This window comes from Malus domestica, chromosome 09 (assembly GCF_042453785.1).
Source record: "Malus domestica chromosome 09, GDT2T_hap1".
Classification (NCBI taxonomy): Eukaryota; Viridiplantae; Streptophyta; class Magnoliopsida; order Rosales; family Rosaceae; genus Malus; species Malus domestica.
The window spans coordinates 33,228,251-33,293,045 of NC_091669.1; the positions used below are offsets into that span (position 1 = coordinate 33,228,251).

The window sequence follows — 64,795 nt, forward strand, 5'->3', positions numbered from 1 at the left end:
GGAATCTAAAGGTCTTCGCCTAAGCCGATCAAAGACATAATATATGAAGTGCAAGTTCAGTGCAAATGGACGTCAAAATGAGTTAGGGGTGAGGATCGGAGATCAGGAAATACCAAAGAGCGACTACTTTCGCTACCTAGGATCTATCTTTCAAAAGAACGGAAAATTAGATGGAGATCTCAACCATAGAATACAAGTTGGATGGATGAAGTGGAAGAGTGTATCCGGCGTGTTGTATGACCGTCGTATGCCACTAAAGCTCAAGGGAAAATTTTATAGGACGGCAATAAGGCCGGCGATGCTGTATGGCACAGAATGTTGGGCGGTGAAGCATCAACACATACACAAAATGGGTGTAGCAGAGATGAGGATGCTTCGTTGGATGTGTGGGCACACGAGAAAGGATAAGATTAGGAATGAGGATATCCGAGGTAAAGTAGGAGTAACCGAAATTTTAGGAAAGCTGAGAGAAAATCGGTTATGGTGGTTTGGACATGTGCAAAGAAGGCCTACTGACGCTCCGGTTAGAAGATGTGACTACGGGATAGAGGTTCAGGGCCGAAGGGATAGAGAAAGACCTAGGAAAACTTTGGAAGAGACTCTAAGAAAAGACTTAGAGTACTTGGATCTAACGGAGGACATGACACAGTACCGAGCACAATGGCGTTCTAAGATTCATATAGCCGACCCTACTCAGTGACTTGGATTTTTCAAGTCTCCAACTGAAAAATTTTCCTCACTCGAGAAATTAAGGGAACACTACCTCAACTTACATGCTTCACTCACAAAGCTTCAACATACAAGCTTCAACAAAAGAAAAATTCAAAAAATTTAGTGAATAAGGCTTTGGTGTATTTAACACAATACGTTGAAATGAAGCAAAGCTTATTTATTGATATCTCCAATAAGTTACAAATATGTACATATACATGAGTCAAAATAAACAAACAAGAGGGGGCATTCACAAAGGTTGCTTAGGAGAAGTCTCAGCAGTTGGTAAAGCCCCAGAAAGAGAAGGCACCGGAGGGTGATCACTCGGAGCCTCAGTACTGGACAGAACCCTAGAAGGAAGAGGCATCAGAGGCTGATCATTTGGAGCTTCATTACGCGGTACAGCCCCAAAAGACGAAGGCAATAAATGCCTTTGGAATAAACCCACAAACCATTTATGATCAAGTAAAATCTGACCATCAGATTCCTTCACCTGGTCAAGCTTCCTCTTCATGTTTGTAGCATAGTCATGTGCGAGCCTGTGCAACTGTTTATTCTCATGCTTGAGCCCTCTAATCTCCGGCTTGAGACTCATCACTTCAACCGCCAATGATTCAACTTGGCGGGTTCGAGTAAATAGGCGTTGGGCCATATTCGACACAGAACCTGCACATTGAACACTGAGAGCCAGAGAATCCTTAACAGCCAACTCATCAGACCGTTTAGAAAGAAGTCTGTTATCTTTGGGAGTGAGAATATTCATGGCCACCACCGCAGCAGTCATATCATTCTTCATCACAGAATCCCCAACGGTAAAAGGACCAGTAGGGGATAAGAATGATGGGCGCCATATGTTGTCTGGAGAAGGCGCGGCTGCCTTTTCACAAAGGTTCAAGTCAAAACGACGGTCGGAAGGGCCAGACATTTTCAAAGGTGTTGAAGAGAGAAGAGGTCGGACAAATCAAGATCTTAAAAGTGCAAGAATAGAGCTTCTATTGGTGCAGATTCAAGTGTGCTTTGGAACTTAATGCCAGCCTCTATAAAAATCTGCACTCGACAGAGGTTAAGAAATCGAAGAGGCGCTTGTTGAGAAATCGAAGAGGTGTTTGCTTTCTCAAAAGCTGGGCTGCTCAAAGACCACGAGGGCCGATCTCAGAGATCGAATAGGCGTTTGCTTTCTCAAAAGCTGGGCTGCTCAAAGACCACGAGGGCCGATCTGAAAAATCGAAGAGGCGCTTGCTTTCTCAAAAGATGGGCTGCTCAGATACCACGAGGGCCGATCTCAGAAATCGAAGATGCACCTGCTTTCTTAGCCTTGTCAGCACCTGTCACATGCACACTCAGCTTTGCAGAAATTACGGGCAATCTGTCGAAGATTTCTGGTGGAGTAGAAAGCACGTGAATCTTATTGTTCAATCATCCATTTTCCACACGCAACATCAGCTCATGGGTACCACAGATAACTTTGCTAAAGATCTCTGACAAAATTTAGACACGTGAAGCTTGCAGCTCCCACTACATCGCTATGACCAAGAAGGGTAAAAGAATAGCAAAGAAACAGCACTAACAAAGTTTAGACGCATAAATTTTGAAAGTTTAGCTACCATATTATTACCCACAAGGGTAAAGAAACAACACCACTGCTGGATAATTGGAAAGTCCCTGTGTGTCAACCTCTGTGCTCTATGGCAAGGTAGACTAGCAAAAATGCCCAACCTTTACTCACATTCGAGAAAACACTCCCAACAAGATTGCTTGCTCCAAATTTGAAGAGGCACCGCCCTCCGAATCTCAAGAGCCAGACTCCTAACAGGATTACTTTCTCAAAAATCGAAGAGACACCGATCTCCAAATTTCAAGAGCCAGACTCCCAGCAGGATTGCTTTCTCAAAAATCGAAAAAGCACCGTTCTCTGAATCTCGAGAGCCAGATCCCCAACAAGATCGCTTGTTCGAAAACCGAAGAGGCATCACTTTCTCAACTTTGAGAGCCAGATCTCCTTGGATAAAGCTTGTCTGTAATCTTCACACGCAACATCAGCTTTCCAGATACCACAGACCACTTTTTCAAAGTGCTCTGACAGAGTTAAAACACGTGAAGCGGGCAGCTCCCACTACAATGCTATGACCAAGAAGGGTAAAGGAATAACATTACTACTTGTTGTTAGGGAGACTCCTATATATGTCGACCTCCATCCTCAATTGACAGGCAGACCTGCAAAAATGCTCAACCCTTCCTTATATATGAGAGGGCACTCCCAACGAAGCCTCTTGAAATACTCAGCTTTCTTTCCCCCCGATAATACCTCTGCAAACAAGCTACACCAGAGCAAGAATATCTCATATCATCAGGGTTAAAAGCAAGAGTATCTCATATCATGCTTTTTCCCTGTCTTTTCCTTTGGCCTTATTCTTACTAGCAAGACAATGAGAAAGAGAGCAATCAGTCAGCACTTGGAATCAAGCTTCTAGTCAGAAACTGACTGATTGGAACCCCTTACCTGATTACTTACCTGGCATTGCTCTCGAGTACTCATCTTCAACATCTTATGCTTCCAGAAAAGATACCACATCTGTCTGAGGAACAGATAGGGCAAGTGAGAAGGATACAAGGAAGCATGTGGAGACAAGCGTAACAGAACACGTGCCGATACATCCACTACTTTGTCAACAGCAAAAGTATCCCATATCAGCAGGGTCGAATGTACTCTAGATTTAATGGACTTGTTTTGACCATCAAATTCTTTAGTCGGCCTTATACTCTGGAGAAAACCAGAAAACCCTCCAGCCCATTTCAAGAATAAGCCTGTGGAAAGTTACTTCTTCAAAAGCAAAAGTATCTCATATCATCTCTTGTCCTTTTCTTCTCTTTATCCTTCATGCTGCCTGCAAGATAAGGAGAATGAGAACAATCAGCCGGAACTCGAAATCCAACTTCGGATCTGGGACTGATTGCTTGGAGCTCCGATTGCTTACCTTGTCTGTCACCTCTTTCAGCAGATCTCCTAGCTCGGCGACTTGGGGGACTCCTACTACATGGTTTGTATCGCGCTTGACCACGCCTGAAACTACAAGTAAGTTTCAAGTGAAATTGATACATTACCTTGTGCATCTCCACCAGTTAAAGATACCACCCCTGGACGGAGGAAGAGTACTTCCAGAGAAGATGCCACATCTACCTATGAGACAGATAAGGCAAGTGAAGACGATACCACACTTCGGTACTTAGAAGTTTCGTGATTACTCAGCAGCTTGGATCTTGCAAGTCCCCAACCGAGGAGCTTCCCATCAAACCAGGAGGCCAATCACAGAGCGACACGTGTTGACATCAGAAGCCAATCATAGCGCAACACGTGTCAACATCGAAAGCCAATCACAACACGACACGTGTCAATGTCAGAACAAGGCTAGAAACTCTCTTCTATAAAAGGAGATCATTCTCCCAAAATATTTCCTAATGTCATTTATACTAAATCATTCACTTATACCCACTAAAGGAGAGCTTGAACCTATGTTCTTGTGTAAACCCTTCACAATTAATGAGAACTCCTCTACTTCGTGGACGTAGCCAATCTGGGTGAATCACGTACATCTTGTGTTTTCTCTCCTGTCTCTATCCTTTTACATACTTATCCACACTAATGACCGGAGCAATCTAGCGAAGGTCACAAACTTAATACTTTCTGTTGTACCAAAGTCCTCACTGATTTTATGCATCAACAATCCTTAAGTCCTTACCTTTTTGCATTGGTAATGGATGAGTTAACAGGACATATTCAAGATGTTATTCCTCGGTGTATGCTTTACGCAGACGATATAGGGTTGATAGATGAAACTCAGGAAGGGGCAAATGCGAAGCTTAACCTTTGGAGAGAAGTGTTTGAATCTAAAGGTCTTCGCCTAAGCCGATCAAAGACAGAATATATGGAATACAAGCGGGATGGATGAAGTGAAAGAGTGCATCCGGCGTGTTGTGTGACCGTCGTATGCCACTGAAGCTGAAGGGAAAATTTTATAGGATGGCAATAAGGTCCGCGATGCTGTATGGCACAGAATGTTGGGCGGTGAAGCATCAACACGTACACAAAATGGGTATAGCGGAGATGAGGATGCTTCGTTGGAGGTGTGGGCTCACGAGAAATGATAAGATTAGGAATGAGTGGGTTGGACATGTGCAAAGAAGGCCTACTAACGCTCCAGTTTGAATATGTGACTACGGGACAGAGGTTCAGGGCCGAAGGGGTAGAGGAAAACTTCGGAAAACTTTGGAAGAGACCCTAAGAAAAGACTTAGAGTACTTGGATCTAACGGAGGACATGACACAAAACCGAGCGCAATAGTGTTCTAGGATTCACATAGTCGACCCCACTTAGTGAGAAAATGCTTTGTTGTTGTTTGTTGTGATAGTTATGGTGGGTGGCAATGCCGCTGACCCTCAATACATGGAGTAAAAAGCTGCATTGACATTGCCACCATCATAATTAAGGTCCAAATTCAAGGGCATTATGGCCCCTAACAGGTGGAAAAATTACCCTATGACAGATTAATGTCAAGATGGAAATGATAGCCGAGCTTTTGTTTTTTTTTCTACATTTTTCTTTATTTCTAGTCATTGAATTTAAAAGGTCGTACCCAGTGCACAAGGCTCCCGCTTTACGCAGGGTCTGGGAGAGGTGAATGTCGGCTAGCCTTACCCCCATTTTATGGAGAGGCTGCTCCCAATTTCTAGTCATTGAATTGATTAAATTAAATTGGTAAACGAACAAGATTAAACAGGAAGATGTATGAAAAAAGGGACAAAGATTAAGCAAGGTGTATCCAAGGTTATCAATTGCTAATAATGCACTCAATTAACAAGAATTACAAGTGAAATGGCATTTAAACCAACCAGCCCTTTGAAAAATATTATTCATATAAGAAACTTATTCAACACAACGGGCAGAATGATGAGGCAATGAAGCAACAGCATAGTAGAGTTTAAAGGACAAAGCTAACTTAGTTTGAAGCTAAGGACGCACAAGGATCCATCCAAAAGGATCTGGTAAATCACATTTCCAACCTCAATGAAAGACGATTACGTTGTCACAAGACTTATAAATGCACGCGTGTAGGTGTGGCTGCGTGTGCTTATGCCTTCAACAGAAGGGTGGTTTCTGCAATCATAGATGTGACAACGTATGGATCCATGTTCGATGCAGGCCTCCTGTCCTCGAAATAGCCCTTGCCAGCTTGTTCTGTGTCTCTACCAACACGGATAGAAGCACCGCGGTTGGCAACACCCCATTTGAATGTATTGATATCAGCAGTTTCATGCCTTCCTGTCAAACGGCGCTCATTGCCTTCTCCATAGGCAGCAATGTGCTCCTTGTGCCTGAGTCCCAACTTGTCAATTGCCTTCTTGATAACTTCATAGCCTCCATCTTCTCTCATGGACTTGGTGCTGAAACAGCATAACATTACAAACGTCATCATATGAGAAAGCAATGCTAACCGTAACATAGTTTGATCAACAGATGCAAATCCTTCAACAACGAATAAGTGGCATTATACCTGTAGTTTGTGTGAGCACCAGCCCCGTTCCAATCACCCTGGATTGGCTTGGGATCAAATGACAGAACCACCCCAGCAATCTCGGTGATCCTCTGTTCGCATAGAAACAAAACTTCATTGACCAACACCGTAAAGTAATACCAGCATTTTATTATACAATCAAGCATGCTAAGTTACCTCCAAAATATAACGAGCAGCCCACAGTTCATCTCCAGCAGATATGCCGACAGAAGGGCCAACTTGAAATTCCCACTGCATTATTTGATTAACGGATTGTATTCAGAAATACTTTTAACATTTGGGCAGAAGATAGGACATTAAAGAAAGATAAAAAATATATATATCTGATTCTTTTACCTGGCCAGGCATCACTTCACCGTTGATTCCACTAATGTTGATGCCAGCATAAAGGCAGGCTTTGTAGTGTGCGTCAACAATGTCGCGCCCGAAGGCCTTGTCAGCGCCAGCCGCACAATAGTACGGTCCCTGTTCAGCAATAAACAACATAACCAAGTTATGTTTTTTGTAAAAAAGTAGAATTACCATCACATAAGAATATATGTCCGGAGAATCCTTAGAAGTTAGCAATTCCAAAGTCGGAATTAGGTAAACTATTATGAGCATAAAATATGACGGAAATCCTCAGAAAACAGAGCGTTCCATTACCTGAGGGCCTGGGAAACCACCAACGGGCCAGCCGAGTGGCCACTTCACATCTTTCTGCAGCAAGGTGTACTCCTGTTCAATTCCATACCAGGTTACTTCAGCAACAACATCAGGATGGCTGAAAATCTTTGCAGCTGCAGCCCTCTTGTTAGTTGGAATTGGTTCCCCAGCGGGTGTGTAGGCATCGCATATCACCTAAGTTGATCATCATTGAGAAACACAGATAAGTTCAATAGCTCACAGCATACCAATCTCAACTGAATTAAAGGGGGAAAATAACAAGATAGAAGATTATAAAAGGTAGGAGATCGTCGATAACTCACCAAAATGTTGTTGCCTCTCCTGAATGGATCCTTGAAAATGGCTTGAGGGCTGATTCGTTTCAATAAAAAGACGACATATTAAAACCAATAACCGCGATTAAACAATATAAACATACAACTATTAAGAGGAAAAATGGCAAGAAAATTACAAGAAAAAAAGAAAAAGAAAGAAAGCTTACTATAAAATAACCTCACTATCTTCTCCAGGAGCTTGATTTGTGCTGGAACCATCATAATTCCACTTGGGAAGCTTTGAAGGATCACTCACTGACCCTGGCAGAGTCTACATACAGACAAAAACAAATATTACTATTTCAACAAATTAATTAAGAACAAATCAAGATAACAATTAACCAATCAAGATAACAAGATCAAAGAGAAGGAGAAGATTAATTACCCTTGCTTTGCTTCTGATATCCATTCCAGATCCACCAATCCTGTTCCAGTAATTCATAAGTATTGAGCAAAGTAATCAAAGAAGGTAAATCCCAAGTAAATAACATGATTAAGTTGGGAAGGATTAACAAAACCAAACTAAAAAAGATAGTGACACTCAATAGGAAGCATACATATACACATCTATGAATAAATAATTGGTCAATTTTAGAAAAAAAAGTAGAAAACCTTGGAACTTCAACAACCGAATTAAACAAGATGAAAGCAAACAAAGAATAAAAAGTTTACTCCAACAAAGTAGAAAAACAAGAAATTAAAACAGAAAGCAAAGTAAACCAAAAAAGAAACAGGAGTTATTTCTCTGCAGAAAAGCAGAAGACAGAGGCTTTTACCATCTGACAATCAACCCTCCAAGCGGTCGATTACAAGAACGAAACACAAAACCAAAGCCAACCCATTAACGTATCCATCAAAACAAGCAAACCCATTTGCATACGTATAAAATGCGTATAAATACACAGAAATACGTATACCATTTCCATGTATGGAAAAACAGAAGATTAAAAGAGTAAGAGGATAAAGGGGCTGACCATATGTACTCTGCGATGATCTTCTTAGTGCTGTCTGAGAGGTCGAGGTTGATGAGATCTGAGACGAGCGACATAGTTGCAGAGAAACACAAAGACTTGAAGCGAAGACTCTCTCTCTCTTTCTCTCTATCTCCGCTCTTTCAGTGAGTGATTGTATTCAAAGAGAAGTAAACAGGGAGATGGGTGTGTGCTCCTTTTTATAGTACGGTCTCTCGGTGCTGTGAACGTAGAAGGAATCTTAAATTATTAAAATTTTCCCCTTTTTTTTTATAAAAAAAGGGAAAATAATTGGTAATTTTTGTAATTGAATAAGTACTGGAAGAGATTTAACAAATAATTATATTTTTACTAATTTTGCCGTTTCAGAGAAAATTATGATTCTGATAAAGTTTTGGGTAGCGAGGAGAATCAAATCAGAGGGGTCCACGTTGTTCGAGATATATGGACAAATGTTCACCTGATAGCTGCTTCTTTGGGTCTTAATATTATATATATATAGAGAGAGAGAGAGAGAGAGAAATGTTAAGTACTTGTTATTATTATTCTAAAAATTTTACTTTCATTTTAAATTTTTTATAATTAACAAAAAATACACTTGTAATTAGAATGAGATTTCTTTTATTAGAAATTCCAAAAATAAAAATAAAATGTTCACATAAAAAATAGGTTTCTGGATGGTTAGTAAATTCATTGTTTTTAAGTGGACTTTAATAAGAAATAAATTATAAAATAAAAAGAGTCTTTTACCACACGTATACTCGTCTAACAAAAGAGCAGCACAGATAAAAAGGATTTGGCTGATACTTTTGGAAACCCTAATTTGTTTGTATTTGTAATGCCTTTCTTAGCAATTCTTTTTTTAATATTATGATATTATAAAGGAGAAAAAAATATTTTTAAAAAATAAAATGTGTAAAATAACCTTATTTTGGCTAAGCCACATAACACTTGGATATGGCATCCATCTTCGGTTTTTCGCTCGAGGAGAAAAATGGATATGGCATCCATCTTCGGTTTTTCGCTCGAGGGTCGTAGCATAGGTTTGGGTGGGTATCAATTATAGGGATGGAAGGTAGATGAAGGGGATGGGTGAAAATGAAGGTTTGGGTTTGTAAAAGGACGACAAGTAGATTGAAAGGGTGGGAAACTAGTAATATTAATCAGTAAGATTGCCGAAAAACACCAAAAATGGATGCCATCGACTCTTAAAACGTCAAATGAAGAAATGATTGAAAGCAGAGCACGAGAAAGGGATAGCTTTTTAGAAAGAATGAGGAAGAAATGTCGGGATAAAAGTGGGAAGAAGGAATCAGGAAAAATGGGAAAATTCAGAACAAAGAGTATGAGGGGGTAAGTGCGGGATGAGAATTAGCAAGAGAGAGGATGATGGAGGAGGATTAGTAAGAAGGGCAGTGGGATGCCTCCGATGCTAGCAGAATGAATGAGAGGCGATTTGGGGTTATTAGATCTAGGGTTTTACAAAGAGAAACAACGAGCGCTAGATATAGACTCATTATAAAGGTGCGTTTATTGAACTAGACTATCTCACATTAGACTGATTTCAGGGACTAAGTTGAACTGACTTAGAATAAACCATGCTGGATTGATTTAGTGAAGTGTTTGGTGCAGTGTCGGACTAATAATTATGATAATAAAAAGCAATTATCTTTTGTTTTCTTGTTCCTTTTCTAGAACTCTCTATCTCTATTTCAAAAGCTTTCCCTATTTTTCTCCATGTCTCTTCCCTCTCCCTTTTTTCTTGTCCAACGCCCACTTTATCTATCTCTTGATTCTCTCATCGGTCTTCTTTGTCTTGTTCGATGCCACCATTTTCAATTCCAATCTCTAGCTCTCTCTCCTTCCTCCCTTTTTCTCTAGTCGCTCGGATCTTGTAGCTCAAGATCTACAAGGACCCAAAACTCGATCCATCCAAGAAGTGTTTCGAGCAAGAAGATGTGGTTACAGAGGATTTCAAGAAGTTCTGGTTGCACAGAAGGTGTGAAGCAGATGCAAAAAAGTTTGGCGAAGTTCTCTTAACAACCCTCTATTTTTCGAGATGTCTCGCTAAGACCACCTAGTGAAGTATTTAATCAACACTAGTCTGACTAAGTTTCATTAATATTTGTCCTTAGTACACCAAACACAGACTAGTAGTTCTAGCTAGGGATGGGCACGGGCCGAATCGGGCCCAAATTTAAAGGAACCGGACATTTCCTGTTGTAAATAGTAATGGGGCAGATTGAGCCGAGTAATAGGATTTCAGCATTTGAGAACTGGATCTAACCCGACTCGTTTGAAACAGGCCGAAACTGGCCGGGTCCACAGGACCAATATCATTTTTTTTGTCAACCATGGAAGGGACGACCTTGTTGAGGTTGTCTTCCTCATCACAAAATAGAATCGGTCGTGTGAGAAGAAGTTTTCCCCACTTGAAGTTATTGTCTTCCTTAGTCTTCTTTCTTAGGACGTGCGACCTCGATGGACTTGTTATCGTCCATTGGAGTCTAATCCTGAATCGTGATGATAAGATCGTCGATCAAGTTAAAAACGTAGCGAAATCATCCGATTCGAACTATATTGGGTGGTCAGCAACCGAGTTGTTCCCTTCCGTCTTCTTCGACCTAGAGCCTCACAATCTTTGTCTTCTCCGATGGTGAGGTGATACGTGACTCCTGTGGTTAAGACGACAGTGATTGTTTGGGTGAATACTAGATATGTGGTGTTGTCGTTGTCGAGAGGGAGAAGAGTGTGGGTGGAGTGAGTCCCAAGTCGAGGAATCAAGTGGGAGTCTGGTTTGAAGTCCAAGAAGAAAAGGACTATGGATAATGGATTAGGGTTAGAGAATTACTAATGGTTGTTATAGTTAGAAACGAGTCGTTCGGGGTCCCGTTATTCCAAATACTAGAACTCGGCCCGCCCCTTAATTACCCACTCCTACTCTCGGTTCCTATACCTGTTTACCCACCCCTAGTTCTAGCTAAAGTCAATCTGGACTAAAAATATTTAACAAACACAACCTAAAAGTGTATTTAGTGCATCCAATTCCTTCTCCTCATTCCAAAAATGTAATTATACAAATTGTTGTGTACGACATAGGACAAGACGAGAGCACCAATGTCACCAACATGTGTCCTTGGAAATGTAATTGGTTGATAATTCAATTAGGTTCACAATCAGGAGAAAATTTTCCATGATACTGGAACACACACCTCAGCATGACAGGTGATGTTCCTTACCAATAACTTATGGACACCTGTATCCTTATAGCATAATAATTTAGTACATCTAAATTTTATTAAAAAAATCAAAATAAACAACATGTGCACAATTCCCAAAATTTCTAGTCCCAGTCTGCTACAACGTTCCATCTCATCCTAACTATTTTCCCTCCATTGTTACCGGCAAAATCTTAAACAAAGGGTTCTGAGATAAAAACCATTTCACCTGCTTGCTGGGTTTGGCGCTCTTTCTCTTAAAAAAGTAAAGAGAGAGAAAGGAACAAACTTAGAGATGGATATGGGCATAAGCTCAACCTTTTCTCTCTCCCTTGTTCTTTTTGTGTAATGACCAATGTTTTTCTTCTCTTCTTCTCTGAAGAAGATGGTTTTGCAAGAAGAACCCCAAGAGCTCCAAAACCCTCCAATGGCATTTGATCCTTTATTATTCTGCAAAGAAGGATTTGAGGAAGATTTGGGAGACAATGGTAGTGAAGAGGAGGGCGAGAACTGTGATGGGTTTTCAAAAAAGCAATCATCTTTCCCTTTGATTTTCCTGGAAAGTGATATGTTATGAGAAAATGATGAACTTTCCTCTCTAATCTCCAAAGAGGAACAAACCCATGTGTATTTTGGTGGAGAAATCTCAAATGGGTCTTTGATGGCGGCTCGGAATGAGGTGGTTGAGTGGATTTTGAGTGTAAAAGGTACACTATAGCTTTTCCTCTTTGACCGCCATTTTGGCTAAGTGTAAAGGCACACTATTTCTCTTCCATCAATCCCCTTCCCAACAGAAGTTAATCTTCAAGCGATGTCAATCGGTTCAATCTTGTTCCCCTGCACAAGAAATGGAATATTGCAAACTCTTTCCTTCTCTGTCCACACTGCGCGCCCGATTCGACAATCTTGATCTCATCAAGATCCGGGGAATTTATTCAAAGACGGGGTTGGGGAGAGAGAGGGGTTGGGAACCGTGCATGTCTTGTTTATTTTGATTTTTCTATTAAAATTTAAATGTATTAAATTGTTATACTATAAGGATACATGTGTTCATAGGTTATTGGTAAGAAACACTACCTGTCATGCTGAGGTGTGTGTTCCAGTCACATGAAAAAAATTTCTCCACAGTCAGAGCAAGGGCCCCACATCAGCTCTAGATCTCCCAATCGAATCCTTTTGCTTGGGACTTGGTGTAAAAAGATAAGATTTTCTTAATCAATTAACGCCCCCTGCTTGGCTTCTTAGGAAAGAACTTTCTTTTCTTTCTTTTTTTTAAACTAAGAAAGATGGGGTGGATCTCATAATGATCTAGTAATAATATGGTTTAAATTCTCTTTTCACAAAAATTGAAAGTGAAGAGAAATACTATAGTACTAAACGGCAATTCAAAATTGATTAAAAAAGAGCAAAAAATACAAGGTTCTTTTTTTTTTAAATTTTTTTTTTTCGACATTATGATAAAAAAAAAAGTTGGGTGAAAGAAATGGCAAAGAGGTTATATGACTTGTTTAGAAATGCATTTAAAATTGAAAGTATTTTTGGTGATAATATTTTAAAAACTTATTCTTAATAAAAATGTAAGCATTTTTGCATTTTTAGAACCAAAAATATTTTTTTGGAAAAAACGTTCAATCATTTTAAAAACATTTTTAAACGAAAACATAGTTACTTGCTCGAACCCAAAAGATAAAAGTTAGGGGCCTTTTTATTTTTTATTTTTTACAAATGGTACAATAATTGAAGGGGTTCAACTAAGATTCGAAGTTAAGCAACCAACAAGGGTAAACCACAGTATGTAAGTTTTATTTCTATAGTATAACACATATGTAAATTCCTTATTCCAATAGAATTACAATTCTAATATAATAATATTAGTTTAAGATATATGGTAGAATCTCATAAGAATATGCCATATATGATAGAATTTACACACTCACATTCCTAAATTAATAGTGACACACTCAAATCCTAGAATCAAGGCGTGTTGGCCGTCACGTGAGCGTGACGTAACCAAAAGTGCGATGCGGAAGCAAAAGATAAAAGAATTACAAAGGAATAAAATCCATCTACTAACAATAATAACCAACTAGCATACTAGAGTGAGTTTAAGTGTGAAACACATATGTTCAGAGCATCAGTACTAGGTGCAGTCAAGTAGGACTATAACTAAATTACAACGTCCGAAGGTGAGTCCTACATTTATGTAGTCTGTCAGTACGCCGTGGGAATCCTCGTGGGCCATCAACGCTGCTAACTAGAACCTGGAGGGGCGCAAAACAAGATTGAGTGGGTCAGTAAAACAAAACTTTTCGAAAACATTTCATTTAATAACATTTCTAACCCCTCGCTGTAAAATATGTATACTTTCCCAGAAAATAACATAATAAGCATATAATTCTTTAAATATCTCAAATCACCAATCTTTATCGAAAACCAGAAAGTATGCCATGCTATAAACGTCAACAACAGAATAAGAATGCATCAATATAACAGGTGAAATAATGAATCAACCGGAGACCCTGCAGCTGTCATGTACGGTTAATTTTATAACTCAATATCCAATCCAACCGGAGTCACCACTGTGACCTGTACGGCATTACTCTGCACATAAATCGGAACTACCTGAAGTAGTCTGTACGACAAAAATGGTGTAAGAATACGCTCTAGTGCTTCTCTCATCAACAGCTGTATAATAATCTAAAGTCACCTACAAGTCGGAACCACCTCTAATGGTTTGTACGACATGTCTAAACCCTCTAATGGTCTGTACGATATGCACCTACTTGGATCCAAGGTGAGCGTGTGGTGCGGGGTGAATAATATAAGCACTAACACCAGGGGTGCAGGTTATGAGCTCTCAACACAATTCACATCATCAATAAATCATACGAACAATATAACTCACCTGATACTCACATGTGCGTCTACAGCACCATTTAACATATATATGCAACAATTACTAATTCATATATTTCATATATATGTATGCATGGCGTTTTAAAACATACTTTCATTTAAATTCAATTTCTGGGAAAAATCAATAGTATATAGGTAAATACAGAAAATACTGCCCACTCACTGGTAAGTCGAAGGGTCGTAACCCCCGTGACGCCATTGAACGCGCTCGTCCTCGGGATAGGTCTCACCTATATGCAAAACGACTAAAAAAACGTTATTTAAAGCACACAACCAATAATACGTAATAACTTCTCATACGATGCTCAAATTGGGTATATGAATATACTACAGTGACATACTCGACGTCACGGACGTCGAGGTATTTTTAGAAAAAATTTCCAACACGGCACATGCCCCCACTCGTCGAGAAGGGCACGGACCCACGCGCGTCATCTTCTTCCTCCAGTCGCCGGACTGGTTTCGCCGGCGCCGGAAAACTGGAGATTTTTCAATCTCCATGTTCTCCGTCAATTCTCAACCATTTTTTTCAAACTTTACATCAAAATGAAGCCCTAAGCATGTAGAATCACGTTATACTAATTTAAGGCTAAAAAACATACGAAATCTCACCGAAGAAAATCCAAGAAAACCGGCCAGCTTCGAACCCTACGATCCTGACGTCCAAAACCTTCAAACTAAGTACTCGGAGCTTCCTTGTGACATCACTAAGCTCCCTGTAAGCTTAGAATTCCCTGAAAATCAACATTTCACGTGTGCATGAACAGTGACATCAAACTGGGGTTCGGATTTCACATGATTTCGAGGGTTTCCAATTCTAAAACTAGTACCAATCGACTCAGGAGGTTGCAAGGATGAAGGAACTCACCTTTTTGACGTCGATCCGTGAAGATTTGAGGGTTTTGGTCCTCGTCCGTACAAGTTCGAGAGGGAGAGAGGAAGAGAACTGCAAGGGAGGAGAGAGAGAGGGCACGGGTATGAGAGAGGGCTTGTCCCGTGTGTGTGTGGTCCACCCAAAACAATCACAATCCAATTCCTTTAGGTCCCTAACCACACAATTTGCATACCATTTAATCTACTTAATTAAATTTTTCCAAGAACTTAGGAGAGTATACATTTATTCGAATAACATGTCAGACGTACCTTAATAGCCTTTAAGGGCAATTTAGTCATTTCACATCCACGATAAATAAATTTCGGGACGGGTTGTGACAAATAGAACTGCAACAAATTAAACTTTTTTTTCAGTGATATTGTATTATTGAAAACTAGAATAAATTGTACGCCTAAATTTATAATAAATAGGTAAATAAACTTTTCATGATATGGGTGGTGGAAGTAGAATTGCCAAAACCTTTAGAACGTCCAACATGTAAAAGTCTAGGTCTTTGTGGCTTGTTTGTTCCAAGATTTTATTGACATTTTGGCTTCAGAAATAGAGGCTCAGGACCTTGAAAATTTGCTATCCCATTACTTTCATTTGGTCAGTGGTCACTATGCACACTCTCAGTTAAAGTTAGAAGGCTTATATTCTGCAATGGCTTACGAAACTTAAACTTAATTTCATATTTTTCTTTCAAAAATAAAAATCGCAATTTTATACTTTATCGATTTTTGTTCCACTTTGACGGTTTTTTATCTATCATGTTAACTTTGTTGATGTGGCATCCATATGGTAAACATGAGGTGGATATTTCAATCAAATTAACCACTAACTATTTAATAATTAAAAAAAAAATGCTCATTTTTCTTAATTGATGGTGATGCTTAACATCTTACTTATAACATACTTCGATTCGGAATGTCCACCTGGACTCTCGAATTGCGATGTGATGGCTGTCATCTAGACAAGTGACGAAGCTAGCACATCGCAATTTGGATATCTATGTGGACATTACAGTTTGGGATGTGTCAACTTATTATCGTGCGATGATTTAAATTTAGAGATTTATGTATAGACATAAATCTCAAATTTTAAACTCAATCAATAAGAGTAAATAAGGTGATACGCATTAACACTAATTGAGAATTATGGACGAAAATGCACCCTAATTAAAACTTATTGCTTCCCCATCTCCCCCTCCCCCATCACCCACCTACATTTCTGCAGGAAAGGCGACTGGCATAGGGAGTAAAATGGCAGATTTGTCGTAGTAGATTTTCCCCATTCATCAGACTGAATTCGTCATCTACGTTTGTCTAGTTGTTGGTCACGCGTCCCTATCTAACGTGTAGGTGATAATGTGGATAAAGTTGATTGTTTTGTTTCTGCTTCAAGTTCCACAAGTAAATAATACCTTCATTTTTTGTTTATTATTTGCCAATTAATATTAATACAATTTATCAGCGTTTATAAGTAAGAGATTTTAAATCTAAACTTACCGATAGAAAGTTTGATAACAACTTAAAACATCTTTAATGGTTTTGTTAAATTTTTGTTAGTTTAGCAAGTAAGCAGGATCAAAAAAATTACTTTAGTTAGTGTCTAACTTTTCATCTTCAACAACACTCTCAATTTTAACAAACATTGAATATTTTATGAGTAGTGTTATTCACACACCTAATTTTACTTATAACACACGCTTGTTAATTTTTATCTCTTGATATTTTTCAATTCATTCGATCGGATGATCAGGAAATGAGAGGGGTGTGCGAGGAAGGACAAAGCTATTAAGGGCCTAGGGGAGGCATCCGCCCCCACTCAATTTTTTATTTTTTAAAAAAAATTGTGTACTTTTGCATTCCACTTCTCAAGCCCTAATTAAACTACAAATTGCATTTCAATTCTAATGTCAGCCATAATTAAATTAAAATAAAAAAAAATAGGTAAACAATTAAAATAGTCCACCGTTTTGCATCTTAGTGCCCTACTCAACATGAAAACGCGTCGAGATAATATAATATGTTGTATAAAAAACTTTATGAATTAATATGTAATTGTTTTGTTCAATAAATTTTTACCTTTTTAATTGTAACTTTGTTGTTTGAGGATGCCTCCATTCGTACAAATTTCTGGTTTCGTCCCTGTGTTTGATAGGTAAAAATGGGTGTGTGAATAACACCACCCCATTTTATTATCAATCATTTAAAAGAAAAAAAAAACTCAATCAACTCATTTTCTAAAACCGCATTTTCTCTCTTCCTTTTTTTCTTGATTACCAGTTCACCATTAAGTGTTAGAGTAAAAAAAACGAGTGTAAATAGCACTATTCGTATATTATTCGAAGGTGACATGAATTAAAATTCAAGGATTGTCAACACAATCTGGGGTCAGTGTCACACACCGTTTACCTAAATATTGCGCAAGCCACAATCGATGAATCTTGTATGTTGCTTAATTAATTAGCATATAATATATATTCATGCCCGTGGTTATGAAGTAAGCAAATATTGACACCCTTTCATATAATATTAATTCTCAGTATAAAGAACTTGCAATAACTTTTGATTACGTCTTTCATTGCGTGATGCTATTTTGCGGTAGTTTTCATGCCTATATTATTTCCTTCTGAAATTGCCTCGTAACATATATTATGTTGTGTTTATGCAGTGATATCCTCCTGAAATTGCATTTTAGTCTGATTTTACTTTTTTAAATTGAATTTGTCTCACTTTTTTTCTTGAAGCTGTCAAAATTGAGTCATTTTACCTTCGTCAATTTTGTTAGGGATGTTAAATGAAAGAGCGATTTGGACATTCCATACTGGCAGACATGAGTCATTGTGCTTGACAAGGTATAAAATTTTCACTACCCTGAACCTCTAAAGTTGTCAAATCACTGCCAGCGTGAACATAAAAAGAGTGAAATGACTCGATTTTGACAATTTCAAGAAGTAGAGTGAGATTAAAAACTGTTTTAGGAGGCAAATCAATGAATAAATGAATATTTAAGCATCTCTAGTTTTTTCATTAATTTGTAGTTTTCTCATAACTATATTGTTTCTGTACGTTTATTTTGTGCATACCTAGTGCGGGAGCTTTTGTCCACCCTTAATACCAAATTCAAGAATAAACGACTATGCATTATTTAATCACATGGTGACAAGAACATTTATATATGTATATTCATAATATATCAACTTGGTTTTCATGAATAATAAATGAGAAAATTTGTGCGCGCAATGTCTAGTTGTAGCATACCATTCTCTGTATTTAGTTAGTCAACATTTGATACGCATAAACAATAATTAAGCATATATAAGTTTATCTCACATCATTTAGGGTAGTTTATTGCTAATTTAAAGGTCGTTCGTTGACAATCTCTATAAAATACAAAAATATTAGTAACGGAGAAGCTGTTACAAGTTAATTTGTTAGTATTTGATGAGACATTTCTCATGTTCTAAACTATTAATTAGGTGATAATTATGATAATTTTTTGTTTAAAAACTAGTGACAAGATTATTCTTTAATCTAATACACGTCTTAATCATATTGTAATGGAGATCAACAAAAGATCGAAGAGGTGTTCTTAAGTTTTCATGAAAGGGCACATAATTACAATTTATTACTCATTTTTTGTCAGAAATCTACACATTTGATGACGCGCATGCGGAGCATTAGACTTTGATTCCCTTTTTGTTTATCACATTGAAGAAAATTAAACTAATCCTAATCACGCTCTTTTCTTTCCTCTCCACTTGAACAAACCCTAATTGAGTAAGACTTCCGTTATTGTTAATCTACTTATATTTCAAATTTATCTTGCTAACTCTTTTTTTTTTTTTATAAACCGAAATTGATATACGTGGTACTAGTGGATCATGAAAATAAATTAAGACATGCCGTCAAGAGTTAATTACATAAATATGGCCGCACTTGGTGAGCTAGATGAGAAAGGTTGTGACCAATTAAAATAGACTTGAGTCCAGTCCGCTATTTGTTGTGTCAAAATGTGAGATGGACATAACTATATATGATGAGTTATGAATCCACAATAGAGTGAGTTATCTAACATATTTTTATACATGAGTTATAAATATTGTCTTACAAATTCCTGCCAATCTAATCATATCTTTAAGTTCCAATCCTATCAGCAAATTTAACGAGCCAGTGTTTTATGGTTGCAAAACATATGTAGCAGACCCCTCTCTTCGCCACTCGTTTTATTAGAGGCTAACCTTACCCAGTCACCATTAAAATGTAAGGCAACCATAAGGTCAACTAATCAAATTTTGGCTAAGATTAGAAGTACGACCCGCTCAATGCCTCAAATATATGTGAGGAAAAATCGGTCCGTATTTTTTGACATTAGGAGTTGTCTCAATCATTTTCTTGTTGTTTACTATTAATACAAAGTAGATATTAACAATTAGACAAGTGATTTTGGCAGTTCAATTTCCTAGATACACACACATATACATCTTTTCAACGTTCCACTCAAATTGCTGTTGCAGGTACAATAACGACGATATATTTACAGCCATATCGTCGACATCGATCACATTTTAACAATTGCAACTTTGTAATAGCAATGGTATCAACAAAAAAAATTAGATAAATCTAAAATTATGGATCACATTTTGACAATTGCAACTTTGTAATAGCAATGGTATCAACAAAAAAAATTAGATAAATATAAAATTATTAAGACAATCATTGTAGCGAAGACAATGAACGAATACGGTTCTACAAAAAAACCTCAAACTCTTAATCTGACGGCCATATGATTTTAGATTTGAGTGATTTATGGTAGACGTGATCTTTGAAGGAAAACCTAAAAGATAGACGATTTAGATCGTTGAAATACAATACGAAGTGACTGCCACACAAAAATGTTTGTAAAACATTGTATGAAAAATTTATGTCACGAATCCGCCTGTGTGTGTGTATATATAGACATTCACACGCATATGTATATGGTCCATTTCGCTTTCATGCAAATCTTTTTATATTTGCTCAAAGCATAAAGGAATCACATTGTGCCCTAAGCTAAAGTATTTTATCGTGCATTTCGGCGTAGTTGATGGATGACAAAGCTGACCTAGACAGGCCTAGGTCTAGGCCTTGTTGTTGCACTAGCAGTGGCAATGGCAAGTAGCCACACAGTTTTTGGCGGATGGCCAAATTGCTGAGGGACAGTGTCACTTGCGGACTGCACCTGCTGGCCTCCTAGTTGTTGTGTTCCTATTTATTGGCCTATGGGAATTGGCATCTGGTGCCAAATTTGGCAGGCTTTGAATTTGTATACATATCTTGTAAAATATACTTGCCGACATTGGTGGGTTGTTGATGGTTACAAGAAGGCGCATTGGGTGGTTACCATTTCCTATACAAGTTGTCTATCCATCAATCTGCAATAATATTCTATGCATGCATGGAACATATTCTTACTCAAATAATGTCATGTATTTGCTACTATATCCATTCAATCTATGTACCATAATTTTCCTTTTGAAGCCAAACATCTTATTTTCAACTTAATAGGATGCTCCTAATCTTCAAGATATGTATGTTTGGGTAATTGGGTTCCTAACAAAGTGGGGCAATACCTTAGTGATGATAGCTCGTTTTTCTCTATATTCTTTGATCACATGATGAGTATATTACTTATGAAAGAGTGTTATTTACAGTTGCTAGCTCCATCACTTGTTCGGTCACTTGTTCGTTTGAATTACGGTGTTATGTATTTTAGCTTACAATCAAGCGAAACTCAATTTTTGTATAATAATTAAAATAGGTTTATGGTTTACAATCCAAAACCTTACAACTGTTTAAATGTCAAACCACATAAGAAAAACCTCAAACAACAAAAAAGAGCTACACATACAAAAATAAATCACTCAAATAATGTCATGTATTTTCCACTATATCCATTCAATCTATATACCAAGATTTCCCTTTTGAAGCAAAACATCTTAGAAACAACGGTACAAACTTACTAGGATTCTCCTAATCTTCAAGATATGTAGGTTTGGGTAAATTGGGTTCCGAACAAAGTGGGGCAAGACCTTGGTGATGATAGCTCCTTTTTCTCTATATTCTTTGATCACATGATGAGTATATTACTAATGAAAGAGTGTTATTTACAATTACTAGCTTCATCGCTTGTTCGGTCACTTGTTCATTTGAATGCCGATGTTATGCATTTAACTTATAATCAAGCGAGACTCAATTTTTGAATAATAATTAGAATGGGTTTATGGTTTACAGCCCAAAACCTTACAACTGTTTAAACGTAAACATTATTAAAAACAGAGTATATAAAAGAGAATGTGGGCTCTAGAAAAAACAACAAAAAAGAGTTACACTTACCAAAATAAATCACTCAACATTCAACAACTACATAATCGTTAGAAATACACTCCATAAGCCATGATTAGTTCATACAAAAGAAGAGACCTCGGACTCGCAATCTATGACGTGCAATCTGATGCTTAACTTGGTGAATTTAGTTCACAACCTGATTCTGCACCAACTAACCATGGTGCCTCAGGTCCAAAAACTAATTGCAATATTGTGTCTATAACTTTCCCCGTAATAAAAACTTCTATATGAGAACTCTGGTTTGATTGCGTTCAGTATCAAATGTTTATTAGCTACCTACCCAATGTGGGTAGGGTGTGCTCTATAGGTCTAGTACCAAACTCAACGGCCTCATACAATCAATCAATTTAATACCTGACTTAGTTACAAGTTCAAGCTACCAAGCTTTGCGTTTGATCGCATTTAGTGAATTTACTCTCTATTGAGCACACTTACATACTTGATGCCTTTGCAGTAATGACTTGAGACCATCACTTTCTCAAATTGGAAGACATAATATATCTTGATCTTTATGAATCATCAATGCTCAATTGACTATCCTATGATTAGGAATATTTAAGATATGAGTACGAGTAATGTTCTAAAATTCGTTAGGTGTTACTCAGGAGGAGGAGATGGATCTAGAGCCGAGACAATTTTTTTATTATAATGTTCTCTAAGCCCATATATAAAATAGGGCTCTTTCTATTGGGATTTGAGTTGAATCTGAAGGCATTGGGCCATTGGGTTTCAACAACTAATAACTTGGGCTTGGGCTTGGGCTTGGTATTGTCGACTTTTCCTTTCTCTTTTAAATAAACAGAGGCTCCCGCTCGAATTCAAAAAGAGCAATCATTCCCTTGAGTGACGTGCCAAATAATCGTCAGATCCATTCCATTTCCTCAGAGGCTGAGACCGACCGACTCGCAGTCACAGAGAGCCATGGCGGAACCGACGGCGGAAGACGAGAAGCCCTTGATGCTCAAAATCGCTCAAATCTTCGACGACGCTCGGACTTCCAACGCCAGCCACAACCGCAAGCTCAAGGAGCTCTCCGCCCTCCGCTCAAAAACGTCGTCCTCCTCCCTCTTCTTCTCTGCATTCTGCAAAACTCTACTTCCCCTCTTCTCCTTCCAGAGGCGTACTGCCTCCGCCGAACGCATTGTCCGGTTCATCTCCGCCTTTGCAACTGCCCGAGACTCCGGCAATGTCTCCCAATCCGACGCTTTCTTGGAGGACTTCCTCAGGTTCCTTTTACCGGCGTCCTCCGCCGCTAAAAAGACTTCGAGGTCCCGAGCCTGCCAGATTGTTTCTGAGGTAGGGTTTTTAATTTGGTTACTGAATTTGGGAAACTGAGAGGCAATTGGGATTTAAGGTTTTAGGGCTTTGTTACTTTTGGGATTTGAATGTCTATGATTTTGAAGATGGGTATAATTTCGAAGGTCATGAGATTTGAAGAAGGTATTAATCTTGGTTTGTGACATGTGCAACGAAGGCCTACTGACGCTCCGATTAGAAGATGCGACTATGGGACAGAGGTTCAGGGCCGAAGGGGTAGAGGAAGACCTAGGAAAACTTTGGAAGAGACTCTAAGAAAAGACTTAGAGTACTTGGATCTAACGAAGGACATGACACAGGACCGAGCACAATGGCGTTCTAAGATTCATATAGCCGATCCCACTCAGTGACTTGGATTTTCCAAGTCTCCAATCGAGAAGTTTTCCTCACTCGGGAAATTAAGGGAACACTACCCCAACCTACATGCTCCACTCAGAAAGCTTCAACATACAAGCTTCAACAAAAGAAAATTCAAAGAACTTAGCGAAGAAGGTTTTGGTGTATTTAACACAATACGTTGAAATGAAGGAAAACTTATTTATTGATATCCCCGATAAGCTACAAATGTGTACATATACATGAGTCAAAATAAACAAACAAGAGGGAGCCTTCACAAGGGTTGCTTAGGAGAAGTCTCAGCAGTCGGTAGAGCCCCAGAAAGAGAAGGCACCGGAGGGGGATCATTCGGAACCTCAGTACTGGACAGAACCCTAGAAGGAGGAGGCATCAGAGGTTGATTATTTGGAGCTTCATTACGCGGTACAGCCCCAGAAGACGAAGGCAATAAATGCCTTTGGAACAAACCCACAAATCTCTGATGATCAAGTAAAACCTGACCATCAGTTTCCTTCATCTGGTCAAGCTTCCTCTTCATGTTTGTAGCATAGTCATGTGCGAGCCGGTGCAACTGTTTATTCTCATGCTTGAGCCCTCTAATCTCCTGTTTGAGACTCATCACCTCAGCCGCCAATGATTCAACTTGGCGGGTTCGAGCAAATAGGCGTTGGGCCATATTAGACACAGAACCTGCACACTGAACACTGAGAGCCAGCGAATCCTTAACAGCTAACTCATCAAACCGTTTGGAAAGTAGTCTGTTATCTTTGGGAGTGAGAAGGTTCCTGGCCACCACCGCAGCAGTCATATCATTCTTCATCACAGAATCCCCAACGGTAAGAGGACCAGTAGGGGAGACGAAGGATGGGCGCCATATGTTGTCTGGAGAAGGCGGGGCTGCCTCTTCAACAAGGTTCAAGTCAAAACGACGGTCGGAGGGGCCAGACATTTTCAAAGGTGTTGAAGAGAGAAGAGGTTGGACAAATCAAGATCTTAGAAGTGCAAGAATGGAGCTTCTACTGGTGGAGATTCAAGTGTGCTTTGGAACTTAATGCCAGCCCCTATAAAAATCTGCACTCGACGGATCTTCAGAAATCGAAGAGGCGCCTGCTCAGAAATCGAAGAGGCGTTTGCTTTCTCAAAAGCTGGGCTGCTTAGAGACCACGAGGGTTGATCTCAGAAATCGAAGAGGCGTTTGCTTTCTCAAAAGTTAGGCTGCTCAAAGACCACGAAGGCCGATCTCAGAAATCGAAGAGGCGCTCGCTTTCTCAAAAGCTGGGCTCCTCAGAGACCACGAGGGCCGATCTCAGAAATCGAAGAGGCACCTACTTTTCCAGCCTTGTCAGCACCTGTCACACGCACACTCACCTTTGCGGAAATTATGGGCATTCTGTCGAAGACTTCTGAGGAAGTAGAAAACACATGAATCTTACTGTTGAATCACCCACTTCCCACACGCAACAATAGCTCATGGGTACCACAGATAACTTTGCCAAAGTTCTCTGCCAAAATTGAGCACGTAAAGCTTGCAGCTCCCACTACATCGCTCTGACCAAGAAAGGTAAAAGAATAGCAAAGAAACAGCACTAACAAAGTTTAGACCCATAAATTTTGAAGGTCTAGCTACCATATTATTACCCACAAGGGTAAAGGAACAGTACCACTGCTGGATAATTGGAAAGTCCCTGTGTGTCAACCTCTGTGCTTCGTGGCAAGGTAGACTAGCAAACATGCCCAACCTTTACTCACACTCGAGAAAACACTACCAATAAGATTGCTTGCTCCAAAATCGAAGAGGCACCGTCCTCCGAATCTCGAGAGCCAGACTCCCAACATGACTACTTTCTCAAAAATCGAAGAGAGGGTAAAGGAACAGTACCATTGCTGGATAATTCGAAAATCCCTGTGTGTCAACCTCTGTGCTTCGTGGCAAGGTAGACTAGCAAACATGCCCAACCTTTACTCACATTCGAGAAAACACTCCCAACAAGATTGCTTGCTCCAAAATCGAAGAGGCACTGCCCTCCGAATCTCGAGAGCCAGACTCCCAACATGATTACTTTCTAAAAAATCGAAGTGACACTGCTCCCCGAATCTCGAGAGCCAGACCCCCATCATGATTGCTTTCTTAAAAATCGAAGATGCATCGTTCTCCGAATCAATCGAAGAGACGCTCGCTTTCTCAAAAGCTGGGCTGCTCAGAGACCACGAGGGCCGATCTCAGAAATCGAAGAGGCACCTTCTTTTCTAGCCTTGTCAGCACCTGTCACACGCACACTCAGCTTTGCGGAAATTATGGGCATTCTGTCGAAGACTTCTCGAGAGCCAGATACGACAGACCACTTTTTCAAAGTGCTCTGACAGAGTTAAAACATGTGAAGCTGGCAGCTCCCACTACCGTGCTATGACCAAGCAGGGTAAAGGAATAGCATTACTACTTGTTGTTAGGGAGACTCCTATATATGTCGACCTCCATCCCCAACGGACAGGCAGACCTGCAAAAATGTTCAACCCTTCCTCATATCTGAGAGGGCACTCCCAACGAAGCCTTTCGAAATATTCAGCTTTCTTTCCCCCCGATAATACCTTTGCAAACAAGCTATACTAGAGCAAGAATATCTCATATCATCAGGGTTAAAAGCAAGAGTATCCCATATCATGCTTTTTCCCTGTCTTTTCCTTTGGCCTTGTTGTTACCTGCAAGACAAGGAGAAAGAGAGCAATCAGTCAGCACTTGGAATCAAGCTTTCAGCCAGGAACTGACTGCCTGGAACCCCTTACCTGATTACTTACCTGGCATTGCTCTCGAGTACACATCTTCAACATCTTATGTTTCCAGGGAAGATACCGCATCTGCTTGAGGAACAGATAGGGCAAGTGCGAAGGATACAAGGAAGCATGTGGAGACAAGCGTAACAGCACACGTGCCGATACATCCATTACTCTGTCAAAAGCAAAAGTATCCCATATCAGTAGGGTCGAACGTACTCTAGATTTGATGGACTTGTTTTGACCCTCAAATTCTTCAGTCGGCTCTGGAGGAAACCAGAAAACCCTCCAGCTCAGTTCAAGAATAAGCCTGTGGAAAGTTACTTCTTCAAAAGCAAAAGTATCCCATATCATCTCTTCTCATCTTTCTTCTCTTTATCCTTCATGCTGCTGCAAGATAGGGAGAAGGTGAACAATCAGCCGGAGCTCTGATTGCTTACCTTGTCTGTCACCTCTTTCAGCAGATCCCCTAGCTCGGCGACTTGGGAGACTCCTACTACATGGTTTGTATCGCGCTTGACCAAGCCTGAAACTACAAGTAAGCTTCAAGTGAAATTGATACATTACCTTGTGCATCTCCACCAGTTAAAGATACCACCCCTGGATGGAGGAAGAGTACTTCCAGAGAAGATGCCACATCTACCTATGAGACAGATAAGGCAAGTCAAGACGATACCACACTCCGATACTTAGAAGTTTCGTGATTACGAGATCATTCTCTCACAATATTTCCTAATGTCATTTGTACTAAATCATTCACTTGTACTCACTAAAGGAGAGCTTGAACCTATGTACTTGTGTAAACCCTTCACAATTAATGAGAACTCTTCTATTCCGTGGACGTAGCCAATCTGGGTGAACCACGTACATCTTGTGTTTGCTTTCCTATCTCTATTCATTTATATACTTATCCACACTAATGACCGGAGCAATCTAGGGAAGATCACAAAAAGCGACCGTTTTTGCTGCCTAGGATCTATCTTGCAAGAGAACGGAGAATTAGATGGAGATCTCAACCATAGAATACGACCTGGATGGATGAAGTGTAAGAGTGCATCCGGCGTGTTATGTGACCGTCGTAGGTCACTGAAGCTCAAGGGAAAATTTTATAGGACGACAATAAGGCCAACGATGTTGTATGGCACAGAATGTTGGACGGTGAAGCATCAACACGTACACAAAATGGGTGTAGCGGAGATGAGGATGCTTCGTGGGATGTGTGGGCACACGAGAAAGGATAAGATTGGGCATGAGGATATCCGAGGTAAAGTAGGAGTAGCCGAAATTGAAGGAAAGATGAGAGAAAATCGGTTCCGGTGATTTGGACATGGGCAAAGAAGGCCGACTGACGCTCCGGTTCGAAGATGTGACTACGGGACAGAGGTTCAGGGCCGAAGGGGTAGAGGAAGACCTAGGAAAACTTTGGAAGAGACTCTAAGAAAAGACTTAGAGTACTTGGATCGAACGGAAGACATGACACAAAACCGAGCGCAATGGCGTTCTAGGATTCATATAGCCGACCCCACTTAGTGGGAAAAGGCTTTGTTGTTGTTGTTGTTGTTGTTGTATTAATCTTGGTTTGTGATAGATTTAGGGTTTAGGGATGCTTTATATGTAACTCATGAATTATTTCTCCAAAAGCTGCCGAACAGCTTTCAAATTGATGAACTTTCATCTGAAGGTAGCATAAAATGTTAGAGCTATTTTTGTCACGGTTTTATTAGAGCTATTTGCTTCGAGGTTTTACTTTTGAGCTAATAGCACCTTAAAATTGAGTTAAGTAACATTTGATGTATCTACTCTAATATATTGCACTGAACTTATATGGTGATAATGTATTAGCGTCGCTCATTCTTGGCAGGGGCTTCACTGTAATACTGTTGGCCTCCCCCCGATTTTTCATGTTCTCTAATTTTAAGTTCATAGATTGTATGAATTTCATACTTTGCAACATTTTTCTCTTGCCTGTGGCTTGACGGTTGACATAATTTTTTGTTCTTGCAGATCATCGTGCAATTACCAGATGATGCAGAAGTAAGCAGTGATCTCTGGGATGAAGTAATAGATTGTATGAAGTTGCGTGCAGGGGACAAGGTCCCTGTAATCCGTACATGTGCAGTTAGAGCTCTTTCACGTTTTGCAAGTGATTGCGAGAACAGTGATATCCTTGATCTATTTGTTGAGATGCTTCCTGCAGAGCAAACTGTGGTGAGTGCCTCTCTTTTGTTATATGCACACAATTCGATAAACACTAATCTCTATGTCGAACAAAGTATAGTAGCAGCAGAGGCATACAGACCCATGTTCTCTTCTTCTTGTAGAGTTCCCTTATGAACATCAGTTTCATGTTATAGTGACATGTGTGTCTTGCTCAGAAGCCTTTCAGCATATTTTAGGTATACTCAAGTTTGTCTACTCTTTTCGAATGTATAGATTGTAATACTATTATTCACCAAAGGAAATACTATGATTCAAATATTTGCACCAATCTATTGGTATATGACTCTCAATGTTATAAAACTTAATAATTCTGTGAAAATTTGTGACTTGAATATCAAACTTTGGTATTTTTGCAGGAGGTTCGGAAGGCAATTGTGCTATCTTTGCCTCCTTCAAATGCAACTGCACAAGCAATCGTTGATTGTACATTAGATGTCAGTGAATCAGTGCGCAAAGCAGCATACCGTGTTCTAGCTAGTAAATTTCCTCTTCAAAGTCTCAGGTAAGTTATGGGGCAATTCCAATTTTCTCCGCTTGAACCTCGTACAGCAGTATTACAACATCTGATGAAAAACCAAGGGGTGGTACAAAGATTTGTTAATGTAGAATTAAACAGATTTGATTTTTAAAATCAATGGGCATAAAACTTGCAGAATGGGTGAACCTTTTGACTTGACTTTATTTGTTTGATGATAATATTTGAGTCTTTTGTTCTGTTAGCCGTGGCATTTACCAGTGTCTAGCCATATGTGAGCTACTAGTTTTATATATAGCAAACCTCCTCAGCTGTTATTGTTAGCTGGCATATTACGTAAAGAACATTAACTTTTGGAGTGTTGTCTTTTGTTTTATTTTCTCACCCTTTTTCTTGTTTTTGTAGTATCAAGCATAGAACATTAATTCTTCAGAGGGGACTTGCTGATCGTTCTGTTGCTGTTTCAAATGAGTGTCTTAAGTTAATGAAAGATGAATGGTTAAATAAGTGCTGCAAAGGAGACCCTTTAGAACTACTCAAGTATCTTGATGTTGAGACCTATGAACTGGTTGGAGAGTCTGTGGCTTCTGCATTGTTAAAAGCTGGTTTGATTAAATTACATGATGGTGAAAGTATTCAGCACTACATATTATCCACGGATGAGAGAATTGAAGGTGTGATAGTATTCCGAACCTCTTTTTTTATTACTTGCATGTATGCATTGCATTTTATGATCTTTTCCGAATCCAACATGTTGGAACAAACATGACCATATATTTGGGATAGTCCATAGGAACTCCAGGTCTGGCAGTTGACAATGAAGAGAAGGCATGCACACAGACGTAGTAGGCTGAACCCGTACATAGAAAACTGTATATTTTGGTATTACATCTTCTAAAGTACAACCAAGTAAAATGAGTTAAAGAACTTAATGTCTTTTGGACATGTCATTAGTGACTAGATTCAGTTCTCATGAACATGTAATCAAGGTTTGATTGAACGGGTGATATATTGGTTAAACTAAATTTTTTCAGTAAGTTAAATCTTCTTATTCTTTTTTTGTTTTCAAACTCCGGTTTTCACTAGACTAATACAATTGTGTATAGTTTAGAGATGTATCCTTCTATACCCAGTGCAAGTTGTAATTAGATAAATGTATTGTGTTCCATACCACATTAGACTTCACCAAATCTTTCGATTCCTTTAACTAATGAATTTTGGGTCCCACTTTATGGGTAGCTAAAATGATTAGATACCTTACCTGATTCATCTTGGTGGTGTTTCATAGATTTGCAAAACATTATGCAATTCTCATTCTTTAAAATGGATGTACCTCTTTCTTAGAAAGGTAGACAATACTTACATAGAGTCACGCACACTATGGTCCCATGATTCGAACCGTCCCTTTCTTACGTCCCCTTTTAAAAAGCGTCCCTGTGAAAATTGGCCAAATACAAAATTGCACCATTTGTTTAGTCATCTTCAATTTAGTGTTTATTGGAAACACTGCGTGTGTCTATTTATTCGATCATAATAAGACGTCTAAAAAATTTCTTGTTGAAGGGCTGATCCTTGGATATGGACCTGAAATGGACTGTTCAAATCACTAAAATACATTGTGGGGTGGTTTTAACAGTGCTGTCTGCTCTTTTCTTAAGAAGTGGACATCCACTATAGAGAATTTGCGCCTAGGCATTACTATATATTACTATGGGAAAATTCTCATGCGGATCGTACATTTAGATATGCTTCCACTTATTTGACCATCCTGATGGCAATTCAATATGCTACCCTCCGATAAGGAACTCTTTGTGTGTGTGTGTGTGTGTGTGTGTAAAGTACGTATATTAGTCTGTCCCACTGCTCATGCTTCCAATTTGTAATTAGGTGATTCAGCATGTTGCACTCCAAGCATTCAACTAATGGAAGCAGAGGTTTCTCTTTATTGGAGGATGATATGTAGGCACCTGCAGATGGAAGCACAAGTATGTTTATACTGATTTAATCTGTAATTGTCTTGTGCTTTGTGGTTTAAAGCATTGAGAATATAACTGATCAGTTAAGGGCATATGAAATTTTGAGAGATAGTGGCCAGTGGGTGCAGAAAAGGCATATGTAAACCATGTCTGGAACGCTATATTAGGGCATCTGTTCCAATGTTGTATTGTTCTTAAGTTACATATACCGTACAAATTTGCACCTCATTTTTAAAGCTCACAAATTGTGGTTGAACAGGCAAAAGGCTCTGACGCTGCTTCTACAATGGGCACTGAAGCAGCAGTATATGCAGCGGAAGCTTCAGACACCAGTGACCTTCTTGAGAAAATTCTGCCAGCAATAATTTCTGATTATATAGATCTAGTCAAAGCTCACATTGATGCTGGTGAGTGTAAGTTTCATTTGGTTGAGAACATTGAATTATATCCACCCATGAAACCTAACTTTAGATTACTTACTCAGGACCAAATTATCGCTTTGCATGTCGGCAGCTACTATTGCTTGGTGCAATGCTTGATTTTTCAGATGTTACAAACAGGAAGGTTGCTAGTAAATTTGTGCTGGAACTGCTGCATAAGCCTTTTGACCATGAAGTTGATGAGTATGGAAACATGGTTGTTATTGGAGATGGAATAAATCTTGGTGGTGATAGAGATTGGGCTGAAGCGGTGTTTGGGTTAGTAAGCAGGGTGCATGCTGCTAGTGGTGAGTTTGAAGAAGTTGTTCTTGGCGTTGTAGAGGAACTTGCTTGTCCTTGCAGGGAAAGAACAGCGGATTTTCTGCAGTGGATGCATTGCCTTGCTGTTTTCGGCCTTTGCTTGGAGAAGGCAAGGTCATATCATTGGATTCAAGGGAAAGCTATTGAGCCTACTGAACTACTGCAATCGTTATTGCTTCCAGCGGTAATAAACTTATTTCATGTATTTACTTAAAATTTTAAAAAACTTGGGGAACGAATGTAGGTTGGTCTGGCCTATTACTCTTTCCTTGTGCCTATTTCGCTTTACAGTGCTTTGATTTGCCTAAGCTCTAACTTAAGAGATAGCATAGGGGGATGCTTATTAAAGTGTAATTTATTTCATCTTGTTAATGTAAAGCTACTTTAAGGTAAATGAAAGGCACTTAATAATTGGCATACTCAACAATTTTTTTATGTATGATAAGATTCCTTTATACATTTCTTCTTGTCCACACAACATTGTAAAACACATCTCTTTTTAAAAGTTTTTTTGAGTAGTGTACAACCTTTCTTTATTGTGATTTGCAGGCAAAACATTCTCACTTGGAAGTCCAAAGGATTGCAGTCAGGTGTCTTGGGCTTTTTGGATTGTTAGAGAAAAAGCCAAGCCAGGAACTAGTAAAGCAGTTAAAGCTTTCATTTATTAAGGGACCAGCTCCAATTAGCATAGTTGCTTGCAAGGCATTATTTGATCTTGGGATGTGGCATAATCCTCAGGAAGTTGATAGGGTGACAGGCCTGGACATTTCGTCCCAACTTCAAGATTATGATGTTACTTCTAGTCCCTTAAACCTTTCTGATACAGATGGGATATCGAACATTAAGTTGCTTGATCTTTTGTACGCTGGAATTATGAAAGATGATTGGGACAATTCTCTAGCAAGTGATGAAAATGAGTCCGTTCATTGCGCTCTGGGTGAGGGGTTTGCAAAAATTCTTCTTCTAAGTGAGAACTACCAAGGCATGCCAGCTTCTTTACATCCTTTGTTTTTATACAAGCTCATTACCTTGTACTTCAGTAACGAATCTAAAGACTTGCAGAGGTAGCCTTTGTGCCTTATTTATTTCTGTATCTTTTTCTACAAGTGCAATCATCCCAACTTAAATTTGGAGAAAACCAACGTATTCCAATTTAATACTTAACCTTTCACCAGGTTGAAACAGTGCTTATCTGTGTTCTTTGAGAATTACCCTTCCCTCGCAGCTAATCACAAGGCAAGTAGTGCTTATTTGTCTAAGATGAGGTGCCTCTAGTATGCCAATAGATGATGCAAACAGCCTGAAATATTGTGGTTATTTGATGCAGAAGTGTATAGCCAAGGCTTTCATTCCAGTCATGCGTTCTATGTGGCCGGGTATCAATGGCACCGCTGGAGGTTCTGCTTCCGTGGTTTCTAATATGCGTAAGCGTGCAGTCCAAGTATCACGTTTTATGCTGCACATCATGCAGGCTCCCTTATATAAAAATGGGGCAGAGGAAGGAAATGATACTGGGGAACTACCAGAAGTGGTAGAAGAACATCCACTTGAGTGTGGTGAGGAGGGGCTTGCCATACGCATAGCCACAGAGGTAACTGTAGAATTCAATCACTAAACGGTTATTTGTTAAGTCGGCCCACAGCTTTAAGTTAATATTTCAACTTGCAAAACGTTGGTCTTTATGCCATACTCTGAAGCTCTGATTATGATCTTAGTTATGGATAACTTCTTTATTTAGGTTGCTACTTTCCGTTCAAAGAAGACACCTGCAGAGAAGGCATATGTTTCAGCATTATGCAGAGTACTTGTCATGCTCCATTTCCGGATATCAGAGCAAGAGGCAATCCAGTTAATGAGGAGGCTTTTAATTCGTGTGGTAGAATCTGTATTGGCAGAGAAGGATCTTGTCAAAGAGTTAAGGCGGATGGCTGACCATCTCAAGGCACAAGACAGGCATCCAGATCAGGAAATGTCGCAAGATCAAGCTAATCTTATATTTGGTAAAATCCTTAACACGCTATTAGGAGTACCATCAAAAGAATTTATTTATGCATTAAGTCGATTTGCCTTACTAGGGTTGGTTCACTGACAAATTACATATGGGACTGCCATCATTTTAAGCAGATTTGGTGTATGTTTGCTGTGAGTATGTGAGCTCGTTTATGATTACAATCTCTAATTCTTCTGCTTATATATGTATTTTGCAGGTAAGTTAGAACTAGACTTCAACTTGGATTTCAATGTTTCTGTTGAAATGCCACAGACCCCAGCTCCTCGCTCCACTAAACCAACCCGTTCTAGAAAACGAGTGACACTTGAAGAGTCATCTTCCGATGATGAAGATAGCTCGCCCACCTCTGTTGTCCCTAATAATCTTGGCACAATAAGCGCTCGCTCACAGAGAGCAAGCAAGACCGCAGCGCTATCCAAGATGATAGCTAATGAAGCCTTGAGGATCGGCGAAGATGATGAAGAGGAAGAAGGCTCGGAGGTTACATCTGATGAAGATGGATCTGATTAGTTGCTTCATTCAGCGGGTTTGATTGTTATATTTCTCCACTAATGCAATGATCATTGCTTGAACAATGTATTTTGTATAGTTATGCGCATGGGAGTTCTAAGATTCGCGTTACTTAGGTTGTTTAACGATTCACAAGGTAATATATAGGCTGGTCATGAATTTTTATTATGAATTTGTGTTGAAATCCCGGGCTTGTTTGGTATATGTATGATTAGACTGGAATGGATAAATTACTATTTTCAACATGCGATTAAAGGAGATGGTGCATTTTTGCTCATCCACACTAATTATGGGGTATGCTCACCATTTCTTCTAATGCTTGCCACGTGTAATCCACATTAACCCTAGTTAAGCCTATTTTTTTTAAAATTTTTTTCTGCTCTATTTAATAGAAGAGAGAATTCTATTTTTACTCAATTACTTCCTTATTTTATCCCTTCTTATTATATTTTTACTCAATTTTTTCTCCAACTAGAAAAGGTATGCAGCTCCCTTTTGTTTGCTTTTTAGGATTATTAGGGTTTCCATATATATGGTTTTTTTTATTATTGTAAGGTGTCAATTTAATACTATATTAAGTAATTTGATGCTTATATAGATAGAACACCAAGATAATGAGTTTCATACTCCATCTTCTAGTGATGCAAAGAATCAGTTGATCGTATACATTTAGATTCAGATTTTGAAACCTTTGAAGTTTTACAAGCAAAGTTGGTGATATTTCGTTGGGATGACTTTTGATAGTTAGAGAAAAATAGCAGGTTCTTCCAATTTGTTGGAGTAGGTTTCAACCAGAAGAATGAAAAACCCATAAGTTTCATGCGAGTTGTCTGTTTGTATTAAAAGAGAAGAGTTCTAATAAAATATAAAAAGAGGAAAGGATAAATATGGATGTAACTGAGCAAAAAAATAGGATTCTCTCTCCTATTAATTAGAGCAGAAAAAAAAAGGCTTAACTAGGTTTAGTGTGGATTACATGTGGCAAGCATTGAAAAGCGTGGTGAGCATACTTTATAGTTAGTATGGGTGAGTAAAAATGCACACTACTATGTTTGGATGAAGAAATTTAAGATTACTAAGGAATTTTAAAATGACGGAAATTGAAATGAAGGGATTTTATTTTCTAGAATTTGTGAATTTTGTTGTTTGGTTAACTTAAAGGAACAATGGAATTGAAAACGGAATTTATTAATTTTAAACTCCCAATCATAGAAATTGGGAAATGACACCTATTTACATAGAATTTAAACTTGGAAATTGGAGGCCCCAAATTCCAAGTTTTTTTTCCACGCGGAAATTCTAAATTTCTATGTTATAAATCCAAACAAGGGAATCGATGCATGTCAATTTATAAATTCTAACTTTTATCCAAATTCCAAGTTTATTTCCCTTATCCAAACATAGTAAGGAGAAATGAAAAACATTATGGCCAACTTGAAGGTAGGAAATAGATTACTCGAGAAGAAAGCTTATTACCATTAGATGGGAGAAGAATTCATGTGTAGTCTCCTTTTGATCCCTTCAAAATGAAAATTTCAATATACTTTAATTTGAGAGAAATAACAAATTTTAATCCAAACCCAGATATTTTTTTTTTGGGACGCATATCAACATGGTAGGTTTCTTATGAAAAATATGATATTTCATTTTGGCTGCACGGAAATGATAGTTTTATTTTCTGTACAGTAAGATGTGGGGATTAATCCTAAGGGATTGGTCTAACAAAATTTGAGCAGCTGGGAATTCCAATTCAAGTTTGAACTCATAACAAATGTATCTTTTGGGGCCACTACTTCTGTTTTTTGTGTAACATTTAAGATTTGAACTGGAAATCATAAATTTGTTGTCGTCTAATATTGTACTGAAATTGCACAAAGAGGCTAAAAATAATTAACATGTCATCGATGTGTGATAGGATATCTCTTATATCAAAAAATCAAAATAAAAAAATGAGGAGATTTTAATTTGAAATATACTTGATAGTCATTCACTAGAAGAGTTTGGTGCCATTATGGCATCCCTTGTATCCACACAAACATATCCAAAGAGCCCAAACACATTTGCACCAGAAACCTGTGACTTGAATGAGCTAATATTAGTTGTATTTGTGGTTTGTACCTGGTGAGGACTTGAATTGAAATTTTCCCCATGTCTTTTGAATGAGCTAATATATAATATATATATATATATATAAAATATATCATATATTTTAGTATTTTGCTAAACATCATGGAGTTATGAGACTGAAAGTTTGAGACTTTGGACGAAATCAATCAAGTGAACTAAAATTATACATGATAGCAACACACAAATTGGATAAAGAATTTCATTTCCCCCCTTCATTTTCTCACAAGGCAGAAAGACTTTTTCTAAGTTTGACTTGTTTATAATATCCTATCATGCATGCATCATGCATCGGTAACGAAGTACGTATAAACAACTGCTTTATAAAATTCAATCCTAGCCGACATGTCACCGACTCGCCGACTTGTTCGTGAATCGTGTACCACGAACAATTAACAATTTAATGAATCGATTTGTTTGGTTTCAAATCTTTTCACAACTTAGATATGCTTAATTAAAGTGCAGAAATGGCAACATGCATAGGGAAGTGACTCATAAACCATAATATTCAGGGTTTAAGATGTTGGAACATGAGACTACACTACGAACGCTAGCATGCATGCACAAACATAATGCATTAAGTAAAGAAATTTCGGAGTGTTTGTATGACAGGTTTAGGACTAAATTAGAATATTCAACAACAATGTTAACATAGACTAAACATCGAATAAATTAACAACTGAATAAGTTGAGATTATATCTTATTTACAAGATGAGGAGCCTAATTAGAACACAACCCAATGCAAGTCAAACCAATCCAAACCAATCCTTACAATTAGTTCAAACTAAACCAATCCTATGCATCAAACACGCCCTTCATGTTTTGAAAAATCATGTATTATATATCTTTCTAGAACTTTGTTTAATGAAGTACTCTTCCGTTGACAAAAAAACAAAAAGGAAAGACATTTTTTTTCCCGATAAAGAAAAAGGATATAACCTAGACTTGTATTTTTCTTAATATGTGGGCGTGACGAGGGTGGTTTTACGCTAGAGGCGTGACTCTTGCCATTTCAATACAAAGGACAAATGCATTTTGTGGTAGCTAGTTTCATATAGAAGGTTAGCCAGAGGTTTTGAATGCTTCAAATCATCCATAAAACTTCTCTTGGATAAGGTTTCTTCTAGTGGGTTGGGTTTTTTTTTGTTTTGGGGTTGGGGTGGGTTCACACACTATCACAAGTCGTTCTCAAGCTTTAGCTCAGTGGGAAAGAAATAATACAGAGATAAAACCAAGAAGGAGAGAAAAAGCCAACCAAAAATAGGGGCAACACAACTTCTCCAAAGCAAATGGGGTTAAGAAAAGCAAAACAAAAGAACATGTCGACAGGCATATACATTAATTAACATATAGCTAAAAGGTTTTTTTTTTTTTATAGCTAAAATTGTGTATGAAATTAGCATAACTTCTCATTTTGGTACTTGACAATAAAAATTGATAGAAGTGATTCATGAGTTTATTCACAATAAATCATTTGGGTTATTCCGTAAAAAGTCAAGTTTGTCAATATCCTTGTTAAATTGTCACGTGAACAGCCACGTGACCACCTTTTCAAGAGTATTTTTGTTAAACCAACCCTAACACTTAACAAGGATATATATGTACAAATTTTTCACTGAAGGATAAAAAATGATTTACCATACACAAAGTCAAGGACGAATTCCGTCGATTGTTAATGTCACAGATCATATTGAAGAGTTATGTCAATTTCAAAGATCATTTTAGCTAAAAAAAACCTAACTAAAAAGTAGTGACATTAAATATGAAAACCTAATAGATGTGGGCACAAAAACTTTGATTTAAGCGGATGTCCTCCCCTTATATTCGAATGTGAATCTTGCCCTTGTAAAAGAAAATGTCACTCATACTAAAATTGATAAAACCTAGAATATACGACCATGTCGATTCACGCTCCACTCTCTGTAACCCCACTACAACCAGACAATCAAATGGATAAACAACTTTCCATGATTTCAATCTTTAAACTTCTACTTAATACATAAATTATGTTTTTGGAAGGCCTCTCAGCTCTCAAATGATGCCATTGGTTGTTTTAGAGAAATAAAACTACATATTATTCCAAATCATTGTTTAATGGGTAATATTAAGAAGATTAAATTTGCAAATTAAATGATGTGTCACCAATAGAAATGAGCACGTTTATAAGCTTTAGTAATAATCTAATCATCAACTTTCATGTCATTTAGTTTATAAACTTTTGTCTAAAAACTTAATTTCCCTAGCATTACTGTTGTTTAATTTTGTTCCTTGATTTCGTTCAAGTTATTCATAAAAAATAAAAAGAAAAATATAAGAAGAAAAACTTTTATATCCTTATAATTTCTCTTTTCTTAGGTCATCTTCAACCGAAGGCTAGCCAGATGGCTCGTTTTAGCCCTCTGGCCTTCCAAGAAATTAATATTTTAATGAACAGTGCATGACCATATTTCTTACCATCTCCAACCGAGGGCCAAACATAATTTGTTTAATATTGTTTAATGATGTTTCATGTTACTTAATGTTTAATGGTTTAAGAAGTTATAGGGGAAAAAAAGAATTTTTAAATTTAAAAAAAAAATTGTAAAAAAAAAATAATAATAATGGCTAGCTAACGTCAGCAGCCAGCCGTTGCAAATTTGAATTTTAGCCCGACCCTGGGTCGACTAGCTGGCTGGTTTGGGCCGACTGTTTGGCCCTTTGGCCCTTTTTTGTCTAGCGGGGCCCATGACCCTTTTGGCCTGGCCCTCGGTTGGAGATGGTTTTAGGGCTATTTTCGATCATCTGGCTCTCTGGACCATTCGGTTAGAGATGACCTTATTACTTAACATAAATCAAGCTTGACTATCATGTTCACAATCCAATGACAAGGAAACAAATTACGGAATTAAATAGTAATTACATTTTCAATTTTCCAATAAGATCATCTCCGGATCCTTTTGGTGAGGATCCTGAGAATCTGTAAATTGTGTCCTTTCATCGTACATCGTGTGATCAGTTTTTTTTCAGGTACTGCTTGTATTTAATTTAAAAAAAATATTTAAAATTATTTCTATCCATACGATGAATGATAAATGATTCACGAATCTCTGAAATCCTCACAAAGAAGATCCCACGAGGATCCGGATTCCTCAATTTGAACGAGGACATCTTATCTTTTGCACGCTTGATGTGCAGAGGTACTATGTTAAAAATAATTGTTTTGAAGACTTTAAAAGCCAACTGAGAGGATGGGGACGACGAGAGAGGATCCTTGACGGATTCTCTTTGTGATGATTCCGGAAATCTTTCAATTACATCCGTTTATCGTATATCGTGTGAACAGTTTTCGTCAGGTACTGTTTATATTCAATTTTAAATAAAATAAATTACAATGATTTATAACCGCACAATATACGGTGAGCGGATGTAATTTGAGGATCCCTAGGATCCTCACTCGGGGATGACTCAATTTGTTAATGGGATCATTTGATTGTCCTTAACTTTTTAATGTTATCTAATAAGGGTGGTGCTCCAAATCCATTTTTACTTTTCACACATGTTCTAAATTTTCGACCTTCAAATTAAATGAATTGAAAAAAATTAATGAACACAAATTAATAAGAGTGTGTAACAGGTAAAATGAAGTATGTAAATAGCACTACCCATCTAACAAATGGTGAGGGCATGCATGCAAGTACGTGTCCCTCACTATATAATATATATATATATATATATATATATATATATAATATTTTAAATCTTAATTTATAGTTTTAATTTTTAATACTATATATTGTATTTACCCTACTCATTCCTTCCTTATTTCCTATTTTCTTATTGTACTGAATAGTAACTATTTTGCTTCTCTTTTTAACTAAAGAAACAGAGAAAATCATACAGGAAGTTAGTTTCTTAAGAGAAAATGTGAACCTAAACTTCTTTCAATATTCTAGAAAGTGGACCTTACTATTGATGTTAATTTCAAAGTTTACAAGGACACAATTGATGGTAGCAACTTTGAGAGTCTCCTTCATTATACGTAAGGTTTTATTTGGCTCTGGAGCATGACTCAGCTAATTGATAGCTCCTCAAAGTTTCCTTCAATATAATTTAGATTCGTGCATAAAGAGAATAATACTATCTAGTCTAAGGACTCTTTGGAAAATGTTTTTCAAAATAAAGAAAAGCGTTGTTAGTGAAAGTATTTTAAAAATCAATCATCAGTAAAAATGAAAATGAATCATGGAAAGTACTTGAAGTGATTTTGGAATCCAAAAATAATTTTGCCAAAAGCACTTTCAGTCATTTTAATAATATTTCCAAGTGAGTCCTAATGCAATTATAATTGCACGTCTAAAAACTCAAAGTAATAGTGTCAAAGGAGTCTCCTGTAGCACATTACATGATGTTTCGTTTAGCAACTTAGGAGGGTCAAACCGTATTAAGCGTGATTACGATAAGCGGACTATAGACACGGGGACATGGCCCCCTGATCCAGAATTTCTAATGCATCATTCGGCTTCCGAAAATATTATACAACCTAAGAGTTGTGGGTTATAAAATTCAAACCTAGGCTATACGTCGTTTGAGAGAATAACTGAAAGGGCGATCTGGACTCCTACCCAGAGTACAATTACTTCTATCTTGGACCAACGTACTAAGTCAAGTACGCTCAGCGACCATCTTGTGCCTGAGCAGGTCCCAATGAGCTATCCAGACTAGGAAATCCTCAAGATGAATTTTTATTATAGTAGAGCTTTAATATGCGAAAATACCTTAGCCAGCTAAGTGTAGTCCAATCGGAAGCTCTTATGTCACGCCCCGACCCCGACCTAGGCCCAGGATTGACACGTGACGTCACTAAATACTCGAACATCCAATATACCCTACATCTAGGACATGAAATAAGACCACTCAAGGTTCAAATTTCATAATAATTTTTCGTAAGCTTTATGGCTGCATCTAACCTTCTCGTTATACTGCCTACGTACCCTCAATAGGGATCAAGCCATTCGTAGTTCACCACTCACAAAATCAAAGGTTTACCACACTCAGTTTAGACAGAAAAGTATAGCATTCATCCATCATTTATTATAACCTGACAGCATGCAATTCCTGGACTCAGGCTACATAACAAACCCCCATGAAAATCATGATTTCTCTTCCATCGAACATATAAATCATTATGTCTCATCACATCGCCATTCACAACATACGTCATATTTAAGAACCGACGAAGCATAAACCGTTCTCTGGCCACAGTAATTAACTAATTTGATCAAAATACTAACAATCATTTCCATATCTTCTAAATTCATACTTTATTAAATCATAATCGAATCGTAGAAAATCCCGAAGGAGTCACCCAAACGTCCAACATCTTTTCTAACTCAATTCACAAGATTCTTGAAACCATTGACATAAATATATATAAAACTAAGGCTAGAGTGACCCAGTTAAGCCAAGCCTACTTCTCCAAATAATGGGATTTCAGACCACTTTACGAAATCCAACAATCTCGGGTTTCGGACCACTCCACGGAACCAAATTGAATATGATCGTCTATCAAATGTACCAAGTACAACTAATTATCATTCCTCTAGAATGCGTATGGTCCCCCATCGTAGATATACCAAGCAGAACCATAGGTATAATCTCGTCGTGCAAGCAATGATCACCCATTGCGGATACACCAAGCATGATCATCCCTGAATACATATGGTCCCCCATCATGGATATACCAAGCAGGACCACATCCTAGCTCTAGGTAGTGATCACCCATTGCGGATATACCAAGCATAATCACCCCTAACAGTCCCCTATCGCAGATAGACCAAGCAGGATTGTATCATATAACTCTAGGTAGTGATCACCTCTAAGTGTGTGTGTGTGGCCATACCAAGATACAATGATCGCCTATCGCGGATTAACCAAGCACGATCCATATAAAATATGGTCCCCTATTGCGGATTAACCAAGCGGGACCACTAGTGACCCCCTATAGCGGATTGACCAAGCAGGGTCTTGGTCTCCTACTAGCCCTCAATTTGACGAACATTTCAATACACACGTCAAATCACATAAAATAAACAATCATATAACAATATAATGTCATTATTACGTAATCGAGGTGCACATCAATCAAGGAGACACGTCATCACGATGACCCCATCAAGCTCTATAACATCTCAACCACACTCTAAGATCAGTAGCACGCTGGAAGAACTCAAGCTAGTTGACTGAAAAGTCAACCATTGACCATGGTCAAGAGTAGGGTCCACGACCCTAGAAATCTAAATTGGAAGATCTGCCTATCAGATTCTTGATCTGTAACTTCCCAAAGTCCACATTATGTTTCTAGAACAACATACTAAAATTTCATTACGATCCGATAGTCGGATCTCCGTCAATTTCAAATTCAAGTGGCGGTTGACATTTAATTTTACAAACTTAGAAATCCAATTAGTGAAGATCCGTACGTCGGATTCCCGATCCGTAAGTTTCTATAATACACAAATATTATGTTCTATCACGCATTACGGTTTGGTGACAATCTAACGGTCGGATTGTTGATTCATATTTTGACCAAGTAAGGTATCGTAATGAAACTAAGTCCAAACTATCAAATTACGTCATACGGTTATCAATTATGAAATCAAGGAATCTATTTGAACTTAAAAGGACATTGTCGGCCCACTAGCCAGGCCGCCGCCGCACGTGGCGGTCGGCTGCCCCAACTTACCGGAAAAATTCAATTATTTTTAAAAATTACCAAAATTTACAAAGATGAAGATCTCAATGAGGGGAGTAATTTTCATACATGTGGCTAAGGCCAATTTGTCCTGGAAGTAGCCTGAAAATGCCTCGATCCATCGGATGGCCGGAAATTAGAGAACCTCGTCGTTCCCTCATCGGAGGTCCGATGACTGAGATTCTTGTCGGGTTTTGCTCCTGAAAGGAAGGGCTACCAACTCCATGTAGAGCGCCACCATGATCGTTGCCTGAAAAGAAGGTTGTCTCTCTAGGTTTCCTGGCGAGCCGTAAGGGTCTCACGCTCTATTTGTCCAACATGGTAATCCACAGGTGGAATTGAGGTGAGAGATCGACTGGGTTCGAAGTAAGGAGCATTTTGGCACCGGTCCCGTCGTTAACGATGGCCGAAATAGGGATCTAGGATCGGGTCGGGTCGGCGGGTTACATGGGATTCGGATTAGCCCGTCATTTCCTCTCTCATTTCCCCTCCTTTTTTACTTTTTCTTTTTTTTTTGATTCGTTGCCCCCCCCTTTTCTCTCCCGCACTCTCTCCTTTCTCCCCTCTCCCTTGCTGCCACTCAATAATACAAATACGTGGATTATAACAGTGAAATCCAGGAACGAGATTTCACAACTTAGATCCAAGGCATAGGGTTTGACAAAAGGATTTCAAAGATGTTCTGACCCATATTAAGAGACAGGGCCCCCATTGACCTTTTGTTTAAGATTCACTAGGGAAGGACATGCAGTTCAGACTAAGAAGGAAAGCCCCTTATGGGTGGCACATTGCGACAAAAAAAATTCTTAAACCCGAAATGAGGGAGTGTGAATGAACAAACATGCATACAATCATACTTAAAGGAATAAGCTTGGAATGGTATTAAGAACCGGAGACCATTCCAGATGAGAATCATCACTTTTTAAATCCTTAATCTGACTAATGCATCATAACAAGTTCAGAGTAAAAGATTTTTCATGGGTTTTGGCCCTAGTGTTGGAGTAGGGTGGTATTTCAAATATTGCAATGAAAATATTTATAAACACTAAATTTGGGAGATAACATTTTTCCAAACTAAAGTTATCGAGGGGGGGGGGGCTTAGAGCTATGTCCGCGCCTATAAGCTTATTTGTGTTTTTCTTTGTTACTTATTACTCCGAAGTTGGTTTACGTTGGAGAGATTGTAGGACAAGAAATTTATTCCGTGTTTAGGAAACAAATGATGAAAAGTTCTCAGTATTTTACTCTAACAGGATTAATGACTTGATTAAAGTAATGTTTAACAAAATGTGTAAACAGATGTTTATTACATAGAATAATCAAATTAAGTCCCATTAATAGGGCAAAAAAAGTACAATATTAAGGGAGACACGCCCTCACCCCTAGCACACAATTTATCTAAGAAGGGTGTTCTTTCTTTTGTAATAGAGATCCATGTTATTCAGGCTTGTCCAACTTACTTTACGAAGATACTGAGAGGGCACCAATTAAGAAGCACCCACGGAAGAATCTCGACACTTTGCTCAAGTTAAACCCGTATACAAAGACTGCAAGAAGGATGTTGCTTTTGGCTATGGAGCAGAGTATGAGGACTATAAGACCCGATAAGGGAAGGAAGCTCACTATTGAAAGGTTAATGCTCACTCTTACTTCCTCTACAAATTCTTGATAACAACGAATAGGGGTGGTGCAAATTTTTTGGCTACATATCTTAATCATTGAAGACTCAAAGTGAGGAATGGATACGAGAGGTGGAATATGACAGAAGCTAAGGAAGGCCATGCTTTGATTCGAATTTTGGAAAAGAGAAGTTAGAAGAAAGGAAACAGAACCACGCTATTTAAAGAAGATTCTCTGAATAATCTCACCGTATTTTGGAACGCCTTACCTCGAGATTCGTGTGACCAAAAGCTAAAGCCGTTCATTAATATAAAGAGCTGCTTCTTGTTTATTGTGCACACAAAACATGACACTCCTCATCATTGTTGTCTTCCCGCCACAGCTTTTGAGGTAGCACATATGAATCTGGAACGTACAATTTGCGAGTTACGGAGTCAAATTACCACGTGTCAGGAGAATTTAAATGGAATGAATGCGGATTTACTTTGAAAGGCATGGTCTTTCATAACTATCCATCATCGAATGGAACAATCTTTTCAGATACATAGTTAGGGGCAATTGTGGGACCATGATTTTCTACGCCAAAGTAATACGTATATCCCAGAAATCTAGTCATGGACTCAACAATCTCTATAGTATAGCCATCAAACCATATCATCTTGCTACCATCATTTTCTTCCGGATAAGTGGGCGAAGTCCATCGACTTCATTAAGATAGGCCATTCTTGTTCCGCAAGACACGAAAACATGATCCGGCATGGAATTAACCAGGTTTCCTATATTCTTGAAATTCCTACAATATAGGGATTTTAGTGTGTGCTGTAAGTAATCACACTCTTAAAAGAATGCAATATCTACTCCTAGATATCCTCTGTGATTCTCTCAGTTTAATACAGATTATATCTTCTAAAAGGACTCTCTCTCGACTAGTATAAATACACCATTTTAGGATTCATCTCTGGTAACACAATTATCGCATACTCTATTCTCATGCCTACTACTTGAGTCTCATATATTGCTTCAGCACCCTGTTGGTGCCAAGGTCACTTTACGATTTTTTTATTATTTTACATGTAGTCGAGTTTGTGCATTTCCTTCCCCACGGTGATGTGTGAATTTGGTTCCAACGTTGAACTTTTTTATTTACAATATTCTTAAACCGATTTAACCAAACCCATTACCAATGGTTGGATATGGTTCAGTTTCAATGATAGTATTCGTCAAAACCAAATTAAATTAAACAGTTGAATGCTTATTAATTCAATTTTATTTTTAATATCAAACAGACTCGAACCGAAGTCATCCCTAATTAAAATGGCCTAATCTAATTATATGGGATGGCCCAAGTAGGTCAACTGTCCTTTTTTTGGACAACAGACCACATGGAAGTCAGGATCCTCAATCAATATGTCAAATTATTCATTTCCTTTATATATTACTAGTGGTCAGCAATAAATATAAAACAATATATATATATATATATATATGTATATATATATATATTTATTTTTTTCTTGTTTCAATAGGATACCTGTTTCTGTTTTTTCCAAAGACTCTGTTCCTTCTTGTTGCTTATAAAAGCTGGGTGGGTTTGGTTTGGTTTCCAACTTGCAAGAATATATCTGGTTTCCAACTTGCAAGAATATATCTGAAGCAAAAACATGGTAGCTGTGATACCTCAAGAAAACACGGTTGCTGCTTTGGTATCTCGCACTGGAAGGCATATGCAGCGTTACAGCAAAGGTCGTCGCCAAGTTGTCGGGTTAGTCTCTCTCTCTCTCTGAACTTGTATATCTACTGCATTACTTGTTATTGAAGAGCCTTCTTCTCCAATTCTCTTTGTTCCGAGTTCAAATCCTCTTCCCTCCATTTAGTATAGCTTAGACAAATAATATCGCTTGTAATCAGTAAAAGAGATTGATGCTTTTGGTTACTGATGGAGCTTTTTCCTTTTGTACTATTTGTGCAGATGTATTCCATATAGATATAAAGCTTCAAAGCAAACTTCCTTAAAGGATGATGCACAAGAACTTGAAGTCCTTGTCATTAGTTCACAGAAGGGCAAGGGGATGCTCTTTCCAAAGGTACCCTGATTTTCTTTTCAATCACATTAATGATGATTTGTTGCAGTAATTAGTTCAGTTTAAATCATACAAACTTTTCAATTAATCCATAACAGGGAGGGTGGGAACAGGACGAATCCAAGGAAGGGGCAGCGTCGCGAGAGACGCTAGAGGAAGCAGGAGTACGAGGACTCATTGGGGTTAGTGATGATCTTCCTTGTTACTTAGTTAAGAATAATGCTTTTTGTACCATATTTACTCACTACCTTGCTAATCACCTCTACTATGATAGAGGCGGATCCTATTAGTGGTCAGTAAATGTCGTCCAAATAGCAATATGCGTTAGCTGATTAGCTAGCTTGTTACAATTAACCTGGGAAATATCATAATTTTGATGTTCTTGTTATCTTTTTTGCAGTGTGAATTGGGTAACTGGAGTTTCAAGAGCAAAAGCCATGATTCTTTCTATGAAGGCTACATGTTCCCTTTACTTGTTCAGGAGCAGTTAGATTTCTGGCCAGAAAAGAACCTCAGGCAAAGAATTTGGGTATGTTTTTATATGTGCATGTTTAATTTTATCAATTAATTTATCCAATTAATAGATATAATTGCTGATTCAATTTGGAAATAATTGTGAAAATAGATGAATGTTGAAGAAGCAAGAGAAGTCTGTCAGCATTGGTGGATGAAAGAAGCTTTGGATAGATTAGTAAATCGACTAACAACTCAGCAACAAAAGCATCAAGGCCCTCTTCTTGAATCTAGGACGGAAAATCTGTTGGCATGTATATAGAAAAAGTGCTTTTGGAGAAGTGCTTATGGAGATAACAGTATTGCTTTTTCCTCTTAGACAAAAAGCATTTAGGCAGAGTACTCTCCTATAGGTTCAAACAAGCAAGAAAAAGGCTACAACTGAAAATCATTAGCTTCTTGTTTTTGTTCTGCTGAATTCTAATCCAGATAATTTTGTCACAATCATGTTGGTTGAAGCTAAAAAATCTGAGCAAGATTGTTTCAAATAATAAAACGTTTCATTTTTTTCGCAAATTTGTTCGTTGCTTGAATAATCCATGGACTTTTTGAGCTTGAATTATGTCAAGGGGAATGCAAAAAATAAAAAAAATAAAAATAAAAATAAATAAAAGAACTCTTTCATCAAATGAAGTCTTGTGAAAAAAAATGACCGTTCATTACCTTAATTTCCAGTACTCTGTCCTGAATTGCCTGTAATTTACTGGGAATTTCACTTCCGTCTTTGTACTAAAGTGAAATCAAAATGGAGCTACAAGGACAAAAGTCACAAAACTGAAGGGCATAACAATATCAATACAAACACCAGTCTGAAAAAATACTAACGAAACAATGGATCATTGTCACATACTTATAACCCTTAGAACATCCACCCGTAACTTAAATACTAAGATATCCGTAGCTCCGAAAACTATAGAGTAATTATCCTAATTCATTCTGCATTAAATAATTATTTGGTGCCACTATTTGGCCCGCCCTTCGCGGGACTGTGTAGAGAGTCTGTAGACATCATCTTCTACGCATATCAGGGATATGCTCCATATAGTGCTAGTAATCTCATTAGAAGTTTGTACCCAAAACTATAGACCTGAACTTTAGACTATGCATACACTCAACAATCATAAGAGGCAATTTGGCATTTAGAAAAATCAACGTTCATAGTATTAAGCTACCTTTTGCAACTTCTTTATAAACTCATGGAGCTGGCTTTCTTTGACTTTTCACCCTTTCCTCCTCACCGTCATCAAGGTCGATAACTAATTTAACCAATTCTGCATTTCTTTGAAACCAGTTTTTCTTTGATTTTTCCTGAAAAAAAATGAAAATAAGCTCAAACATTAGTAAAGCAGAGTGCACAAGACCCATCAGCAGAAGCTCTAGCAGTTCTACCACTTCTGTGAGCATCAACCTAGTGGGAAAAAGAAACGATAAAAGTAATTCTCCAGTCAGAAAATGTAAGGGCCGCAACAAACACGGTGCAAAGCATCCAAATGTTTGCTTCTGCTGAATGGGGAAGCTGGAAGTGAACAACAGTTCGAACACCAGGAATATCCAGGCCTGTTGCAGCAGCATCATCGGCCACAAGTACACCATGCATGTTCATTTCTCCAAAAACGATCAATTGCCTGCATTCAGCACGGCGATAAGTAGAGTGGTGTTAAATCTATTTAAAAATAAAAAAGAATAATGGAAAGTCAACCAAAGATTGACTATCCAAAAAAGGAATTACCACAGTCCAGTCTACTTCACTTTTCAGAATTATACATATTTCAGATTTCATACTCAAATGTATGAATGAAAGTATATGCATGAACAGAGAGTTAATTTCACACAATTCAATGAAAAAACACATTCAGGGAATCATACTCAATGACAAAGTCGGTAAGGCGAATTGAATTTTCACAAGAAAGAGTTCCACATGCCAGATAATAGATGAACAGTTGGAAGGCACATACTCAACAAATGACTCCACAAGCTTATTTGCCAAGATGGTTGTATTTGTCAGATCGATGACCGCAACATTGTCTCTCATCCCTGCTCGCTCACTTAGAACTTCTACAGAATTCACCCTGTCAGACATTGATTGGTTTGACTTTAGTGAACTACACTTCATCTTCTTACGAAAATCATGAGAAAGTGTTATCGTAGTAGAGAAAACAAATATCTGTCGTTTCTTCCTCTGGAAGCTGGACAATGCTGTTGGTATATGGTCCAGCCCATGATCAATGTTCTAGATTTATTCTAGTAAGCAAGAGATGAGGCTGGAGCTTGCTAGACAATTCTAGCATGTTATTAAGTTGATGGAAGAAGCTAGAGAGTACTAGCTTCCTTGGTTGCAAATGGAAAGATCTAGAAGCCACACTTTTGTGGCTAGTCTAGATCTTTCTATGCTAGAGGTTTGAAGAATACACTAGAAACTAGTAGAATGCCAAACCCTCACCTATAAATATGGGTGTGATGTTGTAGTGAACCAACAAAACCAAGAGAGAGTGAGTAGCAAAGGATCAAGTCCAAAGCTAGAGTTCCACTCCAAGAGTGAGAGTGAGAGTGTTCCACTACACATTGTGTGAGTGAAGTTTAGTGTTATAGAAAGTTTGTGTCATACTTTCTTGTATCCATCAAGCCTTGTCTTTGGCTTGGTAAGACTACTCTTGTTGTACTCATATTCTTCATATAGTGAAGATTAATCCTCGTTTGGTGGACGTAGGCATAAATTGCCGAACCACATAAATTCTTGGTGTCCATTTTCTACTTTACCTTGTGCATTCTCTATCTTGTAGTACCGACATTCCTAACAAGTGGTATCAGAGCCCGGTTGGCTCGTACTGCGAGATGGAAGGAAGTGGCACTATGATCAAACTCACCAACTCCAATTGGGTAACATGGAAGCCAAGGATGGAGGACATTCTCTATTGCAAGGATTTGCATGAGCCAATTGAAGGAGATGCCGCTAAGCCCGAGAGCATGTCCGATGCCGAGTGGAAGAAGATGAATCGCAAGGCTATTGGCACAATTAGACAATGGGTGGATGATAGTGTTTTTCACCATGTGTCTAATGAAACCAATGCTCGCGAGTTTTGGACGAAGCTTGAGTCCTTGTTCGAGAAGAAGACCCCAGCCAAGAAAGCCTTCTTGATCAAAGAGCTCATCAATGTGAAGTACAAGGATGGTTTAAGTGTAGCAGAACACTTGAACAATTTCCAGAATATCATCAACCAGTTGGCTACTATGAAAATGACGATCGAGGACGAGCTACAAGCGCTCTTGTTACTTGGATCCTTGCCAGACAGTTGGGAGACCTTTGTGGTGAGTATAAGTAACTCTGCTTCTAATGGTGTTCTTACTCTTGATAATGTTAAAAATAGCATGCTCAATGAAGAAACAAGGAGAAAGACTTCTGGCACAGATAGCAGCCAAGTATTTGTCACAGAGAACCGCGGAAGAAGCAAGAGTAGAGGGCCTAGAGGTCATGGCAGGAGTCCTAGCCGATCCAAGTCAAGGTTCAGGGGTGCATGCCACCATTGTGGCAAAGAAGGCCATATGAAGAAAAATTGTCGAGTTTGGAAGAGAGAGCAAAGGGAAGGAAACAATCAGAAGAAAGATGATACTGGCAATACCACCGCTGTCATATGTGGTGATGTACCAGAAATATTGTCTGTTGGTGAATGTCTGCATATGGGCAACTCTGACAGAGACATTGAATGGATCTTTGATAATGGAGCTTCCTTCCATGCTACGTCCAAACGGGAGTTCTTCAGTACATACAAAGAAGGTGACTTTGGCATAGTGAAGATGGGGAATGAAAGCTATTCCAAAATTCTTGGAATTGGTGATATCTGCTTAAGAACTAATCTCGGCTGCCAATTGATGTTGAAAGATGTGAGACATATTCCTGATATACGTCTCAATCTGATATCCATCGGTACCCTTGATCGACAAGGATATTATCACCATATTGGCGAAGGAAAATTGAAGCTTACTAAAGGCTTAATGGTGGTAGCAAGAGCACGACTTTGTTGTACGTTGTACCGGTCAAATGCCAAGGTTTTGAAAGGTGAGTTGAATGCTGTGGAAGACTCATCTCTAGACTTGTGGCATAAGAGGCTAGGCCACATGAGCGAGAAAGGCCTACAAGTTTTGGCAAAGAAGTCTCATATTCCCTTTGCCAAAGGTACGTCGTTAAACTCTTGTGAGCATTGTTTATTCGGAAAACAAAGAAGAGTTAGTTTTTCTGTTCCATCTACAAAGAAAGGAAACTTGTTAGATCTTGTTTATTCAGATGTGTGTGGTCCCATGGAAGTCGAGTCACTTGGAAGAAATAAATATTTTGTTACTTATATTGATGATGCTTCACGAAGGGTGTGGGTGTATTTGTTGAAATCCAAAGACCAGGTGTTTCAGACATTCCAGGAGTTCCATGCCATGGTGGAGAGGGAAACTGGGAAACCTCTCAAGTGCCTTCGTAGCGACAACGGCGGCGAGTACACATCTCACCAGTTTAGAGAGTATTGTGTAAAACATGGCATACGTCATGAGAAGACAGTTCCTGGAACTCCACAACATAACGGTGTTGCTGAAAGAATGAACCGAACCATCATGGAGAAAGTCAGGTGTATGTTGAGGACTGCAAAGTTATCTAAGCAGTTCTGGGGTGAAGCTGTAAGGACAGCCTGCTATTTGATCAACCGATCTCCATCAGTACCATTAGGTCTTGATGTTCCAGAGAGAGTATGGACTGGTAATGATGTGTCTTACTCTCATCTGAAGGTGTTTGGTTGCAAAGCTTTTGTGCATGTGCCCAAAGAGCAGAGATCGAAGTTAGACTACAAAGCTACACCGTGCATCTTTCTTGGTTATGGCAGTGAAGATTTTGGTTACAGATTATGGGACCCATACCAGAAGAAGTTTATCCGAAGTAGAGACGTGGTCTTTTATGAAGATCAAACAATTGGGGATTCGGATAAAGAGGCACAACCAGATGGCGCAGTCAGAGGAGTTGATCCATTAGCTTCAGATGAAGAAAGTCACGATGACATCCCTGAAGCAACTGCCAATGAAGTGCCTGCAGAATCAGATAATGCTGATCAAGAGGAGCCTGATCAAGATGTGCCAGACCATGAGATTGCTGATCAGGGGGAGCCTAGTCAAGAAGAGCAGATTCAAGGAGAATCCAATCAGGGGGAGCCTCTAGCCCCGCAAGAGAATGAAGATCAGGTCAGAAGATCCAGCAGAAGTCGAAGACCGTCTACCAAGTATTCTTCATCAGAGTATATCATGTTGACTAATTATGGAGAGCCCGAAACTTATGAGGAGGCCAGAGCTCATAACGACAGTGATAAATGGATGAAGGCAATGGAGTCAGAGATGGATTCCTTATTAAAGAATAATACCTATGAGCTGGTGGAGCTTCCAAAGGGCAGAAAAGCATTGAAAAACAAGTGGGTGTTCAAATTGAAAAATGACGACAACATGACAAGGTACAAGGCTCGTTTGGTTGTCAAAGGTTTTGGTCAAAAGAAAGGAGTTGACTTTGATGAGATTTTCTCACCGGTGGTGAAGATGACTTCCATTCGAGTTATCCTTGGTATGGCAGCAAGCATGGATCTTGAGCTCGAGCAGTTAGACGTTAAAACTGCATTTCTCCACGGTAACTTAGAAGAGGAGATATATATGGAGCAACCCAAAGGCTTTGAAGTCAAGGGTAAAGAAACTTTGGTGTGCAAGCTCAAGAAAAGCTTATATGGTCTTAAGCAGGCTCCGAGACAGTGGAATAAGAAGTTCAACTCATTCATGGTGAGTAATGGGTACAAGAGAACTCATGCTGACTCTTGTGTCTATATCAAACAATTTTCTGGAGGTAAATTCATCATTTTGTTGCTTTATGTTGATGACATGTTGATTGTCGGTCAAGATGCTTTTATGATTAAAAAGCTCAAAGAAGAGTTATCTAAGTCCTTTGACATGAAGGACTTAGGGCCAGCCAAGCAGATTTTGGGCATGGAGATAATTCGTGACAGAAAATCCAAGAAGTTGTGGCTGTCACAAGAAAAATATGTTGAACGGGTGCTTGAAAGGTTCAACATGAAAGCAGCCAAATCGGTAAGCTCACCTTTAGCCAATCATATCAAGTTGAGCAAAGAGTCGTGTCCAAAAACATATGAAGAAAAGGAGAAAATGGCAGTTGTTCCCTACTCTTCAGCAGTAGGAAGTATCATGTATGCAATGGTGTGCACACGGCCAGATATTGCTCATGCAGTAGGTGTGGTGAGCAGGTTTCTCTCTAATCCAGGGAAAGACCATTGGGAAGCTGTTAAGTGGATTCTCAGATATTTGAAGGGGACTTCTAAGATGTGCTTGTGCTTTGGCGGTTCCAAACCAATCTTGGAAGGATTTACAGATGCTGATATGGGAGGTGACCTGGATGGCAGAAAATCTACGTCTGGGTACTTGTTTACTTTTGCAGGGGGAGCCGTGTCTTGGCAATCCAAGTTGCAAAAGTGTGTTGCTTTGTCTACAACCGAGGCTGAATACATAGCCGCTACAGAAGCATGCAAGGAGTTGTTGTGGCTGAAGCGGTTTCTCCAAGAGTTGGGTTTTAAGCAAAGTGATTATGGCGTTTATTGTGATAGTCAGAGTGCTCTGGATTTGAGCAAGAACACTGCATACCATTCACGCACCAAGCACATTGATATTCGTTATCACTGGATTAGAGATGCTATCGAGAACAAGATGCTACAGCTGAAGAAGATTCATACCGATAATAATTCTTCAGACATGTTGACAAAGGTAGTCACAAAATCAAAGTTGGAATTTTGCATTAAGGCTGCTGGGATGAACTCCAGGTAACTTGGAGTCATGATCGGAATTCCTCCCTCATGGACTGGAGGGGGAGATTGTTGGTATATGGTCCAGCCCATGATCAATGTTCTAGATTATTCTAGTAAGCAAGAGATGAGGCTGGAGCTTGCTAGACAATTCTAGCATGTTATTAAGTTGATGGAAGAAGCTAGAGAGTACTAGCTTCCTTGGTTGCAAATGGAAAGATCTAGAAGCCACACTTTTGTGGCTAGTCTAGATCTTTCTATGCTAGAGGTTTGAAGAATACACTAGAAACTAGTAGAATGCCAAACCCTCACCTATAAATATGGGTGTGATGTTGTAGTGAACCAACAAAACCAAGAGAGAGTGAGTAGCAAAGGATCAAGTCCAAAGCTAGAGTTCCACTCCAAGAGTGAGAGTGAGAGTGTTCCACTACACATTGTGTGAGTGAAGTTTAGTGTTATAGAAAGTTTGTGTCATACTTTCTTGTATCCATCAAGCCTTGTCTTTGGCTTGGTAAGACTACTCTTGTTGTACTCATATTCTTCATATAGTGAAGATTAATCCTCGTTTGGTGGACGTAGGCATAAATTGCCGAACCACATAAATTCTTGGTGTCCATTTTCTACTTTACCTTGTGCATTCTCTATCTTGTAGTACCGACATTCCTAACAAATGCGACACAATTTTGTGCATTTTCACAATGGGATTCAGTTGATCCGTTTCTCGCTGGAAGTATGTCAATTATTGACTGCAACTCTTGAAAACGACCATTTTCTATCATTCGATCAGCCTCATCCAGCACAAAGAAAGATAATGAATAATGTTACTGCAAAAGCAGAAAGTAGGAGTGAACAGAAAAAAGGCATGACGAAGGTGTGCGCATGCATGCAACTCGTTTATGAACCAAAGCAGGACCAATGACTAGAATTCAATTTCTTTGAAATAAAGGGAGACTAAATTTGTAAAAAAGTTTTGAAAGCTAAAAGACATGAAAGTTAATGATTGGTTTATTACTTAGATGTTAATAAACGTGCTTATTCCTATATATGACATATCATTTAATTTGTAAATTTAGTTTCTCTAACATTACCCTATGAGAAAAGCATTATGTGACACCACAATTGCGACTGCAGTCACAGTATTACGTTTGGACCCACTGACAAAGCTAGAGCAGGAATAACCCTGTTTTTATGAATGCAACTACATATATAGATATTAGCGTGTATGACATTGCAAGTTACTTCAGCATGATGAAACAGAGTTCCTTGTACAAGCTCTGCTAGAGTCCGTTATTCTGCTCATATTTTCCCAATTGTCTTAGTAAGTAATTGCTTTATATATTAGTGACAAAATTATAAGCATTATCATATTAACGACTGATTCACCTCTCCCAGACCCTGCGTAAAGCGGGAGCCTTGTGCACTGGGTACGACCTTTATCATATTAACAACTGACTCTTGGTAGCAGTAGCATGCCTCATCAACTGCAGAATACAGTCGGTACATATGTCAAGTACATATGTCAACAATTCTGTCCAACACGGAACTGGTAAACCAAGTGTTTACTAGTCTAACTTACAGAGATGACTTGCGAACACTACTTTTCGTCTGCTGGACACCACTAGTTCTTTTTGGGTAGTGTTTGTAAAGAATGGGGCAGTCTGAATTTAATGCTTTGAGTTTGTAGCTCCCACTTCACTGTCCACAACAAACACTTGTGGCATCGGCCTCTTTCTTTCTGCCATAATATTTATATCAATTTGTTTGCTTCGTTTGTTACGTAGCTCTCTCTGCAGTAAACTATATATGAAGTAGTGGAGGAGAGTCATGCAAGCTGCATGTGTATGTTACTTTGCTTTTACACTCCTAACAACGAACCACTGTTCAATTCAGGCATGTCGTATTAAATTTATGGTATTTTGTCTTGGTCTCTTCGTGCCATACACCACTAGGCTCTAGGCACTTCAGAGTTGTGCTATAAAATTCGACCATGCCTTTGTCATTGTCAGTTTGCTCTCTTAGATATATAAAAGATGGGATACTTTGGATGCGGTCCCTAACTATCAATATTCTTTGATTGAAACCTTGTTAGTTTTTAGTTTTTGATTGAGGTCCCTGACATTAATGTAATAATGTAAGTTACTATATTTTTTAAATTAAAAAATAAAAATTGAAAATTGTAATTGTTTATATTAATGAGATTTTAAATAAAACCCATAATTTATGGGATTAAAAATAATAAAATATAAATTATACTCTCTATTATATTGTGTGTGTGTGTGTGTGTGTGTGTGTGTGTGTGTGTACATATATGTATGGGTACATTAACCAAAATTAACAAAAAAAGTTATTGTACCAAAACATGGATACATTCTCAAATCAATGAAAAAGAATGTACCTATATAAGTTTAAACATGGATTAAAAAATTTGAATGGATTTTATATTAAAAAAGGGTACATTTTACATATAACAAATTGATATATATGAGAATGGGTACATTGATGATTAAAAAATTGAAAAATTATATGAATGGGTACATTTAAGATTAAAAAATTGAGAATCTTTATATATATATATATATATATATATAGATATATATATAACTAATAGGTACAAACTTAATTTAATTTAATTTTTTATTATTTTGAAAATGTTTGAATTGAAAATTAATTAGAAGTTTAATAGAGGTATTAAACCCTAAATTAATTACTAATTTTTATATTAAAAAATTATATAATAAACATATAAATTCATTATCACATTAATGCTAGGGACTTGAATCAAAATTTGAGAACTAATAAGGTCTTAGTCAATGAATAGTAAGAACTAGGGACCGGATACTAATTTTTCCATAAAAGATTCACCAGAGTGAATAACAAGGATGATGTATATGGTCACACCGGTAAATTTATTTGGAAATAATTTATAGCCTCTTGACAGTAGGAACTCTTCTCTCTTGAAATATTTAGGGCTAGTTAGATAATCATATCGGTTAGTTTTTATTTCGTCTTCTGACTAGATATTAAGAGAAAGAAGATGAAATAATGCATGAGAAATGCACATTGAATGACATACAAAACGATGAAAACAAAAAATTATAAAAGAAAACGTAATTTAAATTATGTCAATTGTTAATTTTTAGTTTTCATATTGTGTATCATATTATGTGCATGTCTTCCACATCCATCCGACACCACCCTTCCTCTATCTTCACTCATCCCTGCTTTTTTTTTCTTCTTGTATTTGCGCTTTATTTCTAATAAAAATCAAAACTAATAATAAAAAAACAAAATGATGATCAAAACACATCTAAATACCTACGCATAACATAATCAGGAAACATGCCACTGCCCTGTGAGACCATGAGTTGTTCAATTGCATGAAACAAGCCTACCCCTACTGAGGAGTTCATTTTTTTTTGTTTTTACTTGCTATGATACAAAACGTTCCTGTTAGCTATTTGTGCCAATTTTTTGCTAATAATCCACAGGAACAAAGGTTTCTTTTCCTTGAAGTAACTAAGCTGTCCTCTACCTGTAAAGTAAGACGAGAGTGCAACTAATACTTTGGTGCGATGGCCACCGTTCTATCAATAATTCATAGTAAAGCGCCTAACTATGAATCTATGACGTCCCTCTGGAAAATTCAAGAAAGGAAAAAGCGATCAATCCATTTTGTGTCTTAAGGTCGTATTCCATAAACTGAATATACCGAAAGTCACAAGGTGATGAGAACAAATATTTATTCATATTTGAATTAAGAAAACTTTTAAGGATTTATAAGGAGTTGGGTCACTCTTTCTGTTGCTAATGGTTTGGTGATTAGAACATCAATATTGTGCACCATAAAACCTTTCTCAAAAGTTGACATCAACTTTACTATAGTGAGGTGAGGGACGATTCTTATGTCAGTAGCATAGTCAGTAATTTATTAGTATGGAACTTTGATACTGCTAATTAAAATAATTAGTACAAATGAACAAAACAAGATTAAACACCGCAAAAACGTGCAATTATGTACAAATTACATATGTAAACTAAAGATTTTAATTTCTCTGGTATTCTTTTATGCACATAATACTTAAGTTAAAAAACAGCTACAACATTGTATGCTCAGTTACTTAACGTGCATGGTTACATAAAAAAGACACAATCCATCATTATAATTGTCGCTAGACTAAATATGGATAACATATATATGTTTGATGTCTTGTATTACAATAATTTTGAAAAAGATAAAGCTGTATTTTTTTGTATTAGAAAAGGTACAACTTTTGTAGTAGCCTTTTGTTTTTTGTTCTTTTTGAGAGAAACTCCTAGAAAATAAGGAGATAGCAGCAATTTATTAGTCCCTTATTAAGTGATTTACGATCCAACGTTAGTGTTAGCTTGACACTGGTAAAGAAGTGCCAACTCTCTCTCTCTCATGGCAATTACAACTATTCTCTCGCTCTTCACATTCATTGTTTCTCTGTCATGTCTCTACATTCCATCATGTTCTTCCTCCACAGACGACTTCGTCTTCGTCGGCTGCACGCAGGAAAAGTACGTACCCAACTCGCCCTACGAGTCCAATCTCAACTCACTCCTCACCTCCCTGGTCAACTCTGCCACCTATTCCTCCTACAACAACTACACCATCATGGGCTCAAGCACACAAGACGTAGTTTACGGGCTCTACCAATGCCGCGGCGACCTCGCCATGCCCGACTGTGCCACCTGCGTCGCGCGTGCAGTGAGCGAAGTTGGACACTTCTGCCCCTACACTTCCGGTGGCGCTCTTCAGCTACAAGGATGCTACATCAAGTATGACAACACTACCTTTTTGGGTGTGGAGGATAAGACTGTGGTGCTGAAGAAATGTGGGCCGTCGATTGGGTATGATGCTGATGGAATGAGCCGTAGAGATTCTGTGTTGGCTGCCTTGGTGGGGTCTAGCGGACCATACCGGGTGGGTGGTTCAGGGAAGGTACAAGGTTTGGCTCAATGCGTCGGCGATTTAAGCTTGGCGGAGTGTCAGGATTGCATATCGGAGGCAGTCGGACAGGTGAAAAGTGAATGTGGTGGCGCAGTTTATGGTGATATGTTCTTGACCAAGTGCTACGCTAGGTACTCATCAACTGGTGGATCTGATGTTTACACCAAGGTCCATCATCATGGTAATTTAGACTTGAAATTTTACCATCGCGTTATTTTGCGAATGAATTTGATAAATTTAGCATTTTTTTTTTCTTTTAGTAGCATAGGGAATAAGAATTTGAATGCATATTTATTTTTTGAGTTTTGTTCATGAATTTTGTCCGTTTACTAAAATACGGGAATTGAGAATTAATTCGTTCTCAACTTTTTCACTTGTTTACTAACACATGTGGAATCGGAAGAGTGTAAGTTTCTTCTTGAAATTCATAATCAAATAATATATGAAATTCAGGATCAGATCAACTTGCATCCGATTCAGTTTCTTTAATTTTTATTCCTAAGTTGTCTAATCCTTCTCCGTAAACATGTTTTCGACTAAGTTTCTATAGAATTCATTATTTTGTGGATTTACTCTTTCTTTTCTAAATTCAACAATGAATGGCAGATAAATCCACCAATGATGGTGAGAAGACATTTGCTGTGATAATTGGATTATTGGCTGGAGTTGCTCTACTCATTGTTTTTCTTACTTTCATGAGAAGGATTTTTGGGAACAATGGTACGTAGTATCTTCCCTTGATTGTCTTTCTTTTACCATAATTTCCATTCTTCTAAAAAAAAAAAAAATTCATGGTTCATTTTTTATTATTGATTCTTCATTAGCTTTAGAACCAGAAAGTAGAGATACCGTATATGCAGGGATATCTCAACAAAATTTTCTGGCTTTTACTTTCTGTGCAGGTAAATAAATAATGAGCATGCAAAGTTATTGGCTTCGCAATTGATCTTGCTCCTGGTTATCTTTTCTCTTCATTATGTCTACTGTCGTTCCTCCCTCTCTTTACGCTTTAATTTCTTTGATTTAATTACTTTATGTTCTCTCCAAAAGTAGAGAGTTCATATAAAATATGATGGAAATATGTACGACGGGGGCTTACCTAAAATCAAAGTTAAATGGAAAGAGAGAAAAAAAAAGGCTAAAGATTCCTATCTCCTCTCCACTTAACAAAAGTGTGTTGTCTAATATGACAATAAAGAAAGAGGCATATTCTTTTGTAAAAGGGCAGATGATCTTATCTTTTTGTGACTTCTTATTCTTCTGTATGTAATTGTATTGTGCTTTCTAAAATGTCCCCTTATAATTCATTTTTGTATAGTTTCTTAGTGATGAAGTATTGCTATAATTTAAACAACTTTGCTATCAAGTCAAAGTTAACAAGAAATCTAGTTGTTCAAATTCTTTTCAATGATGGCATATACCTTCTGGTGTCAGCGTGTCGCTAGAGCTAGACTAGTTGTTTCTTAGTGTTTCTAGTGTTTCTCTTCTCTTTTTCTTCCATGTTACCGAAAAAGTTAACAAGAAAAAGGAAGAAAAATTTCACCCCTTACTCCTTCATCAAAGTACAGTACTTAAAGGTAAGTACTAAATACGTGCAATCACATTCAAATCATTAAGTAAACTCACATATATGTGTGCTGATGAGAATTCTAACTCAGGACCTATAAACTTGCCTTGTGCTTATTAGAATAAAAATGTTTTTAATAAGACATTAACAATGCATCAATGCTTATGAAAGCTACTCATCGTCCTTTTTAACAAGTCAAAGAGTGTGAATAGGATTTCACGTTATGCTTGAATTGAAACATTATACGCAGAAAGAACAATGTTGGATGTAATAAATGTTGCATCCAATATGCATTTGAACCTAACCAATGTCCAAATTATGAAAGTTGTGCAGAAACCCCTGCTAAGATCAACAATTAAGGGAGAGTTGTGTACACCAAGGTCCAGATTATGAAAGCCTTTAACTTAGAAGCCCCATCAAGAAAATTTTAATGCATTAACAACGGTTGAAATTGTTCAGGAAGCAAATCCAAAATTTGAACCTAACCTCGTCCACGTAGTTTCGCACCGACGTGTTCCTACAGGACAAAATCCGCTTCACAGTTAACTTGATGGTATTACCAATCTGCTTTCACTTGAAGGTAGATCAGATATTCACCATACAAAACAAAAGACTCTAGTTTTGATTTGCTGTAAGATTGGTTTTCGCAAAAGGCAGCAAGGAGAAATAAAATTGCCCCCTTGATAGGAGAACGGTAGTTGTATTGTTAGTTTTCCCTTTTGCATTCTTCAAGACCAAAATGCATTATATCAATCTAGTAAAGTTGGTATCTTATTGCTATCTACCTATTCTCGCATTTTCTGCATTTCAGATCTATAAAAAAGTTCATGTTTTTTTTTTTTTTTAAATTTTCAGTTGTCTTTTGCTAAATTTGATTTGAATTTTTTTTTTTTTGTAATGTTTAAGATGTCTATCAACTGTGAAAAATGCGATTGTGAAGCAAAGAACAATAAAGACTTAACCAAACGTATCCGACTGAAACGCGTACAAGTAGCCACTAGCCACCTATAGGTGCTATCCTGATAAGACTTTTGATCTCAAAAGTTCATGGAAGGACGCCCACAAAACACTATACGAAGGCCAATTTTTTTCTTATGAGATGTTATAACTTATCCTACATAAAACAAGAGAAGCAAAGCATAAATTGTGCTACTACTTATCTTGTTTTGTATAGTACAAGTTATAACAACTCGTAATAAAAAAAAAAAAAGATTGCCATCATATTCTTTTATGTGAGCAACACATCTGTGCGATAACCCTTGAGATCAAAAGTTTTCCTGTGGTGGTAACACCTTTAATTGTCACCCTTCTTTTATGTTTGGAAAAGTCTTCTTGATTCATGGCTTGGTAATCGCATTTGTCGCAATTGAGAGAGATGCAAACATTGAGAAGGAAAAAAAGAAGAAGAAACAAGGCAAAAACTTGGGAAGTATGGATATTCTCAATCTCACAGTAAATACCAAAAACTACATAGCTTATATAGATGTTTTTCATTCCCTCGCAGTGTAACCACAAAAAGTGTGTGATGCATCAAGGTTCTCGTGTTTTCATTTTTCATGAAAAAAGTGTGTTTTGACTCAAACGACTAGTTTCAGGTAGGTTTGTGCGTTTTTGTTCTCATTTCTTTGAGCTACTCCTTTTTGTCCTCCTGGCATTGGCCTGGGGTTAGATGTGTTATTCATCTTTCATAAACATGCCAACAGACCAACACAAAACTGTAACATGGAACAAAGCCCAAAAGAGAGGAAGGTTAATATATTTTCATTTACAAACATTATGAAAACAAATGACTAACATTTAGATGATGTGCTGCCCTATGCACCCAAGTCAGAACCTCCTTTCCGTACTTTATATTAGTTTAAAATAGAATATTGCTTGTATATATTTCTATATAAAAAAATGATTACTCACCCTTAGTTTTGATATCAAGAGTAGAGAATAAATGAATGTGCTTTTAGTATTTTAATCTCGACCTTTGATATCAAATGCAAAGGTGAGTTACCATTAGAGGTGTAAGTTGGAACTGTGTTTTTGATTTTGACACCAAAATTTCTGAACCCGAAAAAATTTCCAGTCTCAAAGTTGGATTGGAAATTCGAATGCATTTAGATATTTTGATCAATCTTAAATTTTCCGATGTGTTCCAAACTTAGTTGGATAAAAAAAATTTCAAATTATTCCAATATTAATATTCCATTTTTTAAAGTTATTTTGTAATCAGCTTTTGTATTTGATTGCTAGTTTTGGGTACATTTTATTCATTGTTTTTAAATCAGACACGTATACATTAAAAAGATAGGCATAATAATATACCTCAAAAGTAAATGGATATATACATAAGCACATACCAAAAATTAAGAAAGAACAATAGATTTAATTTACGAAAATGTTCGAGAATATTCAAATACTTGTAAAATATATGAATTTCATAATTATGTTCAGAAATTTCTGAGATTACTTCCTAAAGTTTTAGATCTAAAAATTGTGTTCCGCACTAATCCAATTCCGAAATTATAAAATGAAAGTTGGAAATGTTTATGATCTAATCTTTCTAAAAAGAGTTAATTAGATTTAAACGCTCAAAAATTGAATTTCTTTTATTAAACATCCATGCCTTTTAAAATTTTGATCAAGACGCTTTGGTATATTATATTAGGCCACATCAGTATTTCTTATTTTTAAAATTTTTAAGTTAAAATTTTACATATTGATTTCTAAATTTGTCCTTTTAATTAGTTAAGAGAATTTTTTTTTCATCCGGCCATTTTTTTATTCATGTATTTTAGGAGTTGTGGACTCTTTTTTAGGAGATAATTTTGGTTTTTTCGCTCAACATATTTATCCAATTATCTCTTTTAATTTTTGTTTTCATTCAAAACATTTTTTTATCCTAAAATTGAAAAAAATAATTGAAATGATGGACGCTTAGATTTTTGGGGCGTTTTGATATAAGTGCCTGAGTTTTCAACTCTATAGACTAAACATTTGTTGGTTTTAGAGATTTAATTAAACATTTTTCCTACAAATTTGGAGTCTCATCTATCATAAATATCCTTTATTTGTACCAAAATTACAGATCTTACCACTACTGCCTAAATTCTTCACGTTAGGAAAAAAATGCAGAGATATTGAATTTGAAACAAATTCCTACAATCTAGGTCGTTTGATTCCCTCTAAAGATAATTATACAAAAAGAAAATTATTATATACAATTTATTAAGGAATAAAATACCCTGCCGTTTGATTTTTTTTTTTTCCTTTCAATGAAGAAATAAAATACCATTTAAGATATTTGTAGGAATCCATATATAAATTTTTGTAGTAATTCATATAAGAAAATAACATCGAGAATGATACAAACGTACCAATAAAAAAATATATGTATGAAAACAAACCTACTAAAACCGGAAATAAACGTACTAGTAAACAACGTTGAAGAACAAAAGTAAATGTACCAATCAACGATATGTATAATATTAATCGTACCCATATGATACTAAATGGTGCAATCCATAATGTATAAAAAAACAATCGTAACAAAATCGTGAAAAAAAATCTATCAATCAACGAGAACAAAACTAAATGTACCGGAAGCTAAAACTAAACGTACTGAAAGTTAAAATAAAACGTACCAAAAGCTAAAACTAAACGTACCAATCAACGATATGTACACTCAAAAATTAAAAATAAACGTACCAATCAATACAAAACGAATATATGATAACCAACAATAAACGTACCATTATCACTAATCAACAATATGTACAAATTCAAATGTATACAAAATAATTATCTAACAAAAAGTATACTAAATAATAAACAAACAAAAAAATCTAAGCGTTCATCATTTCAATTATTTTTTTCAATTTTAGGATAAAAAAATGTTTTGAATGAAAACAAAAATTAAAAGAGATAATTGGATAAATATGTTGAGCGAAAAAACCAAAATTATCTCCTAAAAAAGAGTCCACAACTCCTAAAATACATGAATAAAAAAATGGCCGGATGAAAAAAAAATTCTCTTAACTAATTAAAAGGACAAATTTAGAAATCAATATGTAAAATTTTAACTTAAAAATTTTAAAAATAAGAAATACTGATGTGGCCTAATATAATATACCAAAGCGTCTTGATCAAAATTTTAAAAGGCATGGATGTTTAATAAAAGAAATTCAATTTTTGAGCGTTTAAATCTAATTAACTCTAGATTTTTTTGTTTGTTTATTATTTAGTATACTTTTTGTTAGATAATTATTTTGTATACATTTGAATTTGTACATATTGTTGATTAGTGATAATGGTACGTTTATTGTTGGTTATCATATATTCGTTTTGTATTGATTGGTACGTTTATTTTTAATTTTTGAGTGTACA

The 64,795-nt window shown here is 37.5% G+C and overlaps 4 protein-coding genes and 1 long non-coding RNA gene across 6 annotated transcripts; 3 read left to right on the forward strand and 2 right to left on the reverse strand.

Moving 5' to 3' along the window:
* Nucleotides 1-5,564: 5,564 nt before the first annotated feature.
* Nucleotides 5,565-8,504, reverse strand: LOC103421902 (glutamine synthetase cytosolic isozyme). Its single transcript, XM_008359948.4, has 9 exons — nt 8,236-8,504; nt 7,647-7,686; nt 7,429-7,532; nt 7,250-7,298; nt 6,927-7,121; nt 6,618-6,746; nt 6,438-6,512; nt 6,261-6,352; nt 5,565-6,150 (listed from the first exon to the last, which is right to left on the reverse strand). The coding sequence occupies exons 1-9, from the start codon at nt 8,307-8,309 to the stop codon at nt 5,838-5,840; spliced, it is 1,071 nt and encodes a 356-aa protein (XP_008358170.3). The 5' UTR covers nt 8,310-8,504; the 3' UTR covers nt 5,565-5,837.
* A 13,948-nt stretch (nt 8,505-22,452) lies between these two features.
* LOC103444368 (uncharacterized) lies at nt 22,453-34,273 on the forward strand. Of its 2 annotated transcripts, none has more exons than XM_070805006.1 (12): nt 22,453-22,928; nt 28,059-28,262; nt 28,631-28,776; nt 29,155-29,423; nt 30,646-30,734; nt 30,985-31,132; nt 31,210-31,649; nt 32,015-32,529; nt 32,641-32,701; nt 32,793-33,056; nt 33,204-33,465; nt 33,673-34,273. In XM_070805006.1, exons 1-12 carry the CDS (start codon nt 22,554-22,556, stop codon nt 33,984-33,986), a joined length of 3,087 nt encoding a protein of 1,028 aa, XP_070661107.1. In that variant the 5' UTR covers nt 22,453-22,553; the 3' UTR covers nt 33,987-34,273. The 2 variants fall into 2 exon arrangements, with proteins under 2 accessions (XP_070661107.1, XP_028964451.2); XM_029108618.2 differs by having other exon boundaries at nt 22,454-22,928; nt 30,637-30,734.
* An 11,695-nt stretch (nt 34,274-45,968) lies between these two features.
* LOC114827054 (nudix hydrolase 18, mitochondrial-like) lies at nt 45,969-47,571 on the forward strand. The gene is made up of 5 exons (XM_029108620.2): nt 45,969-46,223; nt 46,431-46,545; nt 46,641-46,724; nt 46,943-47,071; nt 47,168-47,571. Exons 1-5 carry the CDS (start codon nt 46,123-46,125, stop codon nt 47,315-47,317), a joined length of 579 nt encoding a protein of 192 aa, XP_028964453.2. The 5' UTR covers nt 45,969-46,122; the 3' UTR covers nt 47,318-47,571.
* A 183-nt stretch (nt 47,572-47,754) lies between these two features.
* LOC114827055 (uncharacterized) lies at nt 47,755-49,289 on the reverse strand. The gene is made up of 2 exons (XR_011571564.1): nt 49,011-49,289; nt 47,755-48,680 (listed from the first exon to the last, which is right to left on the reverse strand). It is a non-coding gene; the product is annotated as an uncharacterized lncRNA (long non-coding RNA).
* An 8,881-nt stretch (nt 49,290-58,170) lies between these two features.
* LOC114827056 (plasmodesmata-located protein 7-like) lies at nt 58,171-60,144 on the forward strand. The gene is made up of 3 exons (XM_029108621.2): nt 58,171-59,035; nt 59,461-59,574; nt 59,757-60,144. Exons 1-3 carry the CDS (start codon nt 58,303-58,305, stop codon nt 59,762-59,764), a joined length of 855 nt encoding a protein of 284 aa, XP_028964454.2. The 5' UTR covers nt 58,171-58,302; the 3' UTR covers nt 59,765-60,144.
* Nucleotides 60,145-64,795: the final 4,651 nt, after the last annotated feature.

Bases quoted from the DNA above. Each gene is read 5' to 3' on its own strand.
- LOC103444368 (XM_029108618.2), top strand. From the start codon at position 22,554: ATGGCGGAACCGACGGCGGAAGACGAGAAGCCCTTGATGCTCAAAATC. The intron at 31,650-32,014 runs GTAATAAACTTA...TGTGATTTGCAG, and splicing joins AATCGTTATTGCTTCCAGCG to GCAAAACATTCTCACTTGGA. The intron at 33,057-33,203 runs GTAACTGTAGAA...TTCTTTATTTAG, and splicing joins CCATACGCATAGCCACAGAG to GTTGCTACTTTCCGTTCAAA.
- LOC114827054 (XM_029108620.2), top strand. From the start codon at position 46,123: ATGGTAGCTGTGATACCTCAAGAAAACACGGTTGCTGCTTTGGTATCT. The intron at 46,546-46,640 runs GTACCCTGATTT...AATCCATAACAG, and splicing joins AGGGGATGCTCTTTCCAAAG to GGAGGGTGGGAACAGGACGA. The intron at 47,072-47,167 runs GTATGTTTTTAT...TTGTGAAAATAG, and splicing joins ACCTCAGGCAAAGAATTTGG to ATGAATGTTGAAGAAGCAAG.
- LOC103421902 (XM_008359948.4), bottom strand. From the start codon at position 8,309: ATGTCGCTCGTCTCAGATCTCATCAACCTCGACCTCTCAGACAGCACT. The intron at 7,299-7,428 runs GTAAGCTTTCTT...GAAACGAATCAG, and splicing joins GATAGTGAGGTTATTTTATA to CCCTCAAGCCATTTTCAAGG. The intron at 6,151-6,260 runs GTATAATGCCAC...ATGCTGTTTCAG, and splicing joins GGTGCTCACACAAACTACAG to CACCAAGTCCATGAGAGAAG.
- LOC114827056 (XM_029108621.2), top strand. From the start codon at position 58,303: ATGGCAATTACAACTATTCTCTCGCTCTTCACATTCATTGTTTCTCTG. The intron at 59,036-59,460 runs GTAATTTAGACT...AATGAATGGCAG, and splicing joins CACCAAGGTCCATCATCATG to ATAAATCCACCAATGATGGT.